The sequence below is a fragment of the Coptis chinensis genome, chromosome 7, assembly GCF_015680905.1.
Source record: "Coptis chinensis isolate HL-2020 chromosome 7, ASM1568090v1, whole genome shotgun sequence".
Taxonomy (NCBI): Eukaryota; Viridiplantae; Streptophyta; class Magnoliopsida; order Ranunculales; family Ranunculaceae; genus Coptis; species Coptis chinensis.
In genome coordinates this window covers 87,391,518-87,451,206 of record NC_141462.1, presented here as the reverse complement: position 1 = coordinate 87,451,206, position 59,689 = coordinate 87,391,518, and the positions used below count along the sequence as shown (strand labels likewise).

At 36.6% G+C, this 59,689-nt stretch overlaps 1 protein-coding gene, 2 long non-coding RNA genes and 1 pseudogene across 4 annotated transcripts; 2 read left to right on the top strand and 2 right to left on the bottom strand.

Annotated features, from left to right (window-relative positions):
* Positions 1 to 16,254: 16,254 nt before the first annotated feature.
* On the bottom strand, positions 16,255 to 16,946 carry LOC147489678 (histone H2B.3 pseudogene; annotated as a pseudogene). Its single transcript, XR_015201506.1, has one exon. The product of XR_015201506.1 is annotated as a histone H2B.3 pseudogene (transcript).
* A 7,390-nt stretch (positions 16,947 to 24,336) lies between these two features.
* LOC147489677 (uncharacterized) lies at positions 24,337 to 25,269 on the top strand. The gene is made up of 3 exons (XR_015201982.1): positions 24,337 to 24,393; positions 24,485 to 24,610; positions 24,760 to 25,269. It is a non-coding gene; the product is annotated as an uncharacterized LOC147489677 (long non-coding RNA).
* Positions 25,270 to 31,555: 6,286 nt separating this feature from the next.
* Positions 31,556 to 32,618, top strand: LOC147489676 (uncharacterized). Its single transcript, XR_015200705.1, has 3 exons — positions 31,556 to 31,693; positions 31,784 to 31,857; positions 32,089 to 32,618. It is a non-coding gene; the product is annotated as an uncharacterized LOC147489676 (long non-coding RNA).
* A 589-nt stretch (positions 32,619 to 33,207) lies between these two features.
* Positions 33,208 to 50,141, bottom strand: ESP4 (HEAT repeat-containing protein). The gene is given in 28 exon segments (XM_086569787.1): positions 33,208 to 33,864; positions 33,945 to 34,048; positions 35,386 to 35,469; positions 35,554 to 35,598; positions 36,388 to 36,459; positions 36,560 to 36,640; positions 36,833 to 36,928; positions 38,638 to 38,712; positions 38,847 to 38,894; positions 38,996 to 39,079; positions 39,170 to 39,277; positions 39,366 to 39,428; positions 39,601 to 39,631; positions 39,633 to 39,763; positions 40,983 to 41,120; positions 41,220 to 41,267; positions 42,408 to 42,653; positions 42,730 to 42,846; positions 43,700 to 43,768; positions 44,666 to 45,280; positions 45,432 to 45,986; positions 46,273 to 46,389; positions 47,653 to 47,827; positions 48,764 to 48,932; positions 49,027 to 49,138; positions 49,226 to 49,318; positions 49,620 to 49,779; positions 49,862 to 50,141. Coding segments are annotated over 28 exon segments (3,996 nt in total). The 5' UTR covers positions 50,077 to 50,141; the 3' UTR covers positions 33,208 to 33,719.
* Between the last annotated feature and the right edge of the window lie 9,548 nt (positions 50,142 to 59,689).

Sequence of the window (59,689 nt, the reverse complement as noted above, 5' to 3'; positions counted from 1 at the left end):
AAACATTTAGTTCAACAAACAAACAAACTTTTTAGTTCAACTAATGAACTTAATTTACCAATGATTAAATCCGAGCCTAGTGAAGATTCACTATGTCCTTAAGACAGATTTTTCCCCTCACGGTGCTTGAAGGTTAATGGGAAACTGTCTCTGTCACAGCCCGAATTTCTAAACAATTACAAAGTGAATATTTGAAATATAAATATCTCAAACATCACTCGATTCAATTGTCTAAAAACCTAGGCTATGACGGAGTGGATACAACACATGTCAAAACCTAAAACCCCCATCATATAAGAATCAACTTAAATTAAAATAATCCCAACAATTATCCGCCATTACTTTATTAAGATATCATCCCGTCCAAACAAAACATCAAACGGACTCTCACGGAATAAATAGTCCTTACTACCATGTTCTCATGTCATGCGGAAATATATCTACGTTATTACATCCTTTCAATAAGAATCGGACCTAACAAAAAACTAATGGATTGCTCGGGCAAGAATCCAAATCACGCAGCGGTTCCATTGCCTTCCACCTATGTTCCCAAGAACACACCCACGTTACCAAAACAAAAAACAAACAAAATGGAATTTTTGGTATGAGCATAGCTAGTAATTAGCGAATTATTGGAATTATTTGAATTATAAGGTTTAATGAATAAAATGAATAATTCGGTGAATTTTTTGAATGACGGTTTAAACCACTTATAATATGAACATAGGTTCCGAATAAAATGACATTTGTATTATTTTTTCATGAATAAAATTGTAAAAACTAACGTTATATACTTTATATCAAAATTTTAAATGTAAAATATATAGCGAATTTTAAAAAATATATTATTATCAACTTTATCATATTTTTACCGTTAGCGTTTTATTGGACCGAATATTTAAAAGTATTATTGTTGAAAATTTCGAATCTTAGGCGAATAATTGACATATCGAACTTTTGCCGTCCACGAATTTACTAGCTATGGGTATGAATAGACTAACCACATATAAACATATCCAATCTTTACTTATCCCAACTAACACTTTAAATCTAGCATAACCTAATTATTCTCAGCTTGGAAGACAGGTAGTTCCGTCAGCTCAACCGGCATAGTTTCTTCCCAAGCAAAACTTCCATTATATTATCATTCTAATAACTCGTTTTAATATCTAAATAATTTAATTAAAACTTACCAATATCTACTACTGTATAAAGGTAGGACCGCGTCCCTGCACAAAATATTATATTAAGTCATACACTCCTGCAAAAGAAAGTTAGAACTTGTATATAACATATGTAGATATCTTATAGGTATTCAAAAGTAAGTCCAAACACACTCGCATAATCAAATCAATTTCTCTTATCAATTAATCAATTACTTTTCTTATACACCCACCCTTTAGTACCTACTCCACGATTTGCACTCCACACATTTGCCAAATCACACATTCCTGTGTGCCTCTTTCCCACCGAATACCACCATATCATAGCCACCTCTGGGCTTTCATACACATATTTCACATCCTCTTTGGGCACAAAACTCAGGTCATTCATGGCACATTCAATGAATACCTTAGGTTATTCCCGCCACATTCAAGGAATACCTATCATATCCCTAACGGGCCATTCATGGCACATTCAATGAATGCCCTGGGTCATTCCCGCCACATTCAAGGAATACCCAACCCTACATTCCCGTACACTCAAGGAATATAACTAACCCGCAAGGCGAATATCTTAGTTCCTCTTTAGGGCAGTCCAAACAATCTGGTCATTCATGGCACATTCAATGAATACCCGGGTCATTCATGGTACATTCAATGAATACCCCTATATAACGCTAACAGGCCATTTATGGCACATTCAATAAATGCCCACCTAATATATGACATCAGCAGTCATAAAACTCAATTCCAAAACTTGAGGCGTGGAGAGTTCTAAAAGGGTGCGGTAAATTTGTTTACACTTTATTGAACTTTATTGCATATATTATTTTAGAGAACAAATTAGTATCTTGATTCATGTATTTTTGGTTTACGCGTTATTAATTTCATGGATGTATAAGTGTCATAACGTTATGTATCATAAAAGATTGAAATATCACAGAGTAGTAAATACATGTACACAAGTATATTTAGAAAGGTCTTATCCTAAAGTCAAGCATGCTAATAGTCCTAGACCTATCCTAATAGACCGAATCATGCATAATCCGAGGTAAAAGTCAAATTTGGGTCAACTAGTCAAAGTCAACCCTGGTCAATGATCAAAGTCAACTCACTTAATAGTCCGATCAACCACCCGGTCAACCCGGACCTAAAACTCCTCTAACCCCAAAAGCCCAAAGCCTAAGACCCATAGTCTAAACTTAAGTCTAAAAAATAAAAATCGAAAATTTAAAACACATAAGCCCACCCACGATTTGGCCCAAGCCCAAATCGAAATTTACTGTTCATCTCCTTCCTCACAACTTGTCCAGCGCATCCACCACCATTCAACCACCACCAGCCACCGCTAGCCACCACTAGTTAACATAGCGGTTTGGTTCCTTGTGCAAACCCCTACATACCTATACTAACAAATCGTGATTCCCTTATACTGGGTAAATCGAGATCGACGCCATTAATGGCTCCTCTGGAGCTTCAACAACCCAATCACTACGAAATCAACTCTCCAACTAACCGAAATTAACCTACAACAAAACCCCTACTACTTTAATTCATACCATAAACCCAATTCATTGATTCCCCAACTTTCTCCCTCAAACTGGATCTATATTTTCGACCTCCATTAACGCCCTATTCCCAAGCTTCAACTTCACTCTCTAGCGCACAATCAAACACCAACAATCAAATACCAACTAATAATATAACATCACAACCAAAATTTCTAACAAAACAATCAGTCAAACACAACAAAGAATAAGACATTTTGGGTTCTGAGGTTGATGCCAGTAACAACCGGTGTCAAGACTTTGACAGTTTAAATTCTCCAATTCATCAGAGTTTTACATACTGTCGTACTGCTAAATTTTGTATCTAACAGCCGGCACCATTAACAGGGTTTACAATATCTCAAATATGGAAACAGTATTACTGATATGATTAGCATAAACAAATATAAAAAATATATCTTCAGACTACTCACTATTTTAAAACCGAACAGCTTCCCGAAAGCGAAACCCCGAAAGACCGACGTCGACTGTCGCGCGAAAAGACAATCTTTCTAGTTCAAAACCTTTTCAGTAAAACTATCTTTTTTTTCCTAAAACTCTCATTTGTGTTTTTTTTCGAAACTTCTACATTGAAAAACACCCTTTTTTTCTTTAGTTTTAAAAAAAACCACTTTAAAAACAAGGGTTGAAACTTATCTACTTACTTACGGGACTTTTATCCCTAAGCTGATAGTTATCATATATCTGTTTTATCTATTTCATTATTATTATTATTATTATTATTATTATTACTATTATTATTATAGGAAAAGCAAATAAAAGACGGGGTGTTATAGTCTCCCAAGTTAGAACGGATTTCCTTCTATAGAAAGGTAACACTTCAACTCTATAGAATCAGCGAACACAACATAGTATTTGACTAAGAACAGGGAGAGAAGAGAAAGATCAGAACTCTGTGTGATCTGGTGTATCTTTCTCTCCAAATTCATCTACTATTTATAGGTGAGTGGTGCCTCTTCGAAACAACACAGTGACTCTTGGGAAAAAATAAGCAACTCTTTGAAAAGTCACATGTTTCGAAAGGACACACCATTTCGGCATAAAATATTGTTTCGAACCAGTACCTATTTCGAAAGGTCATACCTTTTCGGCATGATGCACTGTTTCGAACCAGTGCACATTTCAAAAATGTCGCACATTTTGGCATAATGCACTATTTCGAACCAGTGCACCCTTTCGAAAGGGTTTTTCTCACTTTACGTACTGTTTCAAGATAAATCCATTTCATTTCAAGTGGGATAACTTGAGAAACAAATTATTCATTCATATCTCAATAGATTTGTGCAAATCCATTTTTCTAACACATCCTACAAGGTTACAGTCATAGTTTGGGATTTCGGAATTATGGGAATTCGATAAATCCAAAAACCGAAATCCATTAAATTTCGACTCTATCACATTCGGAATTTCAAATTCATTCTAAATTCAGAAATTTCGACTTTATATTTGGAATTTTGATTTTTTGGAAAACCGAAATTCCGGACGGAATTCCGGAGTTTCGTTCGGAATCACGAACTATGGTTACAGTTACTGGGCTAGATGTTGTTCAACCATTCATGCATGGCGTCTAATCGAACAAACCATTCACTTATTCTTACTGTACATTTCGTACCAAATCTTCAGTACTTACCCTTAAATACAATTCCCCTTCGAATTATGTCACTGGTAGCCACAATTGGTTCATCTGCGGATTTTCTTCAGCTCTACTGCATGCTGCAGCCCTCAATACGGTAGGTTGATTTACTGAAGCACCAAATAAAGAGCATCTTTAACCAGACATTGTCTTTCCAGTCGTTGCTCTAGGAGTCTAGGTCCACCAGCTAATCTAATCCATGATGAGCCTTCTGTCCTCTTTCATTAAACACAGAACCAGCTATATCTGAAAGCATAATAAGAGGTTTACATCTGTTCCGCCATCATATTTTTACTTGCTTCAGCTAGTAGTTGATGATTCTTTAGTTTTCTCTTTCGTCACCTCAGTGCCAGAGGTGCTACTCTCTGCAGTGTGAGTAGGAGTTGGTTGTGCCTGATTTGAAGCTTGAGAATCAGATGCAATCCCTAAATCACCAGTGTAGACTTATGCAACATACAAATACTAATTATCAGAAGCTGGTCATGACTCATGAGCAATACAGGCAGATATTGTCTTAGTTTGTGCAAAAACCTGGGTAGAGCAGATCTTATATTTGGCTGGGTAGCATGAGCAATCAAGGGAGGTTTCAGTGCAGCAGTTCTGTTCAATGCATTTTCTAGTTGCGCCGTTGGTAACTGAAACAAAGATTGTACGTCAGAATTGATAATGCAAACTTTACCTACTATGATCTGATCCCAGATACAGCGAAGAAAGTCAATCTCTATGAATAGCAGCAAGCAAACCTACCTGCCACTGAGAAACAAAGTTTTGTACCAATGGTAAAAACGTACTTGTTTTAAAAATTGGGGAGAGCAAAAGGAATGTATAATAATAAGATCTCAATATCAGTTCTACACTTAATTAGGCGTATAGAGACACATGTTGCTCCCAAGTTTTTTTTCTCAGTTTGGCGAATTACTAACAAACCTACCTTCATTGCATTCGGTTTAGAAGACACACACTTTGCATAAGATTCACAACCCATAAATGTGTAATAATTACATAAACTGTTTCCATAACCCACAAATGTAATAACTATATAAACCACAAGAAACCGAGTGATGTATGTCACATACCTAAAATACATTAGACTAGCAGTGACCTGTGGCTACACCACTAGCGACAATAAGGGTGCCTTCAAAACCCCTGGCGCTCCTCTATGCATCCACCTGTGGCTACAATACTCATGACCGTACGGGTAACTTCAGACACGTGATAGAGTGAGATTACACCGAAGGATCGTTATTAGAAAGGGAATATAGTATAAGATAATAGTCCTAGAACTAATTTGGTCAATTCTGGTCAATTCCTACGAGTTCAGGACAGTTCTTTTAGATTGACTAATCAGTTCAGGAATTGGTCCAGAACTGGATGACGAACTTGTACAGCTGTATTTTAGTATTAGAATGACTCTTGGACGTGTTTAGAATAGGTGTTCCAGTTAGAGCAGACTTCTAGGTCTAAAGGCTTATTATGGAAACCTAGTCCAACTATGTCTCCTTCTATGTGATAACGATGTTGATCCTATTTTGACAAAAAAAGAGGAAAACCCTAGCGAGAGAATGGTTTCTTGGTAGCCAAAGAAACCTTATTCTAGGGCCTTCCATAAATCACTATATATAGTAAACATGGGAATGGAGAAAAGGATCCCTAATGGCCAAGATATAAAGGCAGTTCTTTGGAGGCGGACTTCTGGTCATCTCTTCTTCCCCCACTTAGTATGTTATTCAGCCCCATAAAGAACTACAGCAGACTTGATTCCTGAAAGAGGATACGTAGGCAGTCACTTCGTGGTTCAGTCCATATTATCAAACACTCTCCGATTGGTTTTGGTAGATACGCTTTGAACATAAACACAGTGTGAAGATTTTGATCAACTCAACTATATCGTTTTCCCCAAAAGATCGAGCTTACATCATGTCAGTTCAATCTTCTCATGAACCTAAATCATTTGCTGAAGCCTCCAATCATTCTTGCTGGAGAGATGCTATACAGGAAGAAATCAATACCCAGGAGCAGAAGCGCTTTCTAAGTGTTTTCTCACTTGGTCAATCTGGCAGTTCATTTCAGTTCGGTGGCTAAATAGTTAGCTATCAAGCTTATGGGACTGGAACTCAACATGCACATGTAGTAAGGTTGGGTCTCTTCCCCGGAACAATAGTTCCGCTTTTCCTTAAGTAAAACAATGAAACTAGTAGAGGAAGAAAGCAATGACATGATAGCCTAACCAAATCACCTCATATCAAGGAACATAGGAGATGAGACTCCATAACCTTATCTCCTTAAATATCCTCATATTCAAGGAACAGATAGGAGATGAGACTCCATAACCTTATCTCCTAAAATATCTCTCAATCTTACTTGTATTTTAAGTGTACTCTTATCTTGTAATTCCCAAGAGACTTATCATGTACAGTTTATTAATATAACATAGAACACCACTGAAAACTTAAGTGGTTTGAAACCATCTTTATATAAACCTTTATGGTATCAGAGCCTCTACATCCAACGATTTCCTATAGATATTTTTTTTCTCTCATCTCCTACAAAGACGATGCTTTCGGTTCGACACAATTTAACTCGCCTACAAAGCACCATTTTTCTTTTGAAAGGTGTCATCAAGAGCATTCTAAAAACATAAAGTTCATCGCAAATCAAAAGTTATAGCATCTTGAGTTTGGAAATCAGTAAAAACATATCTTCTTCACCATCATCATATAAGCTTCATAAATATTTAATTTTATTAATTTTAATTCTCCAAAACCGGCCCAAATGTTATATAGATTTCAATAACAATGTCCGTGGACAGTATATTACAAAATACACGCATGACGGTTATTTGAATGTTATATATGTAGGTATAGAACGTGTGGATTATCTTTAGGAATAGTTGATTAAAATACATAAGCTAAAATGGTGCACAAAAATGTCTACGTACTATTAGCTATGATTATGGCCAGAATAGTTGATCAAACCCCTTTTTTTTGCTAAAAGTTTTTCCATGCTGACCATGCATTTCAGACACTTAATCCCCAAGTCTTCTTCTGTCTTTGAGACCTTGCTAAAGGATCACTTCAGTGGAAGACCACCGCAGATACAGGTTTGGATGAAAGCCTAGCTAGGTTTCCTACCAGTTACTTTATTTGACTGTTCATTAAACAATACTAAGGAACACTATTATTAGCTACGCTCATAACTAAGGACGGCTACTTTATATGTTTACTAGTCTTTTGGGCACGCTCGATGAGCATGAAATTTATCGTGAGTTGCATGTTCATACGTACAAAGATTGTTACATATAATTATCTACTATACAATTTTGCTATTTTGCATGTGAACATATGTAAAGGAGAGGAAATATAAAAGTTGAATCATGCATAGACAGTATAATGCATAATTGCATAAATGATAGCTCAATTCGATTAAAAGTTAAATTTGAAATATACAATCACTCCCAAAGAGATCGTAGATGAAAGCTCAATTAAACCAAAAAGTTCAAATATAAATAATCGGAACCCGAACCAAATCGCGTTTATAAAATTAAACCGATCCCAAAATTCCAATTCAAAATATAAATGTTCACAAATGTAAATATATTGAATTTGTGGTGTAAAATAATGTAAATTTCAAATTTTAGAATATATCAAAATTTCATCCAAAATTTCAATCTAGAACTTTTGAAATTTTGGATGTGAGAGTGAAACTGTGAAAGAGATGTGAGATATGGAAGATAAAGAATAAATAGAAATAGAAAGAGATATTGAGAGAAGATGAGGAGATAGAGATTAAGAGATAGAGAAAAAAAAAAGATTTAAGATATTGAGGAGAGAGAGAGAGAGAGAGAGAGTAAACACGTTTGTACCCATCTTTTATCTCACTTATTACGTTATTTTGTTTATATATTAATGAAATAATTGAAAAGTACCAGGGGCAGTTTCGGTATAGAAATTATCTGACTTGTGAATCTCTCTTTAGTGGGGGTATCTAATGTTTGTTTTAACCCTTCACGCTATCAGTTACTACACTAGCTTTCGAACCCGTCCTACAAACGGGTGTCGTTATATTAAATTATTTTAAAAAATATTAGCAACTATTCATAGCTATGAGATATGAAAATTATATTAATCACTTGTTTAAATTTTTTGCACCACTCTCTATCAAACGAAAGCACCAAATCTTGGTAAAACCCGTCGATTTATTTTGGTTGTTATGTTTAATAATAGAAGTTTGATTGAAATTTTGTGAGAATGCTCAATGTGGCAAAGATGATATTGAAGCTACTTAAATATCAAGACATTCTCAATCATAATAAAATATTTATAATAAGTACTACTTAAAATGCAAAACTATACTTGTCGAGATATTATATTCTCCTTATATATAATACAACTATATTTCGAGGTTATTTCAATGCATTTGCATCAAGTTTCTAATTTTACGTTAATTATTCTTTTAGGCTAGTTCAATGTATGTAGTTGGATCTAGTTTCCGATTTTCCATTAATTATTCTTTGAGGTTAATTCAATGTAGTTGTATCAAATTTTTGATTTCCCATTAATTATTATTTGAGGTTAGTTTAGTGCAGTTGCACCAAGTTTACGATTTTCCGTTAGTTATTCATTAAAATTAATTCAGTGCAGTTCCATCTAGTTCTCAATGTTTCGTTAATGACTCTTTGAGATTAGTTAATTGCATTTGCATTGAGGTTCCAATTTTCCGTTAATTACTCTTTAAGGTTAGTTTAATACATCTACATCCAAATTCTGATTTTCCGTTAATTACTTTTCGAAGTTAGTTCGCATCTAGTTTCCAATCAATTTCCAGTTATTTATGCTTTGAGGGTAGTTCGATGTAGTTACATCCGGTTTTCGATTTCTAGTTAATTATTCTTTAAAGTTATTTTAATGCATTTGCATCTAGTTTCTGATTTTCCGTAAAATATTCATCAAGGATATTGCATCCAATTTCTGATTTCCCAGCCTGTTAGTTAATATATGATTTTAGTTTAATGCATTTACATCCAGTTTTCTATTTTCCGTTAATTATTCTTTGAGGTTAGTTCAATGCAGTTGCATCCAATTTCTGATTTTCCATTAATTATTTTTTGAGATTAGTTTAATGCATTTGCAGCAAGTTTTCGATTTCCCATTAATTATTTTTTGAGGTTTGTTCAATGCAGTTGCATCAAATTTATGATTTCTCGTTAATTATTCATTGAGATTAGTTCAGTGCATTTGCATCCATTTTTTTATGTTTCTATATTCGTTAATTAGTCTTTAGATTAGTTCATTATATTTGCATACAACTTTTGATTTTTCATTTGTAACTCTTTAAAGTTAGTTAAATACATCTGCATCTAGTTTATGATTTATGATTATTTATGCTTTGAGATTTTAATTAGTTCGATGCAATTTCATCCGATTTCTGATTTCCCGTTAACTATTCTTTGAGGTTATTTTAATGTATTTGCATGTAGTTTCTGATTTCCCGTCAACTATTCTATGAGGCTAGTTCAATGCAGTTGCATTTGGTTTTTGATTTCTTGTTAATTATATTTTGAGGTTAGTTCAATACATTTGCATCCAGTTTCTAATTCATCGTTAATTATTATTTGAGGTTTGTTTGATGCATTTTTGTATACCGTTTCCGATTTACTGTTAAATATTTTTCAAGTATTTGCATCCAATTTCTAATTTCTCATTAGTTATTCTCTGACGTTAGTTTAATACAGTTGCATCCAGTTTCCAATTTCTAATTAATTATTTTTTTAGTTTAGTTTATTGCATTTGCATAAAGTTTTTAATTTTCCGTTAATTACTCTTTGAGCTCAGTTCAATGTATTTGAATTCAGTTTTCGATTTTCTTTTAATTATCCAATGTGGTGTGTAATACCAACTTTCTACTTATCCATATGTAGTGTCCTTGCAAACATGACATAAAAATAAATTATGCTTGATTTACTATATTGGATCATCAAACATTATCCAGTTTCCGATTTTCCGTTAATTATTCTTTAAATTATATACCTGACTCACTATGTGAGATCTTCAAAGATTATCTACGAACGGGTCCTATCATATTAATTATTCTGAAAAATATATTCAACTATATATGCATAACTATTATATACAGATATTATATTGCTCACTCATCCAAATTTCTTATAACATGAAAACCTCACGTACTCTCTATTAAAAAAAAAACTCGCCATTGATAAAACCCTTCAACTTCATTTGTTGTTTAATAATAGAAGTTTGATTGAAGTTTTATGAAATTGTCTAATAAGATAAAGTTCATATTGAAGCTACTTGAATAGCAAGGTGTTCCCAATTATACGAAAAAAGATTAGATAAACACCGTTTTAAATGCAAAACTATACTTATCGAGACATTCCCACAACATATAACACAACTATATTTTGAGGTTAGTTCAATGCATTTGCATCTAATTTCTTATTTTCTGTTATTTATTTTTTGAGGTTAGTTCAATGCAGTTGCATCCAGTTTCCGATTTCTTCTTAATTATTTTTTGTTGTAGTTTAATGCATTTGCATCCAATTTTCAATTTACTGCTAATTATTCTTCGAGCTCAATTAAATGCATTTGCATCTAGTTTCCGATTTTTCGTTAATTATTTTTTTAGATTAGTTTAATACATTTGCATCCGGCCAGTTTCCGATTTCTCGTTTATTATTCGATGAGGTTGTATTTGCATCTAGTTTCTGATTTTCCGTTAATTATTATTTGAGGTTAGTTCAATGAATTTGCATCCAATTTCTGATTTTCCGTTAATTATTTCTTGAGGTTAGTTCAATGCATTTGTATCAAATTTATTTTTTGAAATTAGTTTGGTGTAGTTGCATCCAGTTTTCAATTTCCCGTTAATTATTTGTAAAGATTAGTTTCACGCATTTGCATCATGTTTCCAATTTATAGTTATTTTTGTTAGGTTAGTTCAATACAGTTGCATCCAGTTTCCGATTTCCTGGTAATTTAATCTTTGAGAGTTAGTTCAATGCATTTGCATCTAGTTTCCAATTTCCCGATAATTATTTGTTAGTGTTAGTTTGATGTATGTGCATTCAAGTTTTGATTTCCCGTTATTTATTCTTTGAGGTTAGTTTAATGCTTGCATGTGCATCCAATTTCCGATTTCCCGTTAAATATTATTTGAGGTTAGTTCAATGTATTTGCATCTAATTTTATGTTTCTCATTAATTGTTCTTTGACGTTAGTTTCATGCAGTATTATATATATTTGAAAATATTTGTTATTATTGGTGGTTTTTTTTTCCAGTTGTTATTATATATTTTGTGATGTTATTTTTGTATAATTTAATTTTCCATATGTAATTTGTTTTGGTTTGGTTTGATATATAATTTATTTAAGCCCAACATCTACTTTAACTAAATCAATAGTTATATAAATTATTTAAGCCAACATCCGTTTTAACTGAATCTCATTATTCTGCTAAAATTGGAAATTATAAAATTCATAAATTTAATTAGAATATGTCGTAATTATTGTGGCCTGTGGTTTTTGAAATCTTTAACTATGACTAAATTTTACACCTCAAATTGATTCAACTTTATTTGTTAGACCCATATATATAGTGCATACAATACAATTTTATTTGTTTTTGGTGTACACTATTACTTATTTTATGATTAGTTTACTTTTTTTTTCCTTTTTTCCCAGTCACATGTGTTGTTAACAAATGCATAAAGTAAATGTTCAAGCAACTCAATTCATTTTTTTCATTTGTTCTTTCGTAGTTTCATTAGCATTTTCTAGAAAGAAACTTTGTTATTTTAAACTTCGCCTGAGATTAGTGTGTAAACTATTCTTTGTGGCGTAAGGGTTTTAGGAAAATCGTTTTTTGTTGAAAATATTGCTTTTTGCAATTTAATTATTTTTTTAGGTTAGTTCAATCTGGTTGCATCCTAATTTCGATTTCAGATAATTTAATCTCGAGGGTTAGTTCAATGCATTTGCATCCAGGTTCCAATTTCCGACAATTATTTGTTGGTGTTAGTTTGATGTATTTGCATCCAAGTTTTGATTTTCCGTTAATTATTTTTTGAGGTTAGTTTAATGCGGTTGTATCAATATTCGATTGTCCATTAATTAATTTTTAAGATTAGTTTATTAGTTTAATGTTTGCATGTGCATCCATTTCCGATTTCATGTTAAATATTATTTGAGGTTAGTTCAATGCATTTGCATCTAGTTTTATGTTTCGGTAATTGTTATTTGGACGTTAGTTTCATGCATTATTATATATAGTTGAAAATATTTGTTATTATTGGGGGTTTTTTTTTCCAATTGCTATTATATATTTTGTGATGTTATTTTTTATATAATTTAATTTTCCACATGTAATTTGTTTTGGTTTGGTTTGGTTTGGTATATAATTTATTTAAGCCCAACGTCTATTTTAACTAAATCAATAGTTATATAATTTATTTAAGCCAACATCCGTTTTAACTAAATCTCGTTATTCCACTAAAATTGGAAATTATAAAATTCATAAATTTAATTAGAATATATCGTAATTATTGTGGCATGTGGTTTTTTAAATCTTTAACTATGACCAAATTTTACACCTCAAATTGATTCAACTTTATTTGTTATGCACTATATATATATTGCATGCAATACAATTTTATTTGTTTTTGGTGTATATTATTACTTATTTTATGATTAGTTTTTTTTTTTTTTTTTTTTTTTTTTTTTTCCAGTTACATATGTGGTTAACAAATGCATAAAGTAAATGTTCAAGCAACTAAATTCATTTTTTCATTCGTTCTTTCATTGTTTCATTATCATTTTCTAAAAAGAAACTTTGTTATGTTAAATTTCGTCTGAGATTAGTGTAGAAATTATTTTTTGTAGCGTAAGGATTTTAGGAAAATCGTTTTTGGTTGAAAATATTATTTTTTGCAATTTAGTTTTTTTTTTCCGTAATTAGTTATATGTTTTAGAAAAAGTTGGACATTCTGTGAAACTCTAAATGAGATTGTTTATTTATTTATATCCTACTATTTTATAATTAGTAATAGAATTTAGAAAAAATTAGAGTCTCTAAAGTGCTCCAAAAAATAGATTGGTGAAGGTATAACTATAATATATATCTAAAGATTTGGATTTTTTTTTTTTTTCCATAATTAGTATTAGAGTTTAGAAAAAATTGGAGACTCTGTAAGGCCTTGAAAAATAGAGCCAAAAGGGTATAGCTATAATATATATCTAAGAATATTTTTGTTTTGATAATAGCTGAAATAAGTGAAAACAGTTAGGGGTAAAATTGGAAAACAAAAATTCAATCACCCAAAATCTACTGTTACTCGAGGAGTTCTCTTTACAGAGTAAAGATAAAGATAAGGATATATATTCATGTTTAGTTGTCAATTAATTTTATCGAAAAAAAAATATCCATGTTTGGTTTGAGGTGAGAGTTCTGGTAGGAGCATGGATCAGAGCTAAGAGATGCACAGCTCTTCAACCAAAGGGACTCGGTGTTCCATCCAATATAGGAGTTCAGGTTCTGATGACCCTACATTACACTTTGCAACCTGCTACGTTTACAGAGTTTTTTCGTTCTTCCTGCATTTCTTTGGGTTCGAATGAGCGAGCTGAGCAATTTAGTGCATATAGACTTACGCCTGCTCTGGGCAGTTGGTTGTGCCAAGCCTATCAAGGCTTCTAATCTTTCTTACTATATCGAATTGTATACCCTTTCTGCGACCTTCCAGTATCCTGGAAGTGTTTGGGTTGCCTCCTTTTTTCAAATATTGTTTGGATTAACAAATGTCAGGTCTGTAGGTGGATCTATGGGAATTTTCAAAAGGGAAATAAAAACTAAAAACAAAAACCTACAAGCACACACAGCAACAAACCTTATGCTCCTGCCTTTAGTGAGAGAGGCACTAACAAAACAAGGCTACGCTTGGGACCCTCCCCAGATCTACATGCTACTAACAGTATCAAATCATACAAAGTCATTAACCAAGGACAAGAATGACAATCAGACTTGCATATAAAAAATCAAGAGGAAGAATGCATAACAACACCACTCCGATGCAATCAAATATGTAAAACAACGGTTATTAATGGGGGAAAAATTGCATCACAGCACCCTTTGACTGACAAAACACTACCTGACCTGCAGGTAGGGGTAGCACACTGAGACAACTACTGAAAGTTTCACATAAACAATGACAATATACTGAAGTCAGGCAACGTGGCAATAGCTTAGTGACACAATCCACAACAAATCTCAAACAATCTAAAAAATTTGAATGAAAAACAAAAAACTTTAATCAGATGTGTAACTTCAAGTGTTAAAAACCCCTGTTCCTGGCATAGACGATCCCACAACATGAAATTACGGATTAAGTTCACATGTTCCAATCACTCTTTTTACAAATTTCAGCAAAGGTTAACTGTTCCACTGTGACAGTGTACTGCCTGTAACCATTTATCAAAGTAACCAAGGTTAACTGTTCCACTATGAAATGATGAAAGTATACTCCTGCAGGAGCCATAAAGGGATAATACTTTCCTAAGGATAGGGTTGGATATTTAACCTCCAATTTCATCCAGTCTCATACTACAACCTTCTACAGACAAGCTTTCCCTAAGGTTCTAGAACCCGCCAGAGATCAAAGGGAACTATGTAACTGGTAAAGTACAAGCTTCAAGGTTTGAAACCACTAGGGGATATCTCACTACAGTAGAAAACCCTGCTCTGATTCCAGAACTAAGCCGGTTATAGATATATTGAGATGATTAGGAAGTACTGAGAGACCAAAGTGGATTAGCAGGGCACTGCGACAGAGGATCAAATCTCTCCGGAAATGGCATGGTTCTTTCATCTATTCTCATTTTCGTTTTCTACACAAGAGTTGGAAAGACAGCTTCGAAACTGCCTAGATTAGCATTAGGGAGGGTTGCCCACCCTGAAACAAGGGTGGGCATACATATGTCTCTGACCTTCACTACATAATGATCAAGATTCAAGATGACATAAACGACAATGCTGATGACAGTCTATTACAGTATTCCTCATACAATTTACAACTTCTCCAACAATTAGCAATAATACTATCAAACTAGCACAAATAATTACTCTTAAGAAATCCAGGAATACAATGTGATGTTAGAACTGGGGATTTAGTATCCAGAGAACACCAAAATGAAGGAACTAACTATTTTTTTTTTTGGAAGGCAGGAACTAACTAGTTGATAAGAAAACAACATATCATACAAAAATTATAAACAAAACGTCAGTACAAATACAACGGCCAACATATAGAATTACAATTAAGTTCATAGAGAACAAAAACATCACTAACAAAACATTGGCCACAAGTCCACAAGTGATTCCTTTTACTAACAGTAACAAAGAACAGTACAAAGAGTTAATCAAAAAAATGACTTACTTGGTACGATCAGCTCCTTCACAAGTTTCATAATCAAGTAAGAGACTTGGCTGGCAATTGGCCGCCCTTCACATTCACACTCAATCACTTCTGCAACCTTCAACAGACAAGCTTCCCCAAGGCTCTTGAATCCACAAACCAGGAGAGAAGAAAGACCCAGTGGTGAAGGCTGATCTGGTTCCGCCGACCTAAGATTTTTACAGATACTAAGGTGATTGGGAAGGGGTGAGAGATCTGAGTGGGCACCAGTCACCAGGATACCAGTTCAAGTCTCTGCAAAAGGTATGGTTTTTTCATTTATTCATTTTCAACTTTATGGCAGGAAAGATGTTCAGTGCCACCCTGGAACAAGGTGAATACGTATGTCAATGATCATGATTCATGATGGCAACAAAAACAATGCTAATGATGATCAAGTTTTAAATAAACTTGTACCAAGTCATCCTAGGTTAAAGAGTTCAGGTCCAATTAATCATTCCTACGTCAAATACAAATACGAGGCCATAGAAAAGGAAAACATACATTGGAGTCGGATCAAATTTTATTCCAACTAAGTCAACAAAACAGAAACGCAAATTTAGGAACAACCAACCAATTAAACAAACAGTATTTTTATTCAAGAACTAGTAAACTTAGTAACCGCCTTGGTGCCCTCAGAGACAGCATGCTTAGCCAATTCACCAGGAAGAACGAGACGAACCGCAGTCTGAATCTCCCGAGAAGTGATGGTGGGCTTCTTGTTGTACCTTGCGAGCCTTGAAGATTCCTGAGCCAGCTTCTCAAAGATATCATTAATGAAACTGTTCATGATACCCATTGCCTTGCTGGAGATACCGATATCAGGGTGGACTTGTTTGAGAACCTTGAAGATGTAGATCTTGTAAGTCTCCACACTCTTCTTTGACCTCTTCTTCTTCTTGTCTGCAGATGCGGCTCCACCGGCTTCCTTGGGCAGTTTCTTCCCGGCTTTGGGCTTCTTCTCTGCTGGAGCCTTTTCAGCCTTCTTCTCTTCAGTGGGTTTCTCTGCTGCTGGTTTCTTCTCTGCGGGCTTCTTCTCTGCTCTGGGGGCCATTGGAATGAAAATTTTAGACTTGAGTATTGGGAATTTTTTGCAAGATGTGGATGGAATACTTGGTGTGTGCGGTCTCGTATTTATACAAAAGCAAAGTACGTATGATTGGTTGTTAACAATCACATGGATCAGTGAGCTGGCATCTGTTTCAACCGCGAGATTAAAAATAGTGAATTGGGACTGTTTTGACGGTGTGGATATATTGTGTAAAGTTAGGGTGTCACTTGCTCCACTCCTATTGATTCATAACATTTGTCTGGGATTGATGACCTGGCACTAGGAACAACCGTCGATTCAGTTTGATGGTTTAATGGGCTTTACAAGTCGGATTTTTTATTTGGGCTTTTATGTTTTGGGAGCAACTGCTGACAGTGCTGTGTACGGATTCAGTGAGCCCATCTTCGCAATATTCTATGGATATTCAATTTCCCAAAGGCCTAAATAATTCCTAGGTTAACAAGTATTAAAATCCCCATAGATGAGGCAATTAGGATTTCTCTCAATTTTTTTTTGTGACTCCTTCCCTTCCCCCAAAAAAAACACGGTCAATCCAATTTGATTTTTTTTTGTGCCCCATGGCTAAATACACACACAAAAAAAAAAAAAATTTTTTTTTTTTTTGTGTATTTAGCGTAATTAGTAATTCCCATCTAGGGGTGGGCGGTGGGGTGGGTTCACTATTTTTTTTTTTTTTTTTTTTTTTTTTTTCGATAACCACCACCATATCTATATATTAGAACATAGTAATATCGATTCTGAGTTGGAAATACTATGGGGAAGTTGAGTCCATGAGGCTCCTTTTATAGCCCAGAAGCAATCTCATGTGCCAACCTATTCCCGGTTAAAGCCGATCCAACAAAACTTAAATTCACTAATCCCCGCGAACTAGAGTTTTAATATGATATACAATGGAAGAAACTTTCCAACCTACATCTGCTGCGGAGAATTATCGACTAGTACTAGCATAACACTTCTGCGGTCACCCCGAAAATGGCGTGTTGTAGACCCATCTCAGATTGCCGATCGCAGCGGCTATCTCGCTCCTATGTACTCTGCTTCAAGGCGTCCTCGGCAAGAAGAAAACGGCTTGTATGCAGTCCTTGGATGCTCCCATCTCCAGAACGACAAATGGCCCCAGCAGCTCCGCGACCCGTATTCTTGTCGAAAGCACCATCAAAATTCAGCTTATACCAAGGGGGCGAAGGCGGAATCCGAATTCTAGTTTCCTCATTCAGTGAGCCAAGTAACTGGCTATTATTGATATCGGAATTAAGTCTTGCATAAGCTACTTCACATTTTGTACTTCTGAGAATTGTATTGTGTAGCATTCTATTCACCTTTGGTTCATGATGTTCCATCTTTGCCTTGTTGCGACTCTCCCAGATCTGGTACAACAATAGGAGGCTATAAATACCTCTTCTTCTTAAATATTCTTCCGTGCTCTCAGACCAGCCAATGAATTCTTGTAGCCACTCTCTGACAGACCAATCGCTATGAAGATCAACATGTATCATGGATTCAGAGACATACCATACTCGTTTAGTCCACTCACATTTGAAAAATAAGTGCTCAATTTGTTTTGATTGCCTTGTTGCGAGTATACATGAAACATCTCCCTTGAACTTGTGTTTATCCGAATATCCCGGATGGCAACCCCCATATACAATTTCCAGAGAAATAACTGAGTATTAGCAGCAACTTTAAGTTTCCACAGCTTCTTGAGCACCTTAGGATTGAAGGAAGAATTAGTCACCAACTCATCTTGCTTAGTAAGAAACCTATAAGCAGTTTTGGTGATAACTTGCCATTTTGGATGCGGCCATATGATTTGGTCGATGATAAGGCTTGGTCCGATGATAATAAGGTTTATGGAGTTCTTGATTGGATCGGGAAACAATTCTCCCAATCGATTTTGGTTCCATGAATGGGAGAGGGTTGATAAGATGACTTACCGTAAGAGCCGGCTATAGATGGGTTAGGTTCGAGGTAATCTTTAAGCAAGATGGGTTTAGAAAGATGTGTAAGCCGGGGATCATGATATATAGACACCTTTGATCCATTTCCAATTCTCCACGGATAACCCTCCTTGAAATCTTTCATGGTTCGACTATACCTCACGAAAAAATAAGAAGTACCCTTAGGCAACACCTTCATCTCCGTCATATTCCACCAATTGGGGTAAATACTTTTTAACAATTCGCGACCATTTCGAAAAGCTCATCTTTAATTAGTCGCCAACAAATGCTGGCGATGAGTGCCTTGTTCATATCTCTGGCTGGCTGCGGAACCCAAGGCCACCGGTATCTTTGCTTTTGCATAACCGTTCCCAACTTCGAGTGTGATATGAGTTGGGCGGTGTCGGTCCCATTCCACCAAAAATTCCTGCAGATTTGGTCCACCTTGTCGGTGATTTTACAAGGCAACTTGTAAGTACTCATGGCATAAATTGGAATTGCTTGAGCTCTTGATTTAACAAGTGTAGTCCCTCGCTTGGGACAAGACTTTAGCCTTCCACCCCGTAATTTTTCTTTGAACTCTTTCAACCGGATATTCAAAATCAACACTCTTCTTCTTAGGACCCAAAAGAACGAAGTGCCAAGATACATTTCCTTTTCATCAAAACCTCTGACCTTCCATCTTTTCATGAGCATTTTCTTGTGTCTTGGATGAACATTTCCACTAAAATAGGCTCTAGATTTTTCAAAATTTACCTTTTGGCCAGAGGCACAACAATAAGTCTTCACTATTTCCTTCATCTTTGCAGATTCTGCTAGATTAGCTTTACAGAATATTATAGAGTCGTCAGCATAGAAAAGATGGCTTATCCCTGGTGCATTCCTCCTTATTTTTATGCCCGTTAGAATCTTTTCATCTTCAGCTTGAGCTAGTAGTCTGGAGAAAGCTTCAGCAACTAGAATGTAAAGGTATGGAGAAAGAGGGTCTCCCTGCCGAATACCCCTCTCAGGATAAACCTTATCAAGCGGGGTACCATTTAATAACACATTATATGATCTTGTGCTAATACATTCTTTGGATTAATCTCCTCCATTTTCTTTGAGAAGCCTAACTTGCCCATAATCGATCCACAAAGCACCACTCTACCCCTGTCAAAAGCTTTTGCCATATCGAGTTTTTGACCATCCAACCCCTCGTTTTGTTTCTTCATCCTCTTCATGTTATGCGGGGACTTCACTAGCTAACCCTATATTATCACCTATAGATCTGCCTTTCACAAAGGCACCTTGAAGCGGGGAGATAAATTTATGTAGGTGAGATTTGAGTCGAGTAGCAAGGATTTTTGAACAAATCTTATAGGTGAAGTTACATAAACTGATAGGTCTGAATTTCGATATATGGTCTGGGTTAGGAATTTTAGGTATCAAGGTAATGAAAGACTCATTAATGCAAGGGGTTAAGGTTGCAAAGGTGAAGAAATATTTGACTGCATTGTTGATATCTTCCCTAATAATATCCCAATACTTTTGAAAAAAAACCCCTTGAAATCCATCCGGACCAGGGGCCTTAAGAGTTCCCATACTTTTCACAGTGTTCCAAATCTCTGCATCAGTAGGGGCTTCAGTGAGATTAAGATTTTCATGGGGAGTGATACAAGGTTTGAAAAGGTTAAGAAGGTCTACATTTGGAAGAGGTTTATCAGAAGTAAAAATAGTTCGAAAATAGTCATTAACATTTGCACCCACCGCTTTTTCGTCAGTATGCCAAATCCCTGCATCATCTTTCAGTCTTTCTATCTTATTCTTCCTTCGCCTATAAACAGTGGAAAGATGAAAAAATCGTGTGTTTCTGCCTCCTTCTTTAATCCAATTGAATCCTGCCTTTTGTTGCCAAAAACTTTCTTCTTTTTCTAGTAACTTTTGGAGTTGCTGCGTCAGTTCTTCCGCTTTGTAATAGTTCGCTGCATCATTCATATTACCAGAGCAAACAAGCTCCAACTCCTTAGAACCTTTTTATCTGGCTGCGTGATAATCCCAAACACTTCCACATTCCATTTCTGCAACTTGGTACTTGTGTTCTTCATCTTATAATGGACATTTAAAGCAGGAGAACCAACTGATTTCTCTTTCCAAGCTAAGTCTATTGTGGCCTTGCAAGTAGGGTCCATGGTCCACATATCAAAAAGCGAAAAGGTTTCTTTGAGTTTGTCAGGGTGCCGATTAGATTAATAGAGAGGTATAAATGATCGGAAGAGGTAATAGGGATATTCTCAGATCGAGGCATGGGGAAATAATTCAAACCGATCCCAAGATTTACCGATTTTTCGGTCTAAGCGTTCAAGGATATGATCCCCAAACAAGCGATGGTTAGACCGGGTGTAATTAGAGCCTCTATATCCCAAATCAATGAGCCCCAAGTCGCTAATCATATCATTGAATTCAATCATGCTCGACTTAGATGACCATTTCCCCAATCTTTCGGTCGGTGACGATATGGCATTAAAATCACCGAACAAAAGCCAAGGTCCCGGAATGAGGGTGGCCATATCTCTCAATTCATCCCATACTCTCTTTCTCCTAGAGGAAACGGGGTTCACCATAAAGCGAATGAGAAAAACCAATCACAATGCGAAGGATAAGCGGTGATTTTGACTGATATATGATTAGAAGTAGCACCTAAAATGTCTAAGCGCACACCATCCTTCAAAAAGATAGCCAATCCGCCCTTCTTACCCATTAATGGAACAATACATTGACCCCCGAACTTAATCCTTTTGCGAACCATCTCCATTTTTTTTTTCTTGGACCATAGTTTCCGCCAAGCAAATCACATCCGGTTGACTTACTCGAATCAAGTCTGTTAGAGATTGAATTGCCGAGTGGGAACCCATACCTCGGCAGTTCCATGCTGTAATCATGGAGATAGAGGAAATATAACTAAAAACTCAGTATGCTCCTGTCCTATTCCAAATACTGAACTATCCAACTGAACCATCCAACAGAAGAAATTAAGAACCCCACCAAACAGTCTATTAAAACAACCACACAGACCTCACCACAATATTACCACCAACATCAGAAAATATTAGAGAAACAGCAGCCACCACTCTACTCTAGAATCCTGGAAATGCAAATTCCGTAATCCAAACCCAAGGTGTCTCCAAACAGCAAGGACCAAGACCAGCTTAAAAAGAGGATGATCTGTACCTGTACCGACTACAAAGAAGTGATATGTAATTTTATCTGGTAAACGCTGTTCTTTACCAAAAAAAACTCCCACAGAAGCACCACTTTAATCGCCCACAGAGAACACGCACAAACTATTTCAAACTTCAATACTTGAATCCCCAACTGACAGACTTTCAGTCCCCTGAATTTGACTAGCAATTTGAATTGGAACCAAAATATCACAGGAGAGGGGAGGCTTCGGTAACCTAAAGTTCACTGTAGCAGGTAGAGTAATACATAGAGGAGGATATGTTCTACTGAAGATGGTCGGAATAACTCGCCGGAATCACTCTGGACAGGCCGTAACATTGGGATAAACTACCACCTTAGGCAGGCACCGCCATCAAACTGGGCTCAAACACTAACCAGACTCAACTGTAAAAGATAAACAATGAGAAGAAGCTCACTAACCAGTTTAGTTGCCTCAAATAAGATTTTGCTCAGATGTCTTCATCCCAAAGCTCATTTTTTTTTCACCTCACAAGCTGACTATCCGAGCACAAACCAGTCGACTTGAGTTCTGATCTTCTTCTACACCTCTCAATTGATGATTTACACTCGAAAAACAGTGCCAATCGGTCGGAACTATAAAACTCGGTGCGTGACTCAGTCTGAATCGGCACTGACTCGGTCTATAGGGCATCAGCTCAGTGACTCGGTCTATAGTCTTCAATTGCAGCTCTAATGTAATGGGCGTTTATCATACGAGAGCGACAATGGAGTAATGAACTATTGGAGGCTTGGAGCAATGAGCTGGGGCATTGACTATAACACTATAACTATAACATGCGTTTTTAACAAATTATTGGCATGAAAATCAAAATCCTTACTTTATAGTATTTTGCAAGAGGGTATGAGACCATTTTGTTGCCTTCGTCTATCTTTTCTGGAATCATGGCTTCGTTTGGGATTGATTGCTTGAAGCCTTGAACAATACATACACACGTACTCATACTTGGTATTCATATAGGATTCATTGCTTGAAGCCTCTAGTTTGAACAATACAAACACATATATTTGTACTTGGTATTCATTGCCTTCAACAATACAAACGTACACAAATATTAATTTAATACTTTGTATTCATATAGGCTTCATTGCTTGAACAATACGGACACAAATGATTGTACTTAGCATTCATATTTTTGTTGCATTGTCTTTTAGTTCTTGAGGTAATTGTTGTGCAATGGAAGCGTAAACGATAACAAATGACAACAACTAATTGAAAGCGGGATGAAACACAAACAAAGAAAGTACCAATCAATACAAAAGTAAAACAAACAAATAATGGAGACAATAAGATTTACGTGGTTCGGCTCACGCCTTATCCACAACTAAATGAGAAACTTTAAATTGAGATAATCAAATAGTATTACACATTCACCTTGTTCAATAGTACACCCAAAGTCCCCTTATTTATGAACTCACAAATCTCTCATATCTCAACCCTAAAACAAAGTTTCAATTTATAGGTGTATGATGAATACAATTTGATATGTATGATGAAAGATCTCACACGCACTAAACTACAACTATACAATCTACCTCGTTTACATTCACGTTGAAATATAGTCCGAGCAAGGGTTTCATCCAAAACCTAAAAACCTAAACACGTACTTGGTTATCATTCACTGGAACCTACTTTTTAAGGAACCTACTTTTAAGGAACTTGTGAGAAGGATTTTGATTGGTGGTTTAAACTTATTTTACTATACTACTTGCCGACTTGGATTGTAAATTACTAAAACTTAAATTTTACTAAATTACTTAATACAAGATATATATATATATATATATATATATATATATATATATATATATATATCGGTTTGTCTAGAGTGCCACTCTTAGAGTGCCACCCTTATCTAACACTTTTCCTGAACCGTTAGATCTCAAGATGAGATCATCAAATCTAATTCTGATAAAAACGCGAAATTTCAAATTATTTCGGAAACCTAAAAACAAAAAAATGCGAAATTTTTTATTATCTCTCATGGTCTTCTTCTCCACTCTAGAAATTTTCGAATCTACAAAAATTGAACCATCTCCAGAAATTCAACCCCCATTCAAGTGCCGACGAAGAAGGATTCAAACAGGTACGGTTTCTCTCTCGATCTATTTTTTCTCTACCTCTCTCTTGAATTTCCAAGCCTTTTAAATTAAAACATCTCTCTAAATTAATTATTTATTTATTTCACACAAATTCCACTCCCATTACTTATTTCTATTCAGAATTTTAAGTTCCAAATCTTGTTTACAGGCCTACTTGATTAGATAATGAGCGAAGGCAAGCGGATGACATATGAAGAACTGTGCAATGTTGTTCTTCCGGTATGTGTATGCTCTTCACTTATGATATGGAACTCAATTTACTCTGTTTTACATTTTATATACTAATTTTCCAATATTTCATTTGTTGTAGCCTTTGGAATAACTTGAGAAAACACAATGGAGAGCGTTATGCATATTCAAGTCATTAAAAGTTTGTTCTTAATTGTTTTCATAAAACAGAAATGAATGGGCTCAGCTGGTTGATCGTGGTCCCAAGGTATACAAACGAAAATCAATGTGAAACTTTCTATTTCTTTGGTGTTCAATGAAAATCAATGAAAAGTTATTTCTATGTTATGGTACAAGTTCTTTCTAAGCATGAAAATCCGTTAGAAAAATTGTTGAATGGTGTACTGTATTTTTCAGACGAATGGTGGAAGGAAGAAACGCAAGCCTAACTCTGAGTCACCTCTAGTTGAAACAGAGGAGATTGAATATGCCAAGGGGAGAACCACAAAGGAGCTAGAAAGTAAAATTGTTGGGTCACACAGAGAAGACTTCCCTAAAGGCAAGAGGAAAGCGCGAAAGCAATCGATTGGCACTGCAAGGAAAAGGAGTAAGAGAGGCCAGGAAGGGGCGAAAAGCAAATGCTGTTACGGATGATGATCTGGAGTCATTTTCCCATTCAAGTGACAATGATATCTTCAGTGAGGACAGTCAGGGTGCTAGTACACGTCCGCGTGGCAGCGGAAGCTTCTAGTAGTTCAGATGAAGCAGGATCCATGTAGGTTATGGAATTTTTTTGTTCTGTATGTTGTGAGCAGGTCTTCTTTAAGTAGCAGCTCATGCTAAAAATCAAGGCAACAAACTTTGACTTAGATGCCAGTCCCATCCATTAGGATAAATATTTTGTAAAAAGGTCCATTCTTGAAGCTCTATCTGTTGTGCGGTTTTGTGATACATAGATGAACCTCAACCATCCGGTTGGCCCTTTAGATAGTTTGATCTTGAGTGGGGAAAACTTGGGGAGGACTGTAACAGTACAAGACAGGAGTTGTTGGTTCATAACTCTTGGTAGGATGAGACTCGGGAGGTGTAACATTAGTGTAAATGTAAATTCTTTCCAGACCATATTTTGTTTGTGAAGCAGAACTAATGTAATCATGGCAGATCATAGAGAAATGATAATCATATCAGTCAATGTGTTCAATTCTCTTCTTCTGAGTAACTAGCAAAATGCAGCTCTAAATCGGCGTGTCATTGCTGGAAAACTATTCAACGCAGCATTCAATCCAGCACATATTCATTAACCTATTCAGTGTTAACAAGATCTCATTTATATCATAATGTGATTGACCAGTTGCAAGGAAGACATGTAAACCACTTTTCAACTCAATCCAGCCGCAACCAGGCTCTTTTTTAACACGGTTGCTCTTCACCAAGTCCCTGATCTTCATTGTTGCGTTCTAGTTGCACTCTGAAGCATATATATTTGATAACGAGACAAATTTGCTCAGGTTCTTTGAATCTAGTTCAAGAAGTTGGTCAGCAGCAATCTGCGCAAGCTCAATATTTCCATGCATCAACCAAGGTTGGTACTCCAAACCCTGATACCAGGCTTCAATGGCATTTGTTTGATGAAGCCAAAGGCCTCCAGCAAGTAGCCGCTACGACATAGAAGATCAACCATCCAGGAGTAGTGCTCTTGCGAGACAGTAATCGAGCTATCTTCAGCCATCAACCGGAAATATTGCCAACCATGCCGTTTGGGACAAAGTCCAAACAGACACACCATTTTTTTTTTCAAGTTCAAAGTCAAGCGGCATGGCCACACCGTTTTGGCCTTAGTCTCAACGGCATGGCCACACCGTTTGGTACTAAGGCCAAACAGGTGGCCATGCCGTTAGACTAAGTCCAAACGGTGTGGCCATGCCGTTTGGACTTTGAACTTTGCAAAAAATGGCGTGTCTGTTGGACTTTGTCCCAAACGTCATATACACCGTTGGACTTAGTCCCCAAGCGGCATGGCCACACCGTTTGTACTAAGGCCAAGCGGTGTGGCCATGCCGTTGGGACAAAGTCCATACATACACGCCATTTTTTATCCAGTTCAAATCCAAGCGATATGGCCACACCGTTTGGACTTAGTCCCAAGCGGCATGGCCACACCGTTTGGGACTAAGTCCAAACGGTGTGGCCATATCGTTTGGATTTGAACTTGCAAAAAAAATGGCGTGTCATTGAACTTTGTCCCCAAGCGGCATAGCCCACACCGTTTGGACTTAGTCCCAACCGCATGGCCACACCGTTTGGTACTAAGGCCAAAGCGGCATGGGCCATACCGTTTGGACTTAGTCCCAAACTGCATGGCCATACCGTTTGGACTTAGTCCCAAACTGCATGGCCACACCGTTTTTGGTACTAAGGCCAAACGGCATGGCCACACCGTTTGGGACAAAGTCCAAACAGACACATTTGATTGTTGAAGGTGTTTGATAGTTTTGTAACATACATTGAGCAATCAAATTATTGGAATCCATTCAAGGGGAAAATAAGTTATCCCCAAAGGTCGATTAGTTTTTCGGTTCTTCCATTTTGCAAAATATTTGACTTAGCTGTGATTGTTATTTGCATTTTGTTAGTTAAAATAGTTAAGAGAACTTTGTTTTCGATCATGTTGAACGATTTATTCCTGTGGGATGCCAAGTCTTGTGGAAGGGAGTGTAATTAATAGCGAGGGTAGGATTCAAGGTGCGATAGCAATAGCTAGAACCAATTTATACACTCTTTGATTCCTTTTGCCTCACAACTTTGCCCGTGAGAAAATTGAGTTGCCTTACAAATGCGAAGACAAGCCAAAAGAGTGAAAATAACTAAATAAGCCACTTATAGTTCCGCAGCTTATAGTTTTATCTTGAAAGGCACAGTTGATACATGAAATTCATAATATATGAAATTTCTATTTCTCACTCCGAGTATAAATAAGTACGACCACAAGACAAATACATGAAAAACTTGACTCATCAACCTTATTTATAATCAAGCACAATTGGAATTGTACTTCAATGATCCCAAGTGACTATCCTTGTAGCAAAGAAGGTAGCTACTAGTTGTATCTGAGGGGATCGGCGTCATGCATGTTCTCGGTTTTCTTAAATGCGTTGATTTCTTTGAGGGCCACATCGAGTAGGACTTGCAATACCTCCGTCATTGAAGGTCGCTTTGAAGGTAAAAGCGCGGTACATATGATCCCTAGTCCGAAGACCAAACTCATTTCATGCAAATAACATGGATCCCCGATCTCCTCGTCCATGGCATTAGTTATAGATTTTTCCTCATTAAAGTGGCGCCATGCCCATTCGGCAAGACTTATGTGCTCATCTCCATCATTAGGTTCCTTTCCGTAGTCAATTCTAGGAGTACTACCCCAAAGCTATATACATCGATCTTTTCATTCACCTTGGTTGTGTAAGTGTACTCACGAAATTCAATCAACCAACTGCTGCGGTTTAGCCGATTTTCCAACTTTAAGTATGTTATAAAATATAGAAATGTACTCAAATAAGACTCACCCGGCGCAATGTATCCGTAAGAGCACGCTACCGCGGACATTGTATCCGACTCCCCATGCTTAACCAACATCTTTGCCAATCCAAAGTCTGCAATCGTAGCATTAAAGTTGGCATCCAACAAGATATTGCTTCGATTTCACATCACAATGAATGATGGTGAGAGCATCCATGATGCATGTAGCAAAGACCTTGAGCAACTCAAGCTGCGATATGCAACCTTGTAGGCCAATCCAAGAGAACATGGTTAACTGAATCTGAAAATATTGATTCTCTCTTTCTTTTGTGTAACCATCGGTCTAAAAGCCGCTATTCACCATGTATTCATAAACAAAAGTCTTGAGCTCTCACAAAAGAAATACAAAGAAAACAGTTTTACTATGTTTGAGTGAAGAATTGTTCCCAATATCTTTCAAGAACTTTGATAGCAGGAGCATATGATCCTGTTGCCTGTAATAATTCCATTGAACATGGATTCCTTCAAGAAAATTTATCCAAACCAAGATAAGTGGAAGAATGTGAAGAAGCAAACCCTCAAAGAGTTGCACCGTCGCGACACCTATGTAAAACACCATATACCACACATTAGAAGATTGGCTGTGTGTTCAAATCAAGTTCCTTCTTTTGCCTTTCAAACCATGGTGCTATTAGAGCCCATTGTCCACGTTATCAAAGGGATTCAAATCCGTGCAACCTTAATTGGGAATGATGTCGCAAGTAAAACAAGTTGAAACCCAAAAACAAAACAAAAAAATCAAATAACTTTGTTGTACCCAAAACCAATCTGTTGTACCTCCTCTTTCCTTGTTAAATGCCGATAGAATGCATGACGGTATGAAAAGAGCGACTCAACCGCACACTCAGCCCCACTTTACGAGAAATCAAATAACTTTGCATAACCATTATTTGTAAATCTTTTTTTTTTTTTTTTTGAGAAGATGATATGTAAAAGGCGTTTTATCCTCATTTTTAGTTTACAAATTTCAAAATTTCGAAGTTTTATCAAAATTAGATCTGGTCATCTCATCTTGAGATCGAGGGACGAGAAAAAGTGTGAGATAAGAGTGTCACTATAAGAGTGGCACTCTAGACAAACCGATATATATATATATATATAAGATATATATATCGCCGTGTATATATATATATATATATATATATATATATAGAGAGAGAGAGAGAGAGAGAGAGAGAGAGAGAGTTAAATCTACTCATACAAGATTAGCTACCCTAGTTTAGAAGGCTTCTCCACTGCTGTCTCTAATCTGTCTTGGGTTTATAGACAAACCCTGAAACGGATTCGAGTGTTGATCCCTAACAACATGCACATATCTCTAAGTTCATCTTGCTAACATGAGAAATTGAACTGATATTTCATCTTTGAAATACCATTTCAATTTCTGGTTTTATTCCACACTAGTCGATCAATTTTCAAAGTCTGATTTTACCAAAGGGTCGCGCGCGCGACTTTTTTCAGCGTCACTTGGCCAAATCGCGACTCTTTCCAGCATCACTTGGCCGGATCGCGCATGCGACCTTGTCTAGAGTTCCAAACTCCAAATTTAGTCGATTACTGTCATTTTGGGACAATATGTAAAATAAACCTTATGTACCTAAGCAATGATTCAGGCCTCCTAAAACGGAGCATGCCTTTCACATGAGCATCATTAACCCTCCACCAGGGAGGGTTGTAGCTGATGTTCCTAAATTTATAAATTAAGAGATGAAATAAGAAATAGAAGGTGGAGGGTTGTAGCTCATGTTCCTAAATTTATGAATCAAGAGATGAAATAAGAAATAGAAGGTGGAGGGTTGTAGCTCATGTTCCTAAATTTATGAATCAAGAGATAAAATAAGAAATAGAAGAAGATAGAGAAATCCTAATTTTACAAGACAAGATTTTTATTAAAATATTTTGTATCAAAGCTAGCACAAAGTTTTTGCTTACAAACTAAAAATGGAAACTTGGAAAAATGAAAGCTAATTATAGAGTAAAGGAAAAGAAAAACTAGCTATAGATTAAAGTCATTGTGCTTATGAAAACCCTCCACTCTTAAACATAAGAAAGTGTTTCATTTTTCTTCCACCCACGTGAATCAACCACCCACCTTTAATTCTACCTAATTCAAGACTTTGTATGCAAAAGTGTACACAAAAATCTTCCATAATATTAATGAAGCTAAGTTGAATACTTGGAAGATTGGGTTGTTGTTAGGTGGTACTGAAAGTTGATTTGTTGTGGAGCTAGGGTGCCTAAGCAAACTATCTTGTGAGGGAACGATTGGTATCGTGTTTCCCCAACATAGTACTCGTGGGTTGTGAAACATAGCATCAAACAGTTTAACACTACGGAATAATCCACACCTTGGGGGTTGGAATATGATATGTGGCGTTTAAATGTTGTACTACTGTGTTAGTACTTTGAAGCTATTGTAACTTGGAGAAACTTGAATATGTAATAGGCGAAAAATGTGTTAGTAATCTTTAGTTTGTGTTGTGGTACTCTGGTTCAAGGCAGTAAATATTGCTAATATATTTTGGTTTTTGGGTACACGACGTGGAAAAATTCGATATATCTCCACCAAATATTGAAGTTATTTTTTGTCGATATATATCTAATATATTTGACATATATTGTTTGACTTTTTACTGATTTTTTTTTTACTATTTAACCGATATTTTCTGATATATGTTGTTATATATAAGTGATATTTCTAATATATATCAATATATAATCAAGTGAGCGGAGCAAACGTTTTGGGCAGAAGGGGAGTACGCAGACAAAAATGTGTTTGGTTGGTTTCTGTCTGTATGTCCTCATCTCTTCTTTTCATCCCTCTCCCCTTTCCTCTCCACGCACTCTCCCTCTCTCCACTGCTTAGCAGTATAATAGTGATATCTTCATTATTTTGACCAGCTCACCAAAATGGATATAGATCTCTGATATTTCAGATATATATCGGTTTTTGGGTACACAATATATACCCGATATCGAAATTTCCTGGTTTAGGGCATTTCAAATGGAGGGTGTAAAATTACACTTCCACATATGCGCCACCTAGGTGCCATTAGGATTTTACACCTCTAATTGTATACTATTGTAGAGTTCATAAATATTCACTCTCTATACTCCCCAATGGAAAAGTGTAAAAAAATATATATTTTAAACTCGGACGTCACTTTAATTTAAATTGGGACGTCACTTAAAGCGTCCGAGTTAAAAAATTACTTTAGAATTAGAAAGGGACGTTACTCCAAGTGACGTCCGAAAATTATTTCACTCAGACGTCAGTTAGAGTGTCGCCCGGGTTTTTTTATTAACTAATAGCGAGAGGGAATTCCCCACCCTCTCTATTAGCTAATACACTATTACCTACGGTATAGCACCCTATTAGAGAGAATTTTTTGATATTTGAGGTGTAAAATTTCCACTCTATACGGTTTACACCCTTCATTGGAGACCCTCCATTGGAGATGCCCTTAGAGGAAGAATTAATTCGGTTGTTTGTTTACAGTCAGTCATGCGGGAAACTGTTCAAATTTCTTTTGCTCCTGATGTTTGTTATAGATACTAGATGACACGATCATCAAGTAATAATCCAACGATTCCTATTCTGCGAACAGTAATCCAAGGACTCAAAAAGGCGGGAAGGGGTAAACACGAGCAACTCACGTGCTTTCGAGAGAGTTCTAAGAACGAAAAGATCATCATCATCATAAAACAAAACTGGGTAGAGAGAGAGAGATGTCGACCAAAGTTCTAGACCGCGCCATCATGGCCATTTCATCAGGTAAAGTAAAAATGAACTTTGATCTATTAATAATTGCTTTATTGTTTTAGTTTATCTATGAGTCTGATGAGTAATGATTTTTGTTTGCAGGAATGGAAGTGTAGCACATCTCCTCCGATGAGAAAAAGAGTGGTTTTGATATCTTCGTATGGACATTCACCCAGGTGGGTAACAATTAGATCGTCTTTTGTACTACTAATAATTTTATTTTGTTTATATTTATTTATATGATGATTGTGTTGCCCATGTCTACTAGTCTTATTATCACGAAATGCCTTGGAAAACAAGCAAAATAGCCTTGTACTGTACTTCCTGTCATATCATTCCATAACATTTAAGCTCTTTTCTAAACTATAAATTCCCACTCATGTCCTGCGTGTTTTTGGTGGTTCTAGATTTCGAATACCCTTGGATGAGAACGTTTTTGCAGAAAAGATAAAGGCAACAATATATATGAGATTTGTTCCCAAGAGATCTATACTACATCGTTATGGCTTCATATTCGCTGACTTTATGTATGGAGTGCTGCATCCGCTCTGTGATACCTTCAATGAATTTTTGTCAGAATATCAAGTCTGGTATTATGAGGTGTCCGAGATGAAACCACGAAAGCGCGTAATCTCCTTGTCCATCAAGTACAAGAGTTGTCTGAAATCTCTAAGTTGGCCGAGTCCATTTTGGAGTGTGGTGACGAGGCTACCATTGAAATTGAAGCCCTTAGTGCAGAGTGGCGTCCAAAGGTCAAGTCTTGGGTTGGGACTCAGAAACGTGCCTCATGTTGCCGTTCAGTCTTATTTAGGTGTTAAAAATTTGAGTTGGACTCACTGTGTTCTCGTTTTCAGTTTATCAGTTCAATGTGTTACTCTCGTATTAAGCATTTAAGCTACAGTTACCTAATATTCACTTACAAGTATGTATTGTATGATCCTCGTTATCTACCATACGACAGTGCCAGGAGTATCATTATTATTAATTAATAGTCCATTTTATTAAAAAAAATTGGGTGATGATACCATAGGTTTGGGGCTCCCGCCAACATCAAAAAATTACTGATCTCATTTAAACAGGTTTGCCAACAAAAAAAAAAAAAGTTTATTTTATTTTTATTTTTGTATGTTTGATTTCAAACTTTCGGAAGTGTTGCAGTATTTGAACCTTTTTGAGAATATGATGAAGTTAAATGGTGTGACCCCTAGGACTACTTTGTGCGTTTCCAATGGGGTTGCTATACATTCAGCAGCTTCTATAAGTTAAGTGAAGGACCCTGAACAATAGAGAAATTTACGAGTGGATGTCAAACGACAAAATATAGTATTGTCTGTGTGTGTCGATGATGGATGAGAGCAACAACCGAAGCGCATGAGTTTTCTTTGGAGCAGATCAATTGTTTCTCACGAATTTCCTTTCAAGTCAGACATACAGGTCTCAAATAGAACTGTTAATTTCGCCCAATTCCAGTGAATACAATTGACTCATATCGTGATTACTAGTAAGAACGGCAATAACTAATTGCATTAGATTGAAAACCAAGCTATCTGTATTGCATGGAACTATGGAAGGGGCTGCCCCTGAATGTCACGGCTTCAAATGTTCCTTGCTTCTGACCTGCGACATCCTACAAGGCTACAATTACTGGGGTAGATGTTCAACCATTCATGTATGGCGTCTAATCGAACAAACCATTAACTTATTCTTACTATACATTTCGTACCAAATCTTCAGTTCTTACCCTTAAATACAATTCCTTCAAATGTCACTGGTAGCCACAATTGGTTCATCTGCGGATTTTCTTCAGCTCTACGCCTCTACTGCAGGCTGCAGCACCCAAAATGGTAGGTTGATTTACTGAAGCACCAGACAAAGAGCATCTTTAACCAGACATTGTCTTTCCAGCATTGCTCTAGGTCCACCAGCTAATCTAATCCATGATGAGCTTTCTGTCCTCTTTCATTTAACACAGAACCAGCTATATCTGAAAGCATAATAAGAGGTTTACATCTGTACCGCCATCACAGTTTTACTTGCTTCAGCTAGCAGTTGATGATTCTTTAGTTTTCTCTGTCGTCACCTCAGTGCCAGAGGTGCTATTCTCTGCAGTGTGAGTAGGAGTTGGTTGTGCTTGACTTGAAGCTTGAGAATCAGATGCAATCCCTAAAACCACCAGTGTAGACCTATGCCACATACATATACTAATTATCAGAAGCTGGTCATGAGCAACACAGGCAGAAATTGTCTTAGTTTGTGCAAAAACCTGGGTAGAGCAGATCTTATATTTGGCTGGGAAGCATGAGCAATCAAGGGAGGCTTCAGTGCAGCAGTTCTGTTCAATGCATTTTCTAGTTGCGCCGCAGGTAACTGAAACAAAGATTGTACGTTAGAATTGATAATGCAAACTTTACTTGCCATGATCTGATCCCAGATACAGCAAAGAAAGTCAATCTCTATGAATAGCAGAAAGCAAACCTACCTGCCACTGAGAAACAAAGTTTTGTACCATTGGTAAAAAAGTGCTGGTTTTGCAAATTGGAGAGAACAAAATGAATGTATGATAATAAGATCTCAATATCAGTTCTACACTTAATTAGGCGTACGCCTATAGAGACACATGTTGTTCCCAAGTTTTTTCGTATTTTCTCTGTTTGATGGATTACTAACAAACCATTGCATTCAGTTTAGAAGACACACACTTTGCATAAGATTCACAACAATTGTGTAAACTGTTTCCACAACCCACAAATGTAATAACTATATAAACCACAAGATACCAAGTAAGTAAAAATCAGACACACGCAAATGTATTGGTGTATGACAAAAATACCTAAAAAGATCAGACAACATTCATGCATACTGTAACATACATAAGACTAGCAGTGACCTGTGGCTACACCACTCATGACAATTAGGGTGCCTTCAAAACCACTTGGCGCTCCCCTACGTGTCCACCTGTGGCTACAATACTCATGACCGTACGGGTAACTTCAGCATGCCCATGAAGACGATGCTTCGAAACAAGTTGACTTGCCTACAAAGCACCATTTTTCTTTTGAAAGGTGTCGTCAAGAGCATTTGAAAAACATAAAGTTTGTCACAAATCCAAGGTGCATCTTGAGTTTGGAAATCAGTAAAAACAAATTCTTTCTTCGCCATCGTCGTATAAGCTTCATAAAATTTTAATTTTAATCCTCCAAAACCGCCCAAATGTCATAGATTTCAGTAACAGTATGCGGACGGTATATTACAAAATACACACATGAAGGTTATTTATATGTCAATTATGTTAAGTATATAACATGTGGATTATCTTTACGACTAAGTTGGACAATATGAAAGCATTATTTCTGCCCTATGTCTCTCTCTACTCACTCTAGTTAGGGACTTCAGGACAAGGGTTTTGCATCAAATTCTCAGTTTCGCCCAAAAAAAAATAAAGAAAAAAAATAAAATAAAATTACATATGTATATATAAAAGTAAGTCATATTCTCCTACCAACCCAGAATCAAGGAGATCGTTACCTTTTTAACATATATTTTGGCCCATTTTGTAAATTTAGACCACAAAAAATCCGATTAAACTCCTTACCGGGACTCCTTTAAGAAACTCCCCAACTGAACACTATTATTTTGTATCAAGATACGCATTCACAAACATTTCATGTGAAAAAATAAGCTGCAATAAAAAAGATTGAACGTACCTGAAGCAAAACACTGAAAGATTGAGGTTTTGTGAGGAGAACACACTTCAAAAACCCAACCCACAACTTAGGGTATTTCCATATCTGTAGTCAACCATAAATAAGAGTCAAAATATGCACAGGAAAAAGTCAAAACTATATTCGTATATAACGATCAATTAAGAATACCTGCTTCGTTACAAGACGCGAAAGAATCTCCATTATGAAGTCAACCTACAATATTTCATGTCAACTATGTAAAGGATGTAAATATCCTAAAAATATAATAATATTGTATATTATAAGAAGAATGCCAAGTAAAGAAGGACCCATTGAAAGAACTGCACTCAGCGATCCCCAATCTACAATGCTAGTGAAATATTCCAGTAATTATTAACTTTTCACTAATCTTGTTCCTATTGAATTTATGTCTTGAATTGTTGTAAATGCAACACATTTTGGAATCTAGGCCCATTGAGGATTTGAGGATGACAATGCTAGTGGAAAATCAAAATAAGAAGTTGACCTTACAGTTACAGTCAAGTTGACCTTCTCTTGCTGAACCGTAACACTGAGAAAAGTAGTGTGAAATATTCCAGTAACCATTAGCTTTTCTCTGGTGTTGCTTCTATTGGATTTAAAAACTACATGACCCGAATAGTTGTAAATGCAACACATTTTGGTATCTAGGTCCATTGAGGATGACCCACATATTGGCACGATCAACCGTTTAGAATAGGTGCTATATTACACCTTCACATCAGGGCCGCATGGTTGCCCACCAGAATATAGAAGACTCAACCGCAGAAACACAACTGACTTATAAGGAGACAACCAAGCCCTGAAACGACTTCTGTCATTTTGCAGAAAAGCACTGTTTTCCATCAACACTTCCTTGCAATCTCAGACCAGTTGGTTTAGCCTTTTTAATTAATACTTTACCCTCTTAATCCCCCCCCCCCACTACAACTCCAAAATATAGTCAATTAGTCAATGAAGCTCAATCTGCATTTTAGTTCTTACCAGGGCTGGAAATGCACCAATAGCCTGCAGAACAGTACGCATGAACAATAATGGCAGAGGAATCTGCTCAACCTGCGAGATCATTTTTTTTTCTCAGTGATTAACTAGAATATAGAAGATTGATAATCAGGAATTCGGTCTGGGAAATTATAAAGTCTCCATCTGTACGTACCAATTGATTCAAGACCTTTGCTAAAACTTGCTGGGTAAAGACTTGCCGCTGCTCAAAACAAGTATTGCACGCATCTGTCACCTACACAAAGAACAGTGTTACTTAGTTATATGTTACATGGACACGCCATATCTCACACACACATGGACACATATTGTGTGTGATATACCTAAGTTTTTTATATTTTGCCGTGTCAGACACACATATCCGTGTCAATGTAACTAGACTTATACCATTTAAGGCATGAAGCAAAGAGAAGTAAACAACACATGCCTTCTTCAAGGGTATCCCATCTCTCTCATGATCAATCCCATGGATGGCAATTAACACTTCAGCTGGGGTCAGGGTAGGACCATTATGAGACGATCCCTGCACAAAATATGCAAAATAAGAATGTCAGCAATAATTTGAGCACTAACATCACGAAAAATTCGAGCAAGCTTGAATTGTGGTCGACTATAATACTATATGCAGTGTGCAAAAAGTATGACGTAACGGTAGGCACGCACATACAATAACAATTGTGAAAAAAGAAACAACCAAGAATTCCGCAACCGAAACATGAAAAAAAAGGGAATATAGCAACTGTATTCTCTAAATTAACTATGGTTTTTCCACACAACCTAAAACCTCGTTATGGTGCTTGAATTATCAATCAATGACCAATACACAATTGGAGCTCCAGATAACAAACCCCTAATACGAATCCTAATTATCCTACACATCTGAAATAAATTACACAAAAGTAAAGTGGGGAGGACAGTCGTAGGGTGACGTCACAATGACATCATGCCCCAGCATTAAAAGTAGCAGGTAGCTTGACCAAAGGGCATGATTGCTAATATAAGCATCTTCACATAAGAATGAAGTAGAGAATTCCACAAATAAATTTTGTTTCTGAAAGGCATGAGGAAATTTCAATGGAATTTTATCAAGCTTTAATTTGTAGAAGTATTTGCAGTTACATAACATGAGAAACTAATCAAAGTTATGAATTTATGATACAGATGCTATATACATAACAATAATGGTCAAGACTTGAGTGAATGGGCCCAAGGTCTTGGGTCAACTTCACAGGGAAAAAGGGATTTTAAAGGATTAGGGAATAATGTCTAACTATTAAAAAAGAATAAAAAAATTGCATAACATTAATTCTGGAGAAACAAACTGTCCTCTAACTAAAAACAAACAAATAATCAAACAAAAAAAAGGATCCCAACATATACGTTGGCACATATATGGAATGTAAGCAAACACAATCTCACCCAAGAGGTTTCAATTTAAAATGTTAAATTGAAACCTCTACATTTTGGTTTATAATCTATGATGCATGGATACTCCTAAAATGTCATTGCACCGGTGTCGGTCGGGTACGATACCGATATGGGTACCGGATACTTCTAGGATACTTGTCCCTTACCCAAAAAAAAAAGAATCCCAAAAATTTTTGAGAGAGGCATTTAGCCAATGACCAAAATTTTCAAATCTCTCTTCTTTATCGAAAGAAATTGAACTTCTCTGAATGGATTCCAGCTGGAATCCCTGAAATAGACCTGATTCGATAGTTTTGCTCCATTGAAAATGTAAACTGTTTCTTGAGGCTTCAAGTTGTATTGACTGTGGCATGTCTTATAATAGTTTTTCACATGTTCCTAACTTACTTTACTCAAAGAACTACTAAGAGAATTTTTAGAATACACATATATTTTAAAATATTCCTAATAATTTCTGTATCCTAATATTTCAGAAAAGCCGTATCGTATCCCGTACCGGTGGCGCCGTATCGGTACCCATATCCATATCCGTGCATTATAGTTTATAATTATATAAGTATCGCCTTTAAATTTTGTTCCCCTAATATTTTTATATTTTATGATTTATATATTCAACAACAGATATATTGCATAAGATTCTTTTGTATATACACAAATTTTCAGTTGTTTTCCCTCCCCTATACTTAACTAGGCAAAAAATCCGGAAAAGAGGGAAGAGTGTGTGATAACAGCCATGGAGGAATATCAACTTCAATAACTACAATGATGTCAAGATTTTATCCAGTAAACACTACTTATGATTACCTGCAATAAACGTACAAGGCAATCCTGGAATTTATCTGTTGGAAGGTTAACAAATTGAGGGAAAATCGAGAATACCTATAGAAATGAAATAGGGTATCAATTTTAGGTAAAGTGAGTAGAAAACTCAACAATAATGATACAAAATCAATCTAAAACAGTAAAAAAAAAAAAAAGGAAACTTTCTCATGGGAAGCCAGATTGGAGAAAACCTCATCTTTCGGGAGAAATGACAATACTGGAATTAGAATATCTACATCCTGCAGTCAGCATAAAACTAAAACTTAATTTTAATCATAAATATAGAAAGTGGCAAACTTTCCTTTCATTATTATATCATCTACGAGATAAAGAAATTTACCTTTAATTTTGAATCATATAACCTTCTAACAGTAGATACCAAGTCTGGTGAAGGAATTGTTCCATCTGTTAATATATTTAGTACCTGTTACATTAAAAGAGAAACAGGATAATGACTTTCATGTTGGAGTTTGATGAAACATATGATTGCTTATGACGTATCAAAAGTCAAGACCTGGATTAGAAGGCTCTCGCTTCCTGTGGGTGGGTCCGAGATAATAGCAAGAAGCTCAGAAGATGTTCCTATTGTGCGGACTAATATAGGAATCTGGCGATGAACAGCCTGCAACATATAATTGAAAAGAGACAATAAGAGGATTAAAAACTAATTCTAACAAGATTTCAGGTCAAATAACATTGTCAAAACAAACCTCTTTAACTGCTTCTGGTATGTTGCTATAGATTACAAAAATTTCACGAAAAAGGGAGTGCTTCTGCAGAAGAAAGTGAACAATATAAGCTGATTATCACTAAAAATGCAAGTTACAAACTTATATTCCATTAAGGCATGGTGGTTGCAACTTGCAAAATAGTAATCCCTGTTCTTGACTCCTTAAATACACAGCTCATAGAGATATAGTCGCATGAAAGGAAAAAAAGGAGTACCTTGGTGCAGAGGGCAAAATATAAAGACATTCGTCTCTGCCTCCGAAATTGCGGAGGATGATGTACTTGGAGGTGAGCATGACTGACGAGTATCAAAAGAAACTTCCTTGGGGGCAGTTATCGGAATTAACTCTTCATTAGTAGAATTTTCTACATCAGAACCCTGCAAGAATAACTACGCTGATTATGAAGTTGTCTACTTACTATAACACTGTATACAGAAAACATGTAATGGAGGAACAGCATCAGTGTTAAGCTGATATCAACTATCAAGCAACTGAAGAAAAAAGATGTACAAGAAACAGCTCAGGAAAACAAACTGAAGGTGTAAAGCCATGGAAAAAACAAATGAAATGTGAATATATTCATCCTAACTGCCACAAAATAAGTAAGCCAGTAATGAATCTTCCCCTCCAACATTTGGGTGAAAAGCAAGCAACAGTAAGAATGTAAGAGCCACGCTCCTTCAAGGTAGAAAATTAGAAATAACGATTATTGGGAAGATCACATTGCAGAAATCCTGGGATTACCCAACAATTGCAACCTTTTCTTATATAATCTAGATTGTACAATCACGCCCCTAATTATTTTTTCAACAAAAAGAATGTACTAAATCGGTAAACAAGACATTAGCAGTAAAACTTTTATAGTGACAACTGCAACACCGCAACAGTAAAATGAGTACTACTGAAAACACTCAATGCTTAGCTTGGGCAGCTATGCATATAATATAGTAACAACCTCCTTTTTGACCTTCAACTTGAGCTAATGGATTCTCATTGGTGACATAAATGGAATCTAGCCATCTGAATTGAGTTTTCTATTTGATCACCTAATGGAGGCGGCAGAAAGGTGCCAGCATTTTCTACTTGTCCTTTATGAGTTTTCATTCAAGATTATTTGCTAAATGGCTTTCTCAGTTGAGACAGCAAGTCAAATTTTAAGGGACATGCCTTCTTCAAGTATTTTTCCGTATGTAAATAAGCAGATCATCCTTTACATTTCATTACAATCTGTTAGTAACCAGTACAGTCCAATGGTCCAATGGCATTCAATTATGCTACTAGCAGAACCACATCATTACATGAAAACAGTTGTCTGATACTCTGATTCAATAAATGGCTTCGAAAGTAAAGCAAGAAACACTAAATATACCCCGACTGAAAATTGATTCTTACAAAATTTCCAGAAGTTTAAAGCCAGCTCTTCTTTTGTACCATCCTCTACAATTCTTTTAAGGCATAGCTTAAGGCTTGACTACTTTCACATATGAGCGATAATCAATTCGAAGATAAATTGCCACCATTGAAAGTATCAAACATTAAAAATAATCAAAATTTTATGTCATTTCCTGCAAAAAAAAGAATTTGATCTCCATTCACCTTTTGCACTTCCATAGTTGATTGTTCTACATCCATCCCTTCCGTCTCACGACTTTTCATTACTGAGAGCAGCATTTCAGTGGCAAAATCTTCTATTTGTCGTGTAATGCCTATGATAGGATACAGCTTGTTTGCTACCTGAAAAAGGTATAATGACCACATTAGTAAAGCTAAAGATGGGAAGGGGATGACTGGATGAGATTTCTGGACTGGTACGAGATTTTTTGAGGGATATACCAAGCGTATTGCCTTCATCCGCACTTCTTCCATGTGATGAACTGCACTCTGTAGACGGGTAACAAAGAACCCAAGTCAGTACTACATGAGAATGATGTCAAGCCTAAAGTGTAGAGAGAGACAGAGAGAGAGGAAGCTAGGATGAAGGGGAAAAGAGGGCAATTGCAACTTGGGTACACCTTGTTTTACACACAAATTTACATAACTGAGTACATATATCTTAAATAACTAGTGGCTGCCTGAGCCAATGGCATTCCCATCACATTCGCTTATGAAATCTTTTTCCAAAGATGTAAGCTTGCTGTATGCCCTCTGCCTGGCACATGTCAACAAACAATGGGATGCACACATGTCTTCAAGATTGTAGTCATTTTGGGTTTATAAGTTGATATCCATCACTAGTGATACAAAAGATCTTGCGGAGAATTGTAGATCCAAAGTCCTTTAAAAAGCTAAAAAGTATAACAAGGACTCTCTCCTCCACAAGTATTCTATCTCTCCAATTACCAAAACTAATAAATGCAATATCTCTCCGCAAATCCTTCTTGCTTGTTAGTCTCCTTTTGCTTTTCCCTTAGTATACTCTGTATGGACAAAATATTTTGATGAATGGGAGGGTCAATATCTACCACACTTAGTTACATGAATCTCTCTTTGGGTGTAATTTATCTCACTCTCAGCCATACATCCCACTGATACAATTTTGTGTGTATGTGTATGCATATGTTTGTTCAATTAGTGCAATGACTATTTCCTGTTATTAATCCCAATTTGTGTTTTCAGTAGTGGGACAAATATTATGATGGACACCCCAACCGCACACTACACCTCCATATTCTGAAGATTTACTTTTACAAAAAACTTTGTCAGATCTAACATTGCCAAATTTGTAAACGTAAGTAAAATTTTCAAATTCCAGGAATTTATCTGGACTTTTAAAAATGACTATCAACCAACACAGGCGAACAAATATAAGGTCATAAGTCTAGGTCTAAAATGTAGTTTCATGATAAACAAAACAAGAAGTTTTCATTTTGGTAAAAGAAACCATCTCCCAATAAAGTATCAAATTCCAAATAATTGTAAGTAAAAAATTTTGCAACCAAATCTAGTATATACAGAAGGGCATACTCCAATCAAGATTAAGCAATTTACTAGCAACAAGAGACCTAACAAAATGACAAAAACCTGCAAAGCAATCTTCACGCAGACATCTCGGATAGGAGGCCTGAGCAAAATCAAGCTCCATACAGCACTGAGTCCTTGAGTAACTCGATCGCCATTTTGTAACTCCTTGTCAACTTTTTCGATAGTCTCGGGACAGCACAAAGATTCTAATAATTTAAAGGCTGACTTTGGAATATATGGAACTTCGCCAAGCAATCTACTTAGAGATTTGTCAGAAGCTGGAAAAGAATCGCGGAGAGTTTCAGCCTGCGCAATGAACTATGGTTTAAAAAAAATTAAGTTGCGAAGTACAAACAAATGTAACCAAGAAACAAATACTCACCACAACCAGAAGAAATGATTCATATACTGAAGTAGCAGTGGTGGAGGAAAAGAAGTCGTGTTCCTGTTCTGCCTCTCGAAATAACCTGTAGAGGACAAGTGTTGTCAACTCGTGTCCCTGATGACATTCAAATACTTTCCATCAGCAATGAGTTTATGATGTACGAACAAAAAAAACAAATAGAGAAAAAGAGGTTAGAAGACTACTGAACCCTATAAATGAAAAATTAAACCCATACAACTAAATTGGCGAGTATCTTCAAGAAAAAGGAGGATGTTTCTCTATATACAATTACTTGAATAATATATATTAATTAAAGATATTAAAGTTTTTATGACCTCGGTCAACAGTTATAACACAGCCTTCAGAACAGGAATTTGTAATAGAGAAAATTTGTAAAAGCTAAACATTTTTAATAAGTTAAGTGTTATATTTATATTGATAAAATATATATCAATATGACTCAACTGGCTATGATGTGTGGGATTTACTTGGTAAACAGATATTGTATTAAATAAAAGCAAAGTTAGCTTGAGGTAACCTATATGTACAAATAATAAAAACATTTCAACCATACGAGTATCAAACAGAATGCCAAACCCAACTGCAATTAAACTGTAGCCATGCGAAAGATGCACCATCTAGCAACAGAATCATATAATGTACATCACTATTACTTCTGCAGTAAACAAGAACAAGAAGACAAACAAATTAATCATGCATATTTTCTTAATGCCTAGTTTTCTCTATCCAATTAAGACAAACAAATTAATCCAATTTAGAGGTTTATATAGTGAGCAAGATATTCTGCACTAGAACTTTTAAACACAACTTTTTATAAATTTTAAAACTACTGTCTTTTTCTCATTATTCGTTTTTGGATAGGAGGATTGCAAAATTATTACACAACTAAATAAAGGATAAATAACAATTAACTGTATCTTGAGCACCAAACTCTACATGCAACTACCTCATGATTTACGTAGTCTGACAAAATATGCTTTTGTAGAAGCTTCCACGGGTCCAACTCCAAAGGGTACTGCAAAAAGCAAATAAAAATTGGATATAGGTTAACCGATCAGATATAACAGAATAAAAGCCGACACACCTAAGTTTGTATTATTTTTTTCTTTCTTTATCTATTTATTTTTATTTTATTTTGGGGGGGAGGGCAATGATTCGTCATACTGTTAACATTGTGTTATTATATTGCACTAACAACCTTGTTATTTACACTATAAAACAGAAATTAACAGTAACCATGTCTAAGAAAAAAATCCAAAATAAAGATATGTAAGTTAACACGAATTGGTAATTAATAGGGGTTTGAATTCGAACTATCTCTTACTGTACAAGTAGCGCATAGACAAACTGGACTGAAGAATATGAAGAAAAATGAACAGGTGGCATTAACTATATTTTAATGAGTTTCTTTCCAAATTACATTGCTAACGGAAACCAATATACACATCTCCACATAATTCAGTCATCAGCATAGGAACTTGAAGCCAAATAGAAATACAATAGATAACACTCTAACAACAATATTAACAGTCACCATGTCTAAGAAAATTATTCATAGTTAAAGATTTGTAAGTTAACATGAATTGGTGATTTATAGGAGTTTGAAATCGAACTATATCTTAGTGTACAATTAGCACATAGAAAAACAGGACTGAAGAATATGAAGAAAATAAACAGGTAGCATTAAATATTTAATGAGCTTCTTTCCAAATTACATCGCTAACAGAAACCAATATACACATAATTCAGTCATAACTTTCCATCCAGTAAGGAAAAATCAAAAGGTCGACACAAAAATGAATCATTTACTACAACCTACAATTTGTTGTTGCACAATTTCAATTTCATTTTCATCCAACAAATTCACTGAAACAAAGATTCGGAATGACAGTAGATCATGGAAAGTAATTACCTCGACTCCCAAACATGCAAGCAGAGAAAACCGCAAATGTGATCCACCTGCAACAGATATTTTATTATAGTTGTCAATTATGCGCATAAATGCCATTCTTTGTAGGTCATCCTTTTGATCGTCACTGAGAATGACAACAGGTGCTGTCATCTTAGGAAGGGCACATTGGTTGGATAGGACAACAGGAGTAGTTGTTGTAGAAGCCACACTGTTGGCATCTGAAACAGTTGCTTTTGGGCTAAGTTCCTCAGACCTATCAGCTTGCAATGAACTGGATGAAACTGAAACCAGTGCGTCTACGCTTGTAATATCCTGATCTAACCCAGGTGAAACAGCAGAAGCCAGATGAGAAACATTTAGTGATTCTGATGGCCCATCAGTGTGGATCGTGTCCAAGCCAGGTATACCACACTCTAAAGTTTCCTCATCACGTGTGTCTAATAGCATGTCAGAACTTCCAATTGTCAAATCAGATGGAACGTCAATACTGGATGGAGGAGAAACGCCTCTAGATGCCAATGTTTCAGTCGCTTCAATGACAGTATGTATGCTACCGGAAACAGCACTGACATCAGACAGAGTCATGGCTGGTTGTTCTGTCCCCAAACTTTGTTTCTACAGTATCCAAGGGATGAAAAAAAAAAGATGAACTCTCAGTAGAGTACAAATGTAGAATTCTAAAATTATCAAATTAAGGAAATTAAGAAGCAGAAAATAATGTAAAAAGGAGCATTGTTTTGGTAATTAAAGCAAGGAAGAACCGTACAGGGGCATCATGTGATGTTGTTGGTTGACCACCAATAAGCGATGCTATCTGTGGAAAAGCACTAAATAGTGAAGCTACTTCTGAAGCAAGAGATGATGACTGGATAGCATGGATATCAAAGCCGCCGCTACTAGAATGAGAACTCATGAATGCAGATTGTCCATCTTCCTCAGCATTGGGACGAATGACAGGAAGATATTGCAAATTTGCCATAACAACTTCAGCAAGCAAGTCAGCAGAGATACTTGAAATGAGAATCTCTAGTGATCCAACAGCTTTTTCACCCTGAGCAACCAATGCACCAAACATAGCAGCAAGTTGACGTGCAGTATCTCCCTTTGCAGAGGAGGATGTTGAAACAACCGCAGGAAGGCCACTCTGACTTGAATCAGGACCCATAACTCCATCAGATGTCTCTGAGACAAGAGGTGTTGGCCTGGCTCGTTTTACAGAAAACCCATTTTCTTGGAATACCCCACCAATGTCTTGAACTAGAGATCTCTTCCTTTTTGTGTCAACCTCTGCATCACATGCATCCATGAAGGGCTTCTCTTCCTATAGCATGTATCACCTCACAGTCATAAATATGTGAAAAGAAAACAGAAAGTGATTGAGAAAATAAGAGAGACCGTTTTCTGTCCATACTATGATGTTAGAATTTACTGGTATAAGTTCTGTTAAGGAAGGGGGTGGAAGGGAGATTGGAAGGGCGCTTGACACAGTGTTTCTATTTATTGACATTAATGCATTTATCTTAATTTATTACACGTTCAAAACCGATAAGATTGGTGTCGGCTAACTAGTACCTTCCACAGAACTGTAAGTTAGATAAGACAATCACCTTAACAGGATAGGCCTCGCCCATTTCATCTTCTGTTCTTCGAGAAGCGATCCTGGCTCGCTCGGCCAATTCTCCATTTTTTATTTCTTCTAGGGCTCCAACTAATCTTTCACGCCACTGCAGGTATCAAAAAGTACAAAAGGAATTCATATCAGAAAATGGACATTGGAATGTAAAGCCTCTGCGAGTGTATTAAAAAGGCAAACCTATGAAGGGATAGATTTCAGTGATCTAATCATTTGGATGGTAATTCTTACATTGGTCCTAATAGATGAGAGATGATCACTGCCCGACTAAATCATACAAGAGTGTAACTAAAATCTTTCAATTAGATGCTTAGCTGGGAGCTAATATCAGTAGACAGTAGTTGGTTTACAGATTCTGTGTTGCCCACCACTCCACCTTCACGGAATGCCGTAAGGCCTGTGTATTATGACATAGACAGTCATCCAGGATGGGTCTGTAAGTACTAGATCTCTGGAGGATGTGATTTTTAAGTATCAAGTCCAATGCTATTGCTGATGGGGGATGTTAGGTTTGTGCATTTCTGCCCACTCCTCAGTGCTGTTAGGTGCATATCTCATATCTCTCCAACAGCTTGGCTCAGGAGTAAAGTGGTTGTTAAAGCCATTGATGTACTCGGAATGCACCATTAATGTCAGAAAGAGGAATGCTAGCAAGCTACCCCTGTGGGGAGTTATCATGGTGATACCCTAAAAGAAAAAAAAATTACTTGATGACCAGTTCATCATGCTATCTCCACACAGGGGTAGCTTGCTAGGATTCCTTTTTTAGCCAAGGTTAATTTTCAAAACACCTGAAAATTCTGATGTAGATTTCCAAAACTTTTACAATCTTGGATTATCTTTTACTGCATATTGCTGCCAATACTGCAATTATGACTCAGCAAGCTTTCAGAAGTAATATATCGATTGAAATCCTGTTATTGCAACACCTAATTAATGCAAATGCATAACTGTGAAGACACCTGGGAACGGAGCCCATTATACTATTGGCTACTCACTACAGTAGGAATAATCCCATATGCTCAATCAAAACTTTCTTCTGTCAGGATAAATGCTATCAATGAAATCATCAAATAATTTTATTTTCCCCCTTTCTATCTCTTAAACCTCTCCTCATAGTCAGCACAAACTTCCAAGTTCCAAAACCAGAAACCCAGAAAATACATCTAACAGTAATAACAACGGAATCAAATGAAATAATAATATTAATAATAATGATGATGATAATAATAATTTTAATATTAAATAATTAAAATTAAAATTATTATTATTATTAAAATAATTAAAATAATTAAAATAATTATAAGAATAATAACAATAAATAATGTGAAATGTAAGAACATGAAAAAAATACCGGTGCAGCGCCTGGGTTTGTACATTTCAAGCAGGAAAGAAAGGCGTTTCTCAAAGTGTGTTGTACACCAGTGATGCATATCCCTTTGATAACAGAGACTGGTGGATCCAAACCAAGTAAAACTGGCAAAATACGCCCATAAAACGCAGGCCGTTTCTTTGCAATTGCTGAAAGACTGATAACTAACATCAGATAAGAAAATTAAGGTATAACAATAGCAGCATGAACACTTTTCTACCAGAAAAAAATTAAAACGTAAAAATGCATCTAACAAGTTTTCACTAACAGTTGCAAACTCTAATAAGGAAAGAAACGATAGGAACACGCATCTAACAACACACAAAGGGAGGGATATTATGACACATGCTCTTGGGCCCACATGGAGAAATAGATAAGGACTGATTTTATCAGAATACGATCTCCCAAAATAGAGATCATCGTCATCTTCAATAATATTAGCCCATTTGAAAATTTACAACCTTGTCAAAAAGAGGATCGCAAAGTTCAGATGTTTCAAGATACTAGATAAATCGAAATCTTGTAAATAGTTTTCAAGAATGCTATGTATATTCAAATAAGCTAATTTCTGATGATAATGATCTCCATATGATTGCAAGATCATATCCAGAAACAATGAGACCTTAAGTCTTATTCATGTGGGACCAAAAAGTGTATATCATTGTTCATATTCATATTAACGTGTGTGTGGCTGTGTAACATCCACTCTCCAAATTTAGAAAAAACCATACTACCCATACATCCTTGTCCATATCAAGTGAGTAATAGACATATGGACACAAGAGACATTGGAGGTTATATACCTCAATTTTTGGTATTTGGCAATATTAGATACAGCATACACATGTCGGTCAACGATACCCGTGCCCAAGGCAATGTTACTTAGGTGTGTTTGTGTGTGGCGTGAGTTGGGGTGGGGGGCTATTTATCAAGTGGTCCACAGCATGAAAGAATGTCTTTTCAGCCGGCCTGTGGAGAGCACATTATTTGAAAGGCAAGTACTTCCTTACTGTATGAATGAGATTATATACAGTTTAGTCACAGTTTAGTCATTAAACAATCCACTAATACAGAACAAAACAAAAAAACAAACCTCTTGATGAGAACCACAATCATAGAGTTACTAAGTGATTTTACTTTAGGAAACCTAAGCTGATCAAGCAATAGCCCCAGGCTTTGACTGGCTTCCACTGATAGATCTCCAGCATTGAGTAATGGATGGCCTCCTCGTAGCCATGATATATCAAATCCTGCTGTCTTTCCTGCAAAATTAAAATCATGGTCATGAAAATATATATAGCGCTTCCTACATTAAGCATGAAATATTAAAAAAGTATAAGAAGTTGAAATTTCTACCACCAGCTTCTTGAGGTTGTGGTTCTGAAGAACTCTCTGGATCTGGACTATAAAGAAGAATCACTGCTTCAACAAATTTCAAAGCTAGTAATCGGATCCCATCACTTCCAGCCTGGAGACAAGTTGTAACAAGATATCAGGTCACACAAAGTATTCCAGACAAAAAGTTTAAGAAATAGAGACTAGAACCATCGGTTACCTGAAATGCTATTTGGTATAATGTGTCCTTGAACTTTAGCATCCAATCCCATGACAATTCAACTGATTCATCCAGTCCACTAGAGTGTAAACCCTGACAAAGAAAAAAAATCATTACAAGAGATTGATAGCACACCTTTCCAACTAGATGCTTTCACAGGGGAAAGACAATATCACCAACGTTAACCAAATAATGAACCAAGTTGTCAATGGGAGCCTTCGACAAGACCACCCAGGGGCACTTGGAGGTACCCAATATCCGTAATGTCATGAGTGTGAGCACGTCAAAAGTGCGTAGATGAGTGTGGAAGGCAGTAAATCATAATGTCACTAGTTTCAAATGAAGTACAGCATATAAACAAGCCTTAAAACCAATAATGCCAATAGAGATATACCTGAACAGCAACTTTTTCAAGTACCCCCCTATACAAACTTGTGCCACTAATAATCGCTTGTCTAGCTACAGCAGGTGTATCATCTTTAAGTAAAGATAACAAAACAGGCATCATTTCAGGTATCAACTCAATATCCATCATTCCAATTTCACCAATCATCCTACAAAGCTCAAAAAAACTCAATAAAAAAAAAACACACTAACTCAAATAAAAATCAGTTCTTTAATTAAAATAAAGCTTACCCAGCGAGAGATTTGCGAATGGGTCTGAAAGAATCATTCTGCAATTCAATAAACTGAGGGAGGAAGTCAGGAATTAAAGAAGGGTCTCTTTCTAATAAAATTTCTTTCAATTGATCGAAATTTTCTAGCTTTGTGAAATTATCCATTGAGAAATTGATTGAGTGGAGAAGATTTGAGACTTCTTCTCTCGTTCTCGCACTCATCATTCCCACCATTTGTAATTCAATTCAATTTTTTTTCTAAAACCCTAATTCTCAATTTCTGTTATTTCTGTTATTTTTTCCAGAATAAATATCGGAAACTATTTTTGTTTCGGTATGAGATGTTCTGGAATTTTGTGTGAATTGGGAAAGAGGCTTTTTATGTGAGGCCCAATAGTTTGTTTCTATTTATATGTTTGGGCTTTTATTTAGGTTTGTTACCATTCAACGTTCGTTCGGCCCAGTGGTCAACCGACAAAACATACAAATTAGCTACAAGTGTATGAACAGTTAACCGTGCTATGCACCTGTTTTTTAAGTCTTCAAACTAGTCAAGCTCAAATATCTATTATCTATAATTGTGTAGAAGAAACATGGTAGTCTGTTTGTTTGGATTATAGATAAGAACAACACTTCTATATGTACATACGCAATAACAATGCATGAATGAATAGAGTGAAATAGTGACCGTGAAATTTAACAAATTGTTCTATCTCCGTCTAAAAAATTAAGTGTTTAGATTTGTTTGCCCAATAAGTTATTTAGGTGCCAGAAAAAAAGAGTAAATGAGGTGTTTCTAATCTTATTGGGTGAGAAAAAACAGTGAATGAGATAAAAGAGAAAATTATAATAAACTATTTGATAGTTGGGGTGAGTTTGGGGAAGTCGGCTACCAATATCGTGTAGAAAAGTGATAGTTATTAGCCCCTATAGTATAGATATAAATATATAACATCATCATGAGATCTACAACAACATCAATCATACACTAACTTTTTGGTGTCTAGGTTTCAAAATTTTATTGCATAATTTGTGTAGAGATATTATTTGTTGGACTGAACTCGGTTATATCGAGCTGCCTACGTATCGAGTTCTTTAGTGAACTCGAATCAAATTAGACGTAGTTTAAGCTTTTGATTGGTTGATTGGATGGGAGATGGAGATAGATGATCGAGAAGATGGAGAATTGGCCTCCTTTGAGAATGGAGAAGACGCATTCTTTTATAGGCGTAGATCCCCCTTTTGTGCTATCTTGATGATTGTTTTTACTCTTTCCGTTATAAAATAATGATCTCTAGCTCATTAATGATGTTGTTGACTAGCTTGCAACGGTTACGTTTTCTAGGTCGTTTGGATGACCTGACCTTAGGTCGTATGCACGACCTGCTTGTAGTCTGGACACGTGGTCTGCCACGAGTGTTTGAGAGTAGAGAGTACTGACACAACCCCCTTTCTTTACATCACTGTTTGTAGAATAGTGGTGTAAAAAAGGATAATAAAGGAGATCGCATGTCTTACTTGGTTGAAAATGGAGATTGTTGCGAATTGAATTTTCTGTGTTTGTAGGCTAGATGTCATTTGTTGCTTAGAGTTTTGTTGTGAGTTTATGTGGTAGGTCCTACATCGTAGTGCGCAAATCGTAGCTCGTAGTGCATAGATCTTAAATCGTATGTTGTAACTCATAGTGCGTAGATTGTAGTTCATAGATTGGATTTGACTGATAATTAGCCTTTGAGTGGTAATTACAGTTGAATCAAACTTAACCCTATCAGAGGCTTTAAGTTGATTTGTGGTCCTTAATTTTGGGGGTACAGTGGATTGGATTTGACTAATAATTAGTCTTTGAGTAGTAATTACAGTTGAATCAAACTTAACCCTAGTGTTGGTGTTAAGTTGATTTGTACGCATTTTAGGTACGTTTTTGTTGATAGTTAGCGCGCCTTTTGTGGGCGTCACTATGGTTGATAGCTAGCCTTTTGGGGGCGTCACTATGGTTATTAGTCTTGAATTAACTATATGTTGCTAGGCCCAGTTTTGGAGATTTGAGCGACCAGGTTGGAGATGGTTGTAGCTAGCCCCCAGTTCGTAGTAGAAGCAGCCCTTTGTAGGTGTTAATGTTGTTCAGCCCCAATGTTGGAGCTTGATTGATATGTTTAGATGGCAATAACTTGTCCCAGTTCGGAGATGGCTATGGATAACCCTCCAGCTTGATTGGCTTACAATAAACTACAAGGGAGTGAGCTTCCATTTTGCAATTCGAGTGACTCACTGGTTTGTAGTATATGTGAACTATTGAGGAGGGAACTGCGTGTTTTGAATTGTTATATCTGATTTGGGAACACTTAGATGCTTTCGATTTAGAATTGTTGATTCCTTGATTCGACAAAGTATTATTTCCCCTTGATTTGTTATTTCAATTGATGATGGATATGTTTGCAACCTTTTGCGTGTGGTATAACTCCATGGTGAGCGAGCTTTTTAGATTGATTGACATCATCGGCGAGAGCTTTGCAGTGTGGTCAATCTAGGATGACTTAGAATATTAATGTTCGTTCAAGCTCCAATGAACTAATGACAACCTGTGTACAAGCTGAACTGATAGTGATTGTGTTCGAGTTGAACTGATAGTTGGAATATTGGTTGCTTCTTCCAGGAATCCAGGTTGTAGACCTGCTCTAACCTGACTTGAGGATGAATTGATCTGAGGATGACCTAAGCTGAGGACGACCTGATCAGAGGATAAGCTGATCTGAGGATGACCTGACTTGAGGATGAGGTGATATAAGGATGAGTTGATCTGAGGATGTCCCGACCGAAGACATGAGGACATGAGGATGACGACTCGACGACGACGACTTGATCCGAGGATGACTCGAAATGAGGAACCGACCTAATCGAGGAGGATGAGTATTTCCGAGGATGAGATGATCTGAGGATGTCCTGATCTGAGGACAACATGACTTGAGGATGAGCAGATATGAGGATCACCTGACTTGAGGATGAGCTGATCTGGAATGACCTAATCTGAGGATGACCTAATCTGAGGACGACCTAACTTGATGATGCGCTGACTTGATGATGGACGATCTGGCTGAGTAATGCAGGATGATCTGAGTCAGATGATGCTGAGTTGTCAGATTGCATATTGATGGTACTAAAGTATCATGAGTTGGCAGATCAACGCAAAGATAGCAAGTAATCGCGATCTTTAGCTAATTAGAGTAAGTTTGGATGTGTTTTGGTATTTTGGCCGTAACTTTAGCTACAGTTGTCAGAATCATGCGTGTGACCCCAATTCGGAAAGATCTCGGCGGCGTGCGTTGTTACCACCCAGCTTAGCTCCGTGGTGGTCATTTTCGAGGTCAAAATCCACTGTTTTCTCTTGAAAATTCACATTTTTTTGTTTTTGTCCGACCTGAGCTGATAATGCGCTGATCTGATAGACGACTTGGATGAGGACGACTTGGAGGAGGATGACCTGGCTAAGGACGAGCTGGCAAAGGATGACATGACTGATGATGACCTGGCTGATGAAAGGCTAATGGACGACCTAGCGGATGTCTTTGCATTAGATCTGGCTGAGGTTTTGATATAGCTCTGCGATGAGTTGTGCTGGTGTGTGCTTCTCCTCATTGATATAGGTCCATAGATTAGCATGCTCTGAAATTTTTGTTTGAGATTGGTTGAACCAACACTTTAGTTGACCTTGTAAGGAGCGACCTATAAGCTGGATTCCTAGATCTGTATTGTCACCGATTCGCCATAAAGGAACGTGCGACATGGTGGTAGTTGCAGCCCTCGGGTCGGTACTGGATTGACTGCAAGTGATATGTAAGTATGAAGTATATCTTGCAATATAGAAGTGTGCACAGATTATCCGAACTGATCCAAAGATTAAAAATTAGTATAAATGAAGGATAGTTGAATGTAGACTTATCTCTTAGAACGCTAACTTTTCACTTGTTGCCATTGATAATCCACACCAAGCTTTAAGCTGTTCTTCCATGGTGATTTTACTAAGTTTCGTGGGCTTGAGAAAATGGTTTGAATGCTTTTTCTCAAGAAGACAAACCGGCAGATGGCGCCAATGTAGAGGTGGTATTTGTTTGACTGAACTCGGTTATGTCGAGATGCCTACGTAACGAGTTCTTTAGTGAACTCGAATCAAGTCGGACGTAGTTCAAGGTTTTGATTGGTTGATTGGATGGGAGATGGAGATAGATGATCGAGAAGATGGAGAATTGGCCTCCTTTGAGAATGGAGAAGACGCCTCCTTTTATTGGCGTAGATCCCCCTTTTGCACTGTCTTGATGATTGCTTTTACTCCTTCCGTTACGAAGTAATGATCTCTCATTAATGATGTTATTGACTAGCTTGTAGCGGTTACGTTTCCTAGGTCGTTTGGACGACTTGACCTTAGGTCGTATGCACGACCTACTTGTGGTCTAGACATGTGGTCTGCCACAAGTGTTTGAGAGTGGAGGGTACTGACAATTTGTATACATCCTAAATGTCAACCAGCATTTTAGTGTTGTAACTAGGTTTAATATCTTAAATTTAGATGTGAATCGCACAAATTAAGCATAACTTGCCACGAGTGTATTTATTGTCTTAGGCTAAGTCCAATGGTGCACCATCCCACCAAATATGGCGAAATTCGTGATCTAATGGTGCGTCAAAACACCAACCAGTTAATGCACTATCGCTATTAGTTTACCTACACATAGCGCATGTTTTAGCATAATGGCGTATGGTCTACACGCCACTCTGAAAGGCGGGTAGAATATATTTTGTTGGCACGCCTCTACAAATGGTGGGTAGAAAGTGTTTGCATGCCACTAGGAGTGGTGCTTGGTAATACTTATTATTTGATTTGGACTATACGCCATTGAGAGAGGCGGCTAGAAATTTGAATATTTTTTTCACGCCTTTGGCACTGGCTGATGGTTTAGAAACTATTGGGTGCGACTCACACCATCCCGCTAACACTATCCCTGTGATATTGTGTTATAGTGGGATATCGCACAAAACCATTAGACTTAACCTTAAAGTTTAATTTGACGCACACTAAATCCAATTGTCACATTAATTGTTTTAGTTGTAGATTTGATCGTCCAAACTTGAGATCTAATGGATAGAAATGAAAGTATTTTGTAACTAAACTGGAGTTGGTTGGTTCAGATCGGTTTTTATAGGTTCAAATATTCAATAACCGAAGACCAAACCAACCAAGTCGGGTTTGACTTTAACAACCGAACCAAACCACTAGTACATATTTGAAAAACCGATCAAAACAGGTCGGTTCGATGCAGTCGGTTTAATTGGTTTGCTCGATTTTTTGCATGCCCCTAGCTACTAGAAAGCCAGCAGCCGCTTAGAGGCTAATGTCTGCCTAGAGCGATGAAAATAATGTTAGATGGGGAGCTATTTTCTTCATATATCATATAATGAAATGGAAGATGTTTTCATATATCATTGGGTTAACTAGTATTAAAAAAAAAAAAAATCAACTTGGGTTGACCGACCGTTGAAATGTGTATTTGGGTTGACCGTAATTTCCCATTGGGGGAAATCCTAATTTGGGGGGGGGTTAATATTCGTTAACCCTATATCATTTAGTTTTGTGGATAAGACTTATATATATTATGTTTGGGTCACGGTATTGACACCCCATAAAATGAAATTGGCACCCCTTTGACCAATTCAAAGGTACTAGCACTCCTCCATTAATCAAATAAAAAACACTCACGGCAAGAAATTGCCGCGATATCGCACAATCCACGACATCGTGTTGCCGCGAGATTTCATATCCCACGGAAGGTGGTTGTCGTGGGTCCTTTTTCTTTAAAATTTTTTTAATAGCCACCGTAAAGAAAGTTAATTGCCGCGAGATGGTTGTGTTCACTAAAATGGAGTCTTTGCTTGTATTAATTATCAAAACTCTTCTTCATTAATTTGATCACAAAAATTTCTTATAGTATATGAAAATATTTGTCGCGAGATAGCAAAATTATGCATCGATTGTACATTTTTTTTGTCATGATTTTGGTGTTGTTCTTAGAGTGTATAAAGAAGTTTTAAAGAAGAAAATGAGGTATCCATATATCGTGTGTGTTAAATATGCAAAATTTGAAATGAAAAAAAAAACAAAAAACACAAAAAAAATGTTCCACGGCAACTGCCTGCCGTAGGATATGGGATCTCGCGGCAACCCGATATCATGGATTGTGCAATCTCATGGCAATTGCCTGTCGTGGGATATGGGATCTCGCGGCAACCCGATGCCGTAAAACTATGAGCATATGGGGTGTAAAAGGACATATAAGAAATAACCATTATTGTTTTACTTTTTACCAGAGGGGTGCCAATACCGCGCCCCTTATGTTTTTAGATCTTTAGCCAATTTTTATATTTGGGAACTTAAGTTTTTGTCAGGATTTTTTAAAAAAATATGGTAAAACATGATTTTTGTTTTTATTTTTTATAATACAAATGATTAAGACAGGCATGCAACAAGTTGCACTGCAAGTCCTTTTTGAATGACAAATCATATCCTCCTAAATACAAACTCGTTAGAACTAGCCGTCATTATGTTACTGTCCATAACTTTTTGCAATTTCTTAAGGAACTCAATAAACTGTTGTGCCAAGAAACCGAAAGTGTCGAAACTGAACATAATGAAACAATGTTGGTTAGCCCTACAAATATTCTCGTGTTTCCCAATCTTTCTTGTCGCTGCTCTATTAGCTGCTTCTCCCATCTCAAAGACTCCATTCTCAAGCCCTACCAATGGAGATGCTTGAGTTACATCAACACAAGCATGCTTCCCCTCAGACCAAGTGGAGATCAATACGTCCGCAGGTCGAAGTGTCGATCTACCTTCATTCGGATCAGTGAAAAAATTGACATGAGCCTCATTCTTCACTTATACTCCAGCCCTCCAAAATGCATCACATAAAATGTCTCTAACCTGATCACGTTGATATTTGAAACTTGAAAAATGTCGACAATCTGCTGCATGGTCCCCGAAAGCATCCAGTCTACTCATTTTGCAAATAGTGCATGCATAGACCACCGTCAAAGTACATAGGAACGAACCATAAGACGATACCAGATAATAGAACGATACTCCACCGGCGACATACGTTGTCCAAGTCCCTCCATCAGAATGATAAGTAGAAAATCATTTGCATGTTCTGACTGCAAGCATCCAATGACTGCATTTTGACGAGCAGATAACTCAAACTTCCTTTCAAGATCAACAACAATCTTACCGTAGAACACTTCGGCCAAAACTTTTTGTAGTTTTGAGGGGATGGTAGCATTCACAGCGAGAGAATTGAGGTTAAGATCGGGTAGACAGAGACTCAATGCACTGCTAGTAGCATCAAGAGTCTCATCCAAAGGCACTGGACCACAACTCCAAAGAATGTGGTTCTTAAGCTCAGGAGTCTGACAACGAGAGGCCACAAAAGCAAAAAGTAGAGACATCAGTGACACAATAAATACCTAACCCACCAAGACGTAATGAGAGTGTCAATAAACGCCACTACAAATCACCAAAGCCAGGACCATCAGAAACCACAATAGTACCCTAGAGAACACTAGCTGCAGAGATACTGATCAAAAGTCTTAACTCATGCCTCTCTGAAAAAGGATGGTGGACAAGTACGAATCGCAAAGACCAATTTAGAGAGCCCAACAAAAGCTCGTAAGAGCGCTAACTCACACTGTGGATATTTCAATACCGCTAAACAACCAATCAAAGTCATAGTATTTTCTATACGCTTGCGAGCAAGGCCCATGACAAAGTGTGAATCAGTGTTGGCCGCACCACCCAACAACCTAGCCCCTTGCTGAGGACAGGACAAATCATGAAGGAAAGAGACCGGGAGTGGAGTGACGTGGATCCAGTGATGGCTAAAATATCTCAATTTTAACCACATTAAGGACCAACCCGTAAGAAGGCCCTTTTTTTCCTAAATCATACTCAAAGTTGTCGCCACATGTTCTGTATCTCCGATCAGAGTCCCATCATCTAAGTACCAAGTCTGTAACAATAACTGACAACTGGACTAGATCCATAGAATCAGAGGATGCAACACCAGTGCAAAGAGAAGGGGACCCAAAGGGTCGCCTTGCTGGACCTTAGTAGCAGACCATATGTAGTCATCCCCTAAATATAACCTCGGAGGTTGATAATACATGTACTCAATCCAAGGGGCAATAGCTGGGCAACGGATACGAACCTCTTTCAACAAGGTTTTTCGATCAACCATGTTAAAAGCATTATGAAAATCTACAAGCAACATCGAAAGAGAGGTACGGTCACTGTTAGCATACACCATATGGTTGACAACATGCAAAATTGTCTCTGCTCCGCCAGAAACATCAACCATGTCACAGCCCGATTTTCTAAACAATTAAAATAATGAATATTTGAAATATAAATATCTCAAAACATCACTATATTCAATTGTCTAAAACCTAGGCTATGGCCGGGGATACAACACATGTCAAAACCTAAAACCCACATCACAAAGATCAACTTAACCACAAATAAACTCCAAATTCCTCAACTATCACTTTATTAAAAACTTTCTTCCATCCCAATACAAACATAAACAAACTTTAAGAATAACAATTTCCAACATCGATTCTCATGTCATATAAAAATGTAACCCACGTTATTATATTCTTCCAACAAAGAATCGGACCTAAAAGAAAACTAACCGGACGCTCGGGCACTAATCCCAATCACACGTTGGTTCCATCGCTTCTACCTATGTTCCCAAGAACACACCCACGTTGCCAAAACAAAGCAAACATGGGTCAAAGAAATGGAATTTGTCGGTATGAGTAGACTAACCACATATAAACATTCAAAACTTTTCTTATCCCACTAACACTTTAACTCTATCATAACCTAATCATTCACACTTGGAACATGTAGTTCCATCATTTCAACCGCATAGCTTCTTCCTAAGCAAAACTTCCATTATATAACTCATTATAATGACTCGTTTTAATATCTAAACCATTGAATTTAAAACTTACCGATATCCACTGCTGTATAAGGGTAGGACCGCGTTCTTGCACAAAAATATTATTAAGTCCTACCCCCTCAAAAAGAAAGTTAGCAATTTTATATAAGATGTGTAGATATCCTATAGGTATTCCAATGCAAGCCCAAATACACTCAAGATAATCAAATTAATTTATCTTATTAATTAATCAATTACTTTTCTTATACACATATTTCACAACCTATGTACCTTAGGTCATTCCCGCCCACATTCAAGGAATACCCAACCTTAAACAACTCAAGGAATACAACTAAGTAATACCTTAGTTCCTCTCTAGGGTAGTCCAAACAATCACGGTCATTCATGGCACATTCAATGAATACCCGGGTCATTCATGACACATTCAATGACCCATAGATGTTAACGGGCCATTTATGGCACATTCAATAAATGCCCACCTAACATATGACATCAAAATATATAAAACTAAATTCTAAAAATTGAGGCGTGGAGAGTTCTAAAAAGTCGCGGTAAATTTTGTTTTACGATTATTGAACTTTATTTTATATATCAGAGAACGAATGAGTATCTTGATTCCTGTATTTTTGATTTACGCGTTATTAATTTCATGGATGTCTTAGTGTCATAACGTTGCATATCATAAAATACTGCAAAATCACATAGTAGTTAATACACATACACACGTATATATAGAGGTCTTAGCCTAAAGTCAAGTATGCTAATAGCCCTAGACCTATCTTAATAACCCAAATCATAATCCGAGTTAAAAGGTCAAATTGGGTCAACTGGTCAAAGTCAAC